The sequence below is a fragment of the Ixodes scapularis genome, unplaced genomic scaffold, assembly GCF_016920785.2.
Source record: "Ixodes scapularis isolate PalLabHiFi unplaced genomic scaffold, ASM1692078v2 PGA_scaffold8__174_contigs__length_109621045, whole genome shotgun sequence".
NCBI classification, from domain to species: Eukaryota; Metazoa; Arthropoda; class Arachnida; order Ixodida; family Ixodidae; genus Ixodes; species Ixodes scapularis.
In genome coordinates, this window is record NW_024609883.1 from 65,249,970 (window position 1) to 65,310,917 (window position 60,948).

Consider the following 60,948-nt stretch of genomic DNA (forward strand, 5'->3'; position numbering starts at 1 on the left):
GTTTTTTTGGCTCGTTTCTTTCACTTCCGTCTGATACCCCCGAGATAACAGGAACTGGCGTAAGGTGCTGTAAAATATTATCCGTAGCATGCGAGCTCAGTCACCCATCACAGTGGCTGAGGCAGACGTGCGGCACGACGGCTGACAAAGCGGCACCTTGTATAGGTCCCGGTTATCTCGTGTGCGTCGGACTGAAGTGAGTCAAAAAGACACGACTGCAAGCACGAAAGGAAGCACATTCTTAAAGCACGAGTCTTAAAAGCGGCCGTCAGAAGGTGCAGCAAGTAATTTCGGCTCGCACTCCTGTGCCCCGCAAACTTTTGCTGCCGACTGCAGATACCCCAAATATCAAGACAAAACAAATTTGCTTCGTGTGTGTGGGAGAAATTATTAAATTCTACTGGCAATAATAAAAAAAAAAGTGATGCCAGCGGCAGACACGGGTTCATTCTTTGGACTGTGGAATTTGTTCCTAACTTATTACAAGCAGTTTCAAAATGTCAAATGAGTGCTCTAGAAGCTCGCTTCAGCACCTGAGCAGCAGCATGAAGCAAATAAATAGCATGCTCGGTTTTTAGACTGCCTGCCCGACCTGCAAGCCTATCCACCAGCGACGTGGCCGCACTGAAAAGCACGGGTATATTTCAATCTTGGTTTTGGCCTTGTTTTCATTTGCCAATTCTACAAGAACTATTCGGATTTCTTCAATATTAAATTGCATACCAGAAGAGGTAAAGACTGGGGATTAAGAAAATGTAGTTAGTTGGGGTAGTTCCATAAATCGCCGGAGGACCCCTTTAACTCTTCAACCGTCGTCGCCAAATATGTACGGTGCTGATCACACATTCGAAAGTGCCCACCTAAACATAAAACTCAGCACGCCGTGGGAGTGCTGCTTCTTACCCCCTGTCCTTGGTGAACTATAAACATTATTTTTACACAATGTTTCACTTTACTGGGCTATTTATAGCGTTCAAATTAAAGGCTCCACGCACGCGACGCTCGCTTCACATACCGGACGCTCTGGCGGTAGTGCCGATGGGAGCACTGGTTCTTAAGACTTCCAACGGTTTTAGGAATTAAATTCGGAGGGCAAGAGCTCGTCGTCTAACAGAAAAGCTCTGCAAACTACTTGCGGTTAAAAACCTCAAGCTACAGCCATGTCGCAGAAGCGGACGTGCCAAAGTAAAGCCGAATGGAAGAAAGGTGACAACTTTTTGCTTTCAATATTTTAATTTGATGATTCTGAACCTAAACAATGCGTAAGCACTGCCCGTGCTCCCGCTAAATACTTAAGAAAATACTATTTCTTTGGAAAACAAAACCCGACCACTGGGAAACCTCTTTTGGGGAAAAAAACTCAACCGTCAAGGGGTTAAGTTGGCAGGCAGAGGAGGCCACGAGCAAGAAACCAACGAGCACTGCGTCGGCGTAGGCTTGGATTCAATCACACATTTCTTGGCCGTGGCGACTGCCAACTTTGCTCCACAGACCTTTGAAAGAGTCCATCGGCGATCGTTATGATCAGAAAATCAGACGTTCCGAACTTTAGGCACGGTGCTGCAAAGCTCAAGAGACATTGTTCATCTCCATCTCGGACTGTTTTAATATTTCCGGAGAACTTCGGATAACTGGGCAACCATGGTTTAAAGCACTGAAATGGCCGAACGGTCGTTTCTCTTACGTGTAGCTTATCTAGTACCTATAGCATGAACAAACGCAATGCTACTGTAAAAGTATAATTTCTCCAGCAGCCAGAGGGTTTCATCAACGCGTTCTCAAAAAGATTTTCCCCGAGACACTTACCGATGTGTATGCCGCCTCCTGGTACAGTCTGGACTTTCGCCTCTCTAGACCAGGGTTTCAGTGCCACTTGCAGGTACTTGGATGCCGTGCTTGGCGGCCTTTGATCCGTCTGTAAACAGGAGCGGAGTTTGGGATGAGCCTCGTCTAAAGACGAAGTATCCGTGCCAACCACCAAACCAGTGTTCTCTGTTGGTGAGGCGTTGGTACGCGTAGCTAAGAGCTCGTTAGCAATCTAAAAACCGAGTGAACAACGGGCAACGAAATTTCTCTACTACCGACACGGAGCACACGCCTAATTTGCACACTGGGCAACAGCCACTGTCTCGTAGATGAGTTAGAGCAGTAGATGTCTTCAGTATAGAGGTGTGAAACAATCGGCCGCAGAACCCAAATGTAGCAGTCGATAGAAAATGAACACTATAGTCATTGACGGAATGAAAACAGGAGGAAGAAGCTTCAGACACTCTGCATCCAGTGCGAGCTTCCTAGCTTTGATGGCGCTTCGGCGTGTCACGAGCCTCGAGCATGCACGCACTGCCAAAGTGCGGCGGAGGGCATTGAGTGCATGCCAGAGGCCAAGTGTTCAAACGAGACACGCTGCTCTTCTCAATTTTTAGTGCAGCTTTTCGTGGGCCTCTGTTAATTTATCTGTCGCATTTTATGGACTCTAGCAGGTTTTGTGAAAGGTGCTGAGGAATCGTCATCGTCGGATAGCTTATCTAGGTTGCCACCCGATAACTTGGGGTCGACTGCCGACTTTCGGGTCGCTATACTTCCTCGGCAGCTGCTTTATGGATAATGTTGCAACACTAATTCAGTCTGGTCGTCTCGACATCCGTTTGTGTGCCATGGAACAAAACAACTTGGGTGGAATTTAAAAAAAAAAAAAAAATATTTCTCAAAGGCAGGACAGCTTAGATGGCATTAAGGAGGTGCTTTTCCTATGCAGTACTGCCTTTGTGCCGCTGTAAGCAGAGAGGGACGCCCTTCCGTTCAGCTTGACATCAAACATTGCACCCTGTACGTCGTTTGTGCAAGCGGGGTCGTGTACCAAATCCCCCTGTCCTGCAGCCGGGTGTATATTGGTTAGACGGGGCGGTGTGTAAACATAAGGACAAGGGAGCATTCACTTTCTTTGCATTCCTTGCCCTCAGGGAACTTAGCGGTCCATTGCGATAGGTGTGGCTGCTCACCGTCATTTCATGATATAAAGATTTTGTCTGGTCACAGAAACAAGACTGCGAGGGAAATAGACGAAGCATATTTTATGGTGTCTATCGGGGCTGACACATGTGAGCACTTCTTCTGTTGCCCTTGCAGATGATGAGGTAGATTTCGTAAAAAAGTGAGGCAGGTTCGTGTGACAGCGTGTGGGCGTGGCTGATGTCGAATGTTATAGGGTTGCTTTGTCTGTTCTCTCCCCTTCCTCCTTTGTGTTTATTTCTCTTTTTGCAGGGCAATAAACTTTCAGTCTGTGTTTCTTCGTCCTGATCCTGTTTTTTTTTTCCAGTTATTACCAAACAGCATTAAAACGTTGACTTTATGAACATGAATTTTGCTTATTATTTTAGTTTCGCAATCTATCGATAGAGCAATGAGTTGCCGATTCGTCGTAGTATTGAGCGCCTCTCCCACCACGGAAGCGCTGTTGCGCGCCCAGTATTAGAGTCGGCGAGTATGTGGGCTCCCTACCCAGTTTGCCCAGAATCACCGGGACTTGCTTTTGCTGCGGTGATCAAGCGGTAAAGATGTCGCTGGTCTGCCGCTGGCGTGGCCTAAGAAGAGGGGAGGAGCCTGGGAGAGGGGAGGGGGAGGGGCTATTGCGGAGCGCCAATGGCGAGGTGCGCGGAGGGGCGCGCGCCGGGAAGCAGGCACGGGCGCTGCGGGCTTCTATTTCAGTTGCTTTGTTGGAGTACAGATGGCGCTAGGAGCGCGCTGTCGCGTGGAGTGGGGAAGACAGGGCAGACGGTCGCACCAAGGACGCGGACACCTCTTTGAGTTGCTTTGTCAGAGTACAGATGGCGCTACGAGCGGCGCAGTGCGCTCGTGACGGTTGTGCGCCTTTGCGCTACGCGGTGAAACGGGCGCACGGGCGCACGGTCGCACTAGCGACGCCGGCGTGCTGTCGTGACGGCTTTTGCGGCGCGCCGCCGTGTTTCGCTTGCTTTTGACGGCTCTGCGCTCGGTCGCGCGTCGTCGCTCTCTCTGCGCGCTTTTAAACATGGCGCTATAATAGTCACGCGATGAACTTGGGGTCCCTTTCGTGCGCGCTTTTAAACTGCAGATGACGGGGCTCTGTTGCGCTTTTGAGTTTATACATTTGAACAGTGATTGCAGTGATGTCTTGTAAGATTTAATCGGAATATATAAAACCATCCCTGATTGATAGACAGTTTGACGTCTATTTTTAGGTTATTAATTGTCGTATCAATACCGCTTTTCTTCTAGCAGTCTTCTAGCTGAAAGGCTCAATATTAAAAAAAAGAAAACGCATTACGTATAGTGCTGGTACCTGATCCCCCCCCTCACTAACGGAGATGAAAGTGAAAACAGAAATAACTCTCGTATAGTAATAAAGTTATCATTTTTGCATGAAAAAGCAACGGTAGAAAATTGCGAAGGGAAACAAATTTTCTTATAACATATTTATGTTTCCTTTTCACATTTTTTTCGTTAGTTTCAGTACGGATATTGTGATCCGAAATTGGAGCAAGCAAGCCCAAAGACACAACTACTCAAAGCAGCAGAGACTGGGTTAAAGAATTATACATATATCATTTTGGGACTCCACAATTAGCTCACATTTCTCACCTACCTTCAAAACAACTTCTCACAAAATGTATCAAGTGATGAAAAAAAAAAAAAATACAGTAGAGATATTTCGACTTGTGCACGTGATCAACCTATCGCGCGAGCACGGACATAGCAACCGGAGCAGCTATCATCCAAGCATTTCAGACTGCTGCCGGGCGAAAACAATAAAATTAAGGAACAGCTGCACTGCGCGATAAACTGGCCCTCACGTTAGAGTGCCCGTTTGGAATTTTGCTTTTTGTGGTGGTGCTCAGATACGGGTTCCCCACCAATGCAAGCCTCGTCATCGTCCGTTCATTAGAGCTCAGTTATAAAATTTATTGAGGTTTTTCGTGTTTTGTCTTTTGCTTCCAAAGCACTTGTCAACGTGCTCCTGGCACTACTTGACCGCGCGCAGAGCAGAAGACGTCGCGGTGTTACAGAGTCCCTACATAAGAGCAATTCTTACAAGCTGCGACATTCTTTGAAGCGCCGACTGCTTGACGGTGCAGTTTTAAGGAAGCGAATGGCGGCGCACAGCAGAAGACTGAACGGAACGGCGCCATTTTGTTTCAGCGGAATGGGCCCCGTCATTTCGATTGGTTCTCGTTACTTGTAAAATTAATAATGAAGGGACTTAACAGTGTTAAGAAGCGGGGCGTCCCCTACATCGTGATGTCACCGTCCTCCAAGCGCCGGCCGCTCCCAATGCACGGCGGAGGCTACGCGGTCACTGTCGTGCTGTCGTGTGACCGCCAGTGACCGCCTGTGGCCGTGTGGACGTACACTTTCGTTCGCGGCTCCCGGAAGGCTCCCACTTGCTTTGCAGTCTCTTGCTTTCTCTTTCTTTATGACAGCATTTCGGAAATTTCATAACATAAGTATCGTGACAGTTTAATACCAAAATTTATTTGTCTTAAAAAAAATTAAAAAAAAAACAAATAAGACATTCTCGTTGCCCTTTTTAGTGCGACACCTTTAAGCTCAATTATCATACTCAATCTCGAGCCCTTGTTTGTTTCATTCTCCCAAGCTTGCCGATCGATACCAGGGGGTCCGGAGACTGTGCCAGTCTGACAAAGGCACGAAAGAAGCCAAGCGAATTCGATCAATCTTAATGTACGAGAGTTTCCCATCAACTCATAAACCGTCATACATACGCAGAATGAGAGTCGTGGAAAAATGGACAGCCATCTAACGACACTTTTTTGGGAGCGCCAGATAATGTGTGTGTGTGTGTGGGGGGGGGGGGGGGGGGGGGGGATCATAACGCGTTGACACGTGCTGAAACGCGCAGTTGTTCGGCGGTGCAAGTGCACATGCTTCGGACGGTGGCGAATTCTGAGTTTGGTTCCGTTAGAATGGAATTCTACATTGATATTGGGAACTTCTAGCAATCCGTTACCGTGTTCCGCGTACTGCGCTACCGTCCGCTCAAGGTATCATCGGGGCGCGCCCTTAAAAGCATGCTTCAGAGGCTTCGGTAGTGCGGTACGCGAAACACGGTAGCGGATTGCTAAAAGTCCCTATTACTACTATCTATGACTACAAACTGTTCAGAACGCTATTGAGCCAAAATATTGCGCTACTTTTACTCTGAAATTGTTTCTCCCCACGTATCGTCACCTCTAGTTGACCTCTTCAGACATGGCTCGCATACGTGAATCGTACAAACCCACCATAGGGACGTACCGTTCAGAAGTCTGGCACTCTGGGACTATTATGTTTTCTTGTTTTTTAGACTACCCAGCTATGCGGAGAGTCAAATAAAAACGCAAAAAGCTGTATGAAAGTAAGACAAAGCATAGAAGAGTAAAATAAGGAATAAGGAGAAATATATATAGTAGATTTTTTATTCTGCGATGAACATGAACAGAGTTTTAAGTCGCACTGAATAAACTGATGCACTTTACACACAGAAGTCGGATCTATTTCAAGATACGCGTATTCATTTCAAATACAATTCATAATGCGACCGTCGGATATAAAGAGAAAAACAATTATATGTTGCTCTTTCAAGACGAAATCAAAACTAGCCCATAAAAGGGGCGGTAAAACAAATTCTGTACTTTGCGCGAATACGGCCTATACCCACGTCAGACGGGAAGGTAAATGCCATTTTGATCGAATGTCATTCATCGCTCGGCGAATCAGCTCGTGATGCTATAGTTCTGCATGTGGCGGGTGCACGCGCAGCGTGGCGTATTAAACACGCGGATTGGCCGGGCTGTAATGTCATTTTGCTCAAATGTCATTTAACGTGCCCGTCTGGCAGGGGTATTAGTACAGTGGTCTCAAACTCATTTGAGTGTAGGCTTATAGATTAGACACGACAACTGCGTGGGCACTCGACTTCGGCTCGTAACAGTCAATGCCTCGGCGGACACTCGGGTCGTGGCTCGTATCCACCCACTGCGGTGATGAGAATAGCCGTAACAACTCCTGGATTCCTGGAGCCGTTTAACGGCATAGGATTGGCACGAGGCCACGTGGCCGCTTGTTCTGGCTTAGATTTCAGGGGATAGACGATGCATATAGATATTTCTCGAATTTTTTTAGCGACTGCTCATTGCCTAGAAAGAAAAACTAAGTCAAGTTTATTCAGTTACTAACGTTAGTGAGTGATTTTAAGTAGTAATTGGCGAAGGTACAAAAATCGTTTCGTGGCTCCTTTGATGGTGATATTTATTTTATATTTTTTTGAAGTCGAGAATCCCGAGCTTTTAGCTTTATTTTTGGCAGTTGCTCCTGTTGATCGAGAGATCGCGCAACCGAGATGCATCCCTCAACGAATAGCTCGCTCTTGCATTACAAAAAGCTGGAAAGCAAAAAAATAAAACAATACAAAGGGCAAATGAACACGGATAAGTTTAAACTATGTGAATACGTTAAAAGAGCAGAGGTACTTTTCGAGCAAAAATGAATCGACGACACGAGATCACTACGGCGCATGCCATGTCTAGTGGTCGAGACATTGGAACCGCGGGACTTGAAGCTGATAGCCTGCGGGCCGCGTGTTTGAAACCCCTGGCTTAGAACGAATCCCTGCACGTTTATGACAAATGAAACACGCGTTCGTTTTTCTCCGCACGAAATGAACGTCGCAAAAGAATAAAAAAAAAAACAAAAAAAAAAAAAACAGCGTTCATTCTTTCAATTCGCAGTCAGAACAAGCGGCCGAGTGATCTGGAGCCGATGATATGCCGCCAGTGTGGATCATAGCCACACGCTGAGGTTGGCAAAGCACAGGACACGCGCTGAGTTTCAGACATTATTTGGGTTCGGCGTCGTGATTGCCGCGATCGGACACACGAGCCACTATACCCGAATGCTTGTCGAGCTATCGATTATCACGAGTCCAAATCGAGTGCTCACGCGGTGCTCGGGTTCAATCTATGAGCCGCATTTAAATATTATCACTAGGGGACTATACCAACACTGCGACCCCCACGCTACGTCATCAAGTTTTGCGAAGGATAGACTGAAAGAACACGCTCGCTTTTATCCTTGAAATTACACTGCAACAAAGAGGTTTCTCGGTCAGTGGTGTTGCGTGCGAGTATACCTGGGAGGCTGGGTCCCACGAGCGCCAGTAAACTCGTGTAAAGTGAAACACATTCCAACTGAATATCCTTGCACCGCCCATTTGTAGGGGCAGTGCAACAATTTTAGTGTTAAAAAAATTGTCAGTTTTTTTTTTCTTTTTCATTTTTTTTTTCGCCTCCAATCACTACGAATGACATGTAACAAAACGACGAATAACTGAGGAAAGTGAGACGTTTAACAAAATGAATTTGTACAAATCCACGATCCCGGCACGTCGCAGAACAAAGTTGTTTTTCTTGTCTTAAAAAAAAAAAAAGAAAAAAAAAAGATGCTTTTGATGGCATTGCGGCCATCTTAGTGGCATTTACAGTCAGTGCCTCCATCACACGCTCTTTGTCTTTCGCAGCGCTTTGGCTAGAGTGTACTTTGGCTGCGTATTCACTGTCGGCCATAGCTGTGTGCGCGAATGCTGAGCGCGTGCTGATGGCGAGCTTCCACAGTTCTTCTGCAACGTGCATTCCGCACCATCAAGAGTGCCGGTCTTAGCAGCCTATTGATGTGAGCTCGCTCTGAGCATGCGCTCTAAACAGCACCCACAAATATGGCGTCCAGTGAATACTCGCTACAGCTGCGTGAGCACTCTTCCGCTTTCAAGACGAGAAAGCTCGCGCTGGAGGCGGAGCTTCGACTGCGCTCTTCGCCTGTCAACACGACTATTCGCCCCGAGATTCGATCGACGCGGCTCATACGGTGAAAATCAGAACTACGCTTTGTTTTACACTTACTTGGAGCAAAAGGAATGCTACGCACGTGAGGCCGAAGCCATGGGAGACGCCAATGCAGCGCTCGCGCACTGGGATCAAGAGCTCGTGCTCTGTACCCTTGCCCGTGCTCTGTGCCGCTGGTGTGGATGCTTTGTCTCCACCCGCATTGTGGACAGATGGAATGCCTCATAGAGAACCATAGATAAACAAAAGCACGCTTCCATACAATCCAATCTGGGTCTCGAGGCCAATAGTGTTTGTTTTGTGCGCCATAAAGAGAGCAAGACGCGTTATCGGAACTGTTTTCTAACGCCTATAAACGAGACAAAATGCCTTTATATAAAATCGGCTTCGATACTTGATGACATAACGAGGAAAGGATCATGCCGGCGGCATCGCTTCTTTCGCCTATTGTTCGTGATAGCCTAGATCAGGGGTCTCAAACACGCGGACCGCATGCGGCCCGCGACTCGCCGAGACGCAGCCCGCAGGCAACCGGCTACGAGTCCCGGTTCCCATGTCTCGAGTACTAGAAATGGCATGCGCCATCGTGATCTCATCTCGCCGATTCATTTTCGCTCGGAAATTGGCCCTCTTTGTTCAACTTTTTCACATCGTTTCTACATACCGTATCTGTGTTCATTTGCCCTTTGTTTCGCTTTATGTTTTGCTTCCCAGTTTTTTGTGATGTACAACAATTCCGCGACTGGGCTGCCAGCGTGAACTCTTCGTTGAAAAATGCATCTCGGAGAACTCTCGATCAGCAGGAGCAACTGCCTACGAGCTCAAAATTCTCGCCTAAAAAAAAAAAAAAAAAAAAAAATCATCATGAAAAGACACGTATATGGGTGTTGTAATGAAAATCTTCGGGAAAGCAAGAACTGCCAAATTAACTGATTCTTTCATAGAGACATATCGAGCTTGGTTAATTCCCGAGTGAATTGAACAACGGGAACGACAATGTACTTGCTCTCCTATTTTAAAAATGCGAGCACGTTGTCAAGGCGGTGTCATTTTAATTATCGTTATCACATCAAGTCAGGGCCCAGAGTAGTCATATAAACAAATGAAATCTAAAAACGTCCCTCGGAAAACTGAGTTTACCTAGATTGTAGCCTAGATTGTAGAGAGGGTCCAACTCAAACTATGGGGAGCGTTTGCCGTTTGAAAGCGGACGCCTCTATCGGAGATTGGTCGCAAGTGTATCTTGTTAGCTCCATAACCTAAAGGTTTACCTTCTGTTTGCAAGTAGAAAAATGCTCATGCACTCTTTGGTGTGGTGTCCTTAAGTATGGTGTCACTCTATTTTTTAACTGCTTTCGACAATGGCACGCCAGAATTGATAGCATTCTGAGGGGGATGTTGAAAAGTGTTACTTCAACACCTCAGGTGATAACTTATTTAGTTTACTCAAATTGCCTTGTTTCTATTCGTTATTTATTCAGGCGGTTGTTTTTTGTCACGTTTGATGCAGTGATTTTAAAACTGAGAGTTTGGCCCCACGTATATTTAGAACACTACTCGGCTTTGAAATTCCTCGTATCTATACTCATTATGGGGAAAGCATTAGGTAATTTTACGTGCCGAAGATTTTTAATGAGCTATTAGATAACTTATTCTAACCATGGGTTCAAAAAGAGTCTGAAAAAATTTATTACATGATATCACCAAGTGATAAATCTACAGTTGATATTTAGTGAGTTATGTTGCTACCTGCTATTTCTGCAAGGAATGGGCTGTACCGCAAGGTCATGCAACATAAGCCTCCCTTGGCTCACGCAGACCTGTATTTGTATTTGTTTATTGCTATGAATAAAAATGTAAAATTATTATATTATTAATAGTATTATTACTAGTATTATTAAGTGCGCATGCACTGCGTTATCGCGTGACTATACCCTGTCTCACTAAAACTGTGCAGTACAGCCAAAGCTACAGGAGAGATGTACCCCTGACCTGTTCAAGAGGAGGGAAAGGGGGAAGGAGGGAATCCCGTTCCCCCGTTCCCTCCTCGTGAACAGGTTAGCACATGCTCTCTCCCCTGTAACTTTGGCTCTACTGCACTGTTTTAGTGAAATGGAGTATAGACACTTTTCACAAGGGCGCCCCAGTATCGGCGAAAACGTTGTTTTGCCGTCGCCACGCCAATATATTTAGGATATAAGTGGTAGCCGTCACACATTCTCGTTTTGCCGCCTCTCTACTTTTTTTTTTTTTTTTTTTACTATTTACAGGTTGAAGCGTTTTATTATTTTTTCGTCGCCCATACCAGATAGGTTTATTAAGTGGCCGGGGACAAGAGTACACAAATAAGCGGATGGCTCCGGTCAGCTGTGCCCGGAAGCAAAGCGAGAGGCGCCTTGGGGTCGACAACGTGGCCTCCAACGAAGGATTATTGAGTTGACTGACGAAGTTCGTCCCGACAGCCTTGGAGAGATTCCGCCTTCTCCTAGCTTCTGGCGCGTTTGTGGGATTATCCCTTACCGCATGGATTATCCTCTTCCTCCGTCCGGACTTCGATGGCGACACAGCGACGAAGGACGTCTGGCCCCTCGGCGCGGGTGTGGGTAATGGCGGTGTTTGAGGGAGAAGGAAAGGCATAGCTGTACGTTGAGACAATGGCCCTAGTGCTTTGGTCGGGGCATTGTCCATCGGGATTCCCTGCTAGCGATATGGAGAAATGTGACGTTATAAAAGGAGCGGCAGGCGGCTGCTAGCGTGGGTGCGATTGCGCTATGAGCAAAAAGTTTCCATATGCCGCCAACGAAGTTTTGACGCAAAAAAACCATCCTGTCGGCGCCGCTTGTAGTAAAACATTTACGATCTTGCGAAGTACTGGTAAGCAAAGTAAGGTTACCGTCATAATCTAAACCCTGAAAAAAGGAGAAAAAAAAATACTGAACAAGACGACTCTCCTTGTATCAAGGTTTAAATTATATTTCCTAAGCAGCTCACGTGCACACTTTCGCTCCTTGCAAAGGTACGCGCTTCGCAGACGGCACAAGCCGATGCCCCGGCGGCGGCGTCTCTGTGAGCGTGCACACGGCGGCGCCGCTGACCGATCGCCGTCTGGCCGGGCAAACAGCCCAAATGTGCGCTTGAGGCGTGGAAACGGCGTGATGAAATGAAAGGCCAAGGGTATCTACAGGACGAACGGAGAAAGCAGATGCAAAGGTGTGCACCAACGTAAACAACGGTAGAAAAGTGCGGTCGCTCGCCGCTATGAAACCCGTCCGCAAACTCAGTAATGCGCGCCCGCATTCCTTTCCTGCTGCTCGTACTTTTTCTAACTTGATGATTACTCTGTCGCGGGGCATGCCGACGAAACGCTGGGCGGGGCACTTAGCAATTGCTACAACCGAGCGCGGCGCAGTTTACCAAGGCTCTTGCCGCGAATCACCATCGACTCAACCACCACCATGGGTGTTACCGGTGTTCAACGTCGTCATGTGACGTAGGTTCAAGGCATGTATACAAATGACGAAGCAGATTCCACTGGAACAAAATGGCGCCATTCCGTTCAGTCTTCTGCTGTGCGCCGCCATTCGCTTCCTTAAAACTGCACCGCCACGCAGTCGGCGCCTCAAGAAATGTCGCAACTAGTAGGAAGCTCTTATCTGGGGACCTTGTAACACCGCGACGTCCCCTGCCCAGCGCGCAGTCAAGTAATGCCAGGAGCACGTTGACAGGTATTTCGGGAACAAAAACAAGACACAAAAAACCTCAATAAATTCTATAACTTAGGTCTAATGAACGGACGATGACGAGGCTTGTATTGGTGGGGAACACGTATCTAAGCACCACCGCGAAAAAAAAAAAAAAAAATCCAATCGGGCATTGTGGCGTGGGAGCCAGTTTTTCGCGCAGTGCAGCTGTTCCTTTATTTTCATTGTTTTCGCCTGGCAGCAGTTGCTACACTGCGAAGTTTGAAATGCTTGGATGATAGCTGCTCCGGTTTCTATTTCCGTGCTCGCTCGATTGGTTGATCCAGAGCCTTTTATACTGGGTTGATCACCTACAGAAGTGGAAATATTTCTACTGTATTTTTTTTTTTCATCTTATTGATACACTGAGTGAGAAGTTTGATGGTGGGCGAAAGATGTGAACTAATTGTGCAGTCCAAAAAATTGGATATATGTAAAATTCTTTAACCCAGTCCCTGCTGCTTTGCGCCGTAGTGCCTTTTGGGTCACAATACCGGTGCACAAACTAACAAACGTACGAAAAGAAAAAGAAATTTGTGAAAAGAAAGCAGGAATATCTGATCAGGAAATTCATTTCCCTTCGCAATTTACAAGCATTGCTTTTTCATGCAAAAATAACAGTTTTATTACCGTTCGAGAGTCATTTCTGTTCCTCGCTTTCATCTCCTTTAGTGAGAGGCCAAGTACCCAGTGCGTTGTCTTTGTTTGTCTTGAGCCTTTCAGCTAGCAGACTGCTAGAAGAAAAGCAGTATTGATACGACAACCAATAACCTAAAAATAGACGTCAAACTGTCTATCAATCAGGGATTGTTTTACGTATTCCGAATTACTTTCACAAGACCTCACTGCCATCACTACGGCGGCGCGCCGCAAGAGCCGTCACGACAGGGCTGCGACAACATGCCGGCGTCGCTAGTGCGACCGTGCGTCCGTTTCACCGCGTAGCGCAAAGGCGCACAACCGTCACGAGCGCGGGTGGATGGATGGATGAATACGGCTGAGCCCTTTGGATCGGGCGGTAGCTTACGCCACCTAGCCATTTTGCTTTACCATTTAAGCTTAGAATATTTAAATGTGAAATCTATATTCACTCCGCAGTGCAAAGAAAGTGAGGCTATGAAACCCCCTTGCCATCAGTGGATAAAAAAATACCTAGTTTTCTCGCGCTGCGCCGCTCGTAGCGCCATCTGTACTCTGACAAAGCAACTCAAAGAGGTGTCCGCGTCGTTGCTGCGCCCGTCTGCCCAGTCTTCCCCACTCCACGCGACAGCGCGCTCCTAGCGCCATCTGTACTCCGACAAAGCAACTGAAATAGGAGCCCGCAGCCTCCGTGCCTGCTTACCGGCGCGCGCCCCTCCGCGCACCTCGCCATTGGCGCTCCGCATTAGCCCCTCCCCCTCCCCTCTCCCAGGCTCCTCCCCTCTTCTTAGGCCACGCCAGCGGCAGACCAGCGACATCTTTACCGATCAAGCGGCCGTGCCCGTACCCACCTCTCTCCGCTCTTCGTCGCGCAGTATCGTTGACGGAGCTTGACAAATGCCGAACAGCGTTGGCACCGCATCTGGCTTGAGTCTCGGCATCATCGCTGGCATCCCGAACGCAGAACGGAACTTTTGACAGTCAACAGAGTCGGCCGTGAAGTGGTCAGAGCACAAAACCGACCCATCCGACGGTGTCCATCCGGCACGCCCCACGCTGCGCTTCCATGCCTCCCGTCTCGCAGGATCCTTCGGAAACCGAAAAAAAGATACAGGCGCCTGCTTCGTCTGTTTGTTCCGACATCCTACCGCACAACAGCCTTTAGACGACCCTTTAGATACCTTCGGTTCTCTTTTCGCCATTTTCGCGCGCCAGACGCCCGCGACCAACGTTGCCCACGATCAGACCCAACTTGTGGATGGATAGATGTTAATAACACGTGTACCCTTTGTAATGGGCGGTAGCTTGCGCCACCTAGCTTACGTTTAAAAGCCAAATAAATTTTTCCCGTCCCACTTCGCGCTCCCGCGAGCGAAGCAGGGATCACAAGACGAGCGAGATGAAAATGGGCGCCGCGCGGCAGTATCATAGCAACCGCTACTGGCGTCCCTACACCACTTCCGCGGGGCGCGGCGATGACAAAATGCTGTATGAGGGGGAGGGGGGAGAGGAGGCCCGAGCAAAATGGAAGATTTCGGGGGGGGGGGGGGGGTCTGGGTCTGGTTGAGGTAACTGCTCAGAGCGCATGCTCGGGGTGAGTTTCCGGTCAGCTCTTGGGCATTCACATGAGAAGGGAAGGAGACACTCTCTTCTCATTGGGCGCGTTCAGTAGCGCCTCCCTTGCCTCCGAGCGGAGTGCCTCGAGTTGGAGTCATCGGAGCGCCTACTGAACGGCAAAAAAACCCGCGGCTCCAAACCTGCTTCTACGCAACTTCCGCTTCCTCCCCTGTGCCAGACAGTCTCCGAATAAACTGGAAGCAGACGATGGCGAGCACGATCGCTTTTATTTGACGCCGGTATTGAAGAAGTCTTTACAAGGTCGTTGAAGAAGAAGCGGGTGATTGTACACATCAGCGCTGCTGTTCGAAGCGATGCAACGCGATCGAGTCATTCGCTTGGCGGTGCAAAGGCAGCTGCTGTTATAAAAGCCGATAAAAAAACGTCGTCAGCACACGCAAAATACAGAGCTCAGCGAATCTACCCCACCGGTTGCGATACTTTCATACGGCCATATGTTTGTCCTGCCCTTCGTAACGAACTTCCTATAAAATGTATTCGTATACACACGGGAAGTTCGGCCGCGCTCGGCGATCAAGGTTTTGTCGGCCGAAGCGAGCCTCAGCCAACGTGCACCCCGATTTAGCTACGCAAACAAAACATTAGTCGGTATCATGCTCTGCGTGACTGTCCAACCGGCTTCCAAAGTCGCGTTCATACCCTGCCTTGCTCTGTTCAGCGCGGACAGGACTATCGTCGATATTCACCGAGTTCCCGTGCAACGGTGATCAAGACACGGCGCCAAATGAACGTTTGCGTTGTTTATTAGCATATTCAAACCAAACAAAATACGGTCCAGTGCATTTTCCAAAAGAGCCTTACCTAAAAAAGATATTCGAACGCGTTATTCGTCTTACCTTGAGCACTTTTCATTAACAAAAGCGAGCAAACCGCGCACCCGCGATTGAACCAAAGCAGCTTATCCGGCCATATTGTTTGTTTTTTCCTCTTTTAGCACTGGAAATCGTCACCAGTCAGGAAATTACGTCATTTTAGCTCCTTTGACTCTACGTGCACCGTCTCCGGACTCGGTGCTTCGGAGCTTGACTCCGATGCCCCGGAGTTACGTGCACCGGAAGTGACTTTTGGCCGTCCAGTGGAAGGAGTCAGTGACTCCTTGACTCCGGGGCCGCTACTGAACGCGCCCATTGGGACTTTCCTTTCTATGTCCCAGGCTTCCACAGATGTCGCTATTCTCCCTCTAGAAGATTAACTTTTACTTAAAATTCGTACAAAAGCAGCGTTTCCCTCTCTCTCTCTCTCTTCCCCGGTGGTTCAAAAGCAGCACCGAGCACAGATGACAGCCAGTGAATATAACCTATATATAGGCAGCTGGCAACGGCCAGGCGGCACCAGCAGGGTGAGAGCGCACGGTCTCGTTGTAACTTAACAAACGGCGAACGATAAGCCCCACATTGCGTGCCGAATGCTTCGAAATGCGCAACGTATATGAGCGCAACGCACACATATTGGAGCATGACGCAGCGAAAAGCCCGATACTGCTTCGGAGTTGAGGCGCGCTCCAGTGATGCGCAGTCACGTTCCGATTGGCCCGCCAGGGCCGTAGCTTTCGCTCTACTGGCACGTTACGCGATCACGGCTTCCTAGCATACCCAGTATTTCTTGCTTCGGACACTAGGCTCAGCGGCGCCACCAGAGTAATAGCTCACGCTTGAACAATGCAGCTGCCACTCCCAGGGGTACCCAATATTTCTTGCTTCAGTCGCTAGATGGTGCCAAACCAAACAGCATTGCAGGTTGCCTATAGGCTCGTTCAATTTACCTGCACCTCCTACACAGTGCAGAAAAGTGTAGGGCAGTGTACTTCTGGTCGTATCTCAATACACATACCAGGAAGTACACTGCCCTACACTTTTCTGCACCGGTGCAGGTAAATTGAGTGAGCCTCGTGTACGTATCTGGTCGGTACCACTGATCTCTATGAGAATTGCTGAATCGCGCTCTCATTATTGGGGTTGTGTGGATATTTAGACAGCATGCAGAAGGGAAGTTAATGCAGCATTAAAATAGCTGAAAATTTACTTTACAACGTTAAATTGTTGGTTTATTTTACCGAGTTTTCAGTCTTTGCAATTACCACTGCGACTCTCATCCTTCAGCTGGCAACATTGGTTTCTCTCGTGTTCTGTCGCGCTCTTTTGCGATCTTGCACTCAAGACTCCAGATGTCGGCGCACAGAATTTGCCGCTCCTCTGTGCCAAGGAATATAGCTTTGATCATGCCGACGAAACTTAGTTCCAACGATTTGTGCCTTTACATAAGTCTTCACGCACATTGCACTCACAAAACACATCCACACGGTGTCGAATCTTGATCGGTATCAAATTGTGAAGGCACAGAAACACAGCACTTTGGCATGCCAAGGAAGCTTTGATGGCATCGAGAGACTGGTGAAAATTGCTTTTGACGAGTTGTGCCTTTTTTCCGCAGCACTCACTTCTGTAAAATTTTCCACGTGTACTCAACAGCAAGTTTCAACGCTTACACAGGGTCTTAAAAAACTTCATCGGTGAATGACAATGAATGAACAAAACGCGTCTTCAGCACACTGTCGCCAGCTTCTGCAACGCCAGCAAAATCGCGATTTCGCCACATACAAGATGACCGTCCGATGACTTCACTTGCGCTGCAGCGACCAAGCAGGGAAGCACGATCCAGCAATTGTCATAGAGATCAGTGTCCCGTCTTAAGCCCATTTTCTCCCCCTATCACCAGGAGGTAGTGTGGGATATCACCAGGAGGTAGTGTGGGATATCACCAGGCAGAGCCGTACAAGGCAAAAATAAGAGCACGTCATTGGCCGAAATTGTTTCAACGACCTTGGGTGCAATGATTGACAGCTCTTGTGACGAACTAAAAGCCTCAAATATTCCCCTAGCAGAGGCAATGAGCTTAACAAATGCCTTCCCATGACCTCAGATTTTTCGCAGGCTGGCTGCGCTCCTCGGGCCATTGCATTCGCGCAGTAGACTGATTGCGGGACGCTTGGTGGCACTCGCAACGAAACGAAAAAAAATAAAGAAATAGCCGTGAATTATCATCGGTCTACAGAACTTAGGAGCAGCTCGAAATACGCTCCCCGTCTCTCGCTGCAACAAACATACCTTTGGCAAGGAAGAAGTTGATCGAAATTTGAAGGTTCATCTTTTCAAAGCGCAACGGGTGCAGAAGAAATGCCCACGATTTTGTTTCCAAACAAAATGTGTGTCTGATCATTTCAGTAAAAAACAGAAAGTTGAGCCAATCAAAATCAGGAAGGCGAGCCAAAATATAGGTTCACACTAAAGAGTGATATTGATTTATTTCAGGCTCAGGAGAGCCCCGGTGCCGCAGGAATGCAGGTTGCTCATACCGTAAGGGTCCACGGTGCCATGTCCACTGATGATGAGATGGTATTGGACAAATGAATTCTTAAAAGAAATGGTGATTATGGTTTAAATGGAGCTTGTGGACGAGGGTGAGGGGTTGGTATTGTGGTTGAAGAGGGTAAAGAGGTAGCATTAGGCTTGCAGCAATCTTCATGAAGGTTGTCTTCATGGGGCCGCCACGGGCTGCCGACTCCTAGCAGGCTGGTTTCGAGCACTTGACGAGGCCTCCCTGCGTCCACGGCTTGCAGACGAGCCGCTCGAATTTCCGGCAACGCAGGGAGTCCAGCACACCGGTGGTGGGCTCCATATGTTGGCACCGGTGTTGGCCGGGTAGCGGTTTTCGCAAAAGCGGGCTCTGAAGTCTCCCAGCTTGCGGTCGAGCTTGTAACCAAGTGGTGCAACCACCATGTGAATCTAAGACACGGTGTGCCACTGGTCCGGCTGGCTCTCTGATGATGGGAAAAACGCATCTTACGCCCAGAGGGCTTCCTCTTCTTTCGATTTTCTGAGGTATCATCCAGCAAAAGAGCGTAAAGACTGGAGCAGCAAATAAAACTTCAGAATCAACAGAGATCGACTTACCTTTCTCTATTCTGATGATGAGAACAATGAAGATGCAAACTTCATGCCACGGGCTCAAACTGGACAGCGTGATTCGAGGCGATTGTTTCCTTTTCTGGTTTGGTTCTAAGCGCCGCATGCGGAGATCTAGAGAACCGACTCGGCTCGCTTTTTCTGTTGGGCAGTCGAGCGTTCGGAAACGCCGGAGCAGAGCGCAAGAAAAACCTTGGAGGCCCTGACCATCCAATCACAATCTCTAGGTAAAGATGTATTCAACTATTTAATTTCAGCACGGTAGCCACAACACGTACAGTGGGCGGTAAAACCCTCGGATTCAGCTCCGTTGGAGATTCGACCCAAACCCCGAACGCGCACCCCAGGTTCGCAGTGTCGCCTCACGTTTCAGAAAATCTTTCTCGTCAATGTCACCTTTCCTGGCTCCGTGAACGTACTCAGCACCTTGAAACTCCCCTTTTCCACCAATCTCTTACAATTCTACATTCAGGAGCCTCATCCAGAAACAAAAAAATACCTGCACTGCGCTACATGAATCCTTTAAGGTCATCCCAGTGCATTCTTACTTCGCAAGTTAATCATGGGAGAAATATGCGGCACTGGCGTTGCCGCCGCTTTCGCCGTTCCACTCCAGCTTCTGCCGGATCCTTCCAATGGCCAGACTCTCTATGCACGGCTCAGTCACCAAGATGACCTTCGGGGGATCAGGCAAAAAAAACTAAAAACATCACCCCTGCCTCTTCCCCCCCGGCGAGCGAGTCACCAATTTTCCTCTGGGCAAATCTTGTCGGTGTTACCCCAGCACTGGGTCGACTGGGAGACAAGGTTGAGACTTTGGGATGGAGTCACGTGGGAGGGAGTCCTAATGTGCTAGTTAGTTTCGCATCATTCAATTTTCCCTAGATAATTTCCACTAATCTTCTAATTGTCATTTTGTGACTATTCTTTTCCTTCTGTCCTTCCATCATCGCCAGCAAACCCAGGGCCCCGGCCAAATCCGTTACCCCTTCAGGGAGAGCAGGGCGAAGCCCCGTGCACATCAAAACCAAGTGCTCCAGTGTCTCGCTATCATTATGGCAGGCGGCACATAATTTGCCTGTCTCCTGAAATTTAGCCCTATATGTCTTTGTCCAAAAAAACTCCTGTTCTTGCCCCAAACAGTAAAGAACTTCCCAGTGAATTTTTAAAAATTATATTTTCTTATGTACTGTTTTTGTGACTTGTACATTGTTAGAGCCAATGTTTCCTGCATTCTTCCCTCACACATTTTTCTTTCTGCCTCTTTCACTCCCTCTTCCACTGAAGTAGCCTGTGGAAGGAAAAGTGAGCAATTTGCAAAAGAAACAAATGAAAATTAAGTTGGATGGCAGTGCCTTGCGCTACCTAGCTTAAAGACATTTACACCTTTTCTTTTTTTCTGAACTAAACAATTAACCTTATCTTGAAAAAAAAAAAAAAAAAATGACAGTCAGGTGTTGTATAAAAGAAAAGTTGACAAGCCTTTGCACAACTTTAGGGCATCGTCGCAATACCTCAATAACCTCAATACTAGCTACCTCAAGGTAGCTAGTATTGAGGTCTATATACCCACTGTCCCTTCATCAGAACCAATCAGAGCTCGGTGTTCTTATGTCAGTGCAACCTCTGCGCAAGAAGCAGACAAAATTGCACCCTGCATAGCCAAAACTGCAGAATGATAAAACACCACAGGAATGTAGTATCAAATACAGCAAGCATGCACGAGGGCAATAAAATGCATTTGCATCTTGTTGCCCTGGTGCATGCAGCCGTCTTTCATTTGGACGGCCGTGGTTTGGTTTGGACTGGACTGGTTTCGTGATGACGCGGCGCGGTTCCTGCTGTGCTTCCACTCTGTTCGTTCGCTCGTTACGTCCACTTTCCCTCTTACAAGAGGGGAAGTCTTCTGGTCCACTTTGCACTGCAGGAATGGAGAGAGGCTGTGGTGGCTGCATCCAAAACTAGAGACGCCCAAGAGACAGACTGGCTCTTCAAACACAATCCGGAGAGTTACGAGGTCGGAATTTCCATTCCCTGCGTTAAATGTTGAAGCATTTCATCGAGAATCAACATAGTGACCGCAGCAATTTCAACATTATTTTCGTTTTGCAAAAAAAAATATATATACATACGTCACGTCACCTTTCGAGGGTTTTACAAACAGTGCACAGCAAATGCCATGCACGTAGGGTGACCAGACGTTGTTCTGGCCGGGACAGCCCCCGTTTTAGGGGATCATTCCTGCCGTCCCGTAATGCGCATCAAACGACAAAATAGCATAGGTGATGTTCTCCAGAATTTACATATTGTTCCTGTTGATGCACATACCGTTTAGTTTTCAATGCTCTTTCAGCATTGCCCACGCATATGCGAGATAAAAAGGATAACAACTACTACTTAATCAATTTGACTTGGAACTAAAAACTGCTCCTAACCTCGACTGTTGTGGTAATGTTCAATAAGCAAGACGCTGTGACCAAATTTAATTTACCCTAAAAATACGCACAAAGAAACACGCAAAAGGGTTGTCGACCTAGGCTCGCAAGAAAACTGGGGCTTTCGAGGAGCCTGGAAGTTGTTTCTGAAATTGGGCCACATGTAAAAGTAGTACAGATCTGCTGTCACGCAAGGTGCAAGCGATGATCAAATCAAAAGTGAAAAACAGGATGAGTGGATCGAGCCCACGGCCTCCGAGTGTTCCACTCCGAACTACTGCTGCACTTGCTCCGAGCTGCAGTGCACTAACACACTCAGAAACTGATGACCATAAGGACTCTTATGGCTTCAAGATGCACAGTTTTCAAGTGGCCGCGTATACTCTGCACATATTCCCTTTTTTTTATCTCTTCAATCGGCTGTATAAAATTGGCACTGCTCCACGATTCTCAAGCGTTATGCAGCAGCCACGGAAGCGCTGAACTAGACTGTTGATCCGACAGCAAAAACAACCGTAACATTGCTAGTCGGACTTTGCTCCGACGGGCAAACAACCAACTGGTTCGAGGACCCCTTATTTGTATCGAGCACATTTATTTCATGCAGTAATCAAGTTTGCCCATGCTAACAACCTTTGGCAAAGCGGGAAACATAAAGGAGAGTGTAATAAGACAGCGCGTCCACTACTACTTTTTAGTTGACTCGACCTTGTGTACGTGCCTCTTCATGTGGCCACTGAAACCCCTCCTGCTATACATGACGAGCTCGCACACGGCACACTTGTACTCGCGCGTCCGCTCGTGCGTCTGCACGTGATCCTGAAGCGTCGAGTTGGTGGCAAACGCTGCGGGGCACAACCAGCACTCGAAGGGCCGCTCGCCGGTGTGCGTTGCGACGTGGCGCTCCAGGTTCACCCTGGTTGCAAACCTCTTTTTGCAGGTGGTGCACGCGTGGGGCCGCTCGCCGCTGTGAGTTCGCTCGTGGATCGAGAGTGCCGCCTTCTGCGCAAACCGCATGGGGCAGTGCTCGCACGCATACTTCCGTTCTCCGGTGTGCACCGCCATGTGGCGCTCGAGGACCTGCTTCCGCAGGAACCTCATGTCGCAGACCTCGCACTTGTACTTCCTGTCATTGGTGTGAGAGCGGAGGTGGACAGTTAGGGCCACCTTCTGTGTGAACCTCTTGGGGCAGATGTTGCAACTGTGCGGCCTCTCGCCCGTGTGAGTCACCATGTGGATCGCGAGCAGTCCCTTTCGATCGAACGACTTCCCACACTCCGTGCAGCGATACTCCGGAGCATGAATCCGCGCATGCACCTTCAGCTCCGCCGCACTCGCAAACGTTTCGGGGCAGCAGTTGCACGGAAAGCGCTTCGGGGGGGCGTGCATGCGTTTGTGCTTATTCAGCGAGATCTCGAGGTGGAAGCTCTCCGGGCAGAGGTCGCACTTGTACTTATCCTCGACATGCACTTTACTGTGCAATATCAATGACGCTTTCCGAATGAATCCTTTCGGACAGAGCCGACACTTGAAGGGTTTCTCGCCGGAGTGAGTCAACATGTGGGTTTGTAGCTGAAACCTGCGGGCATACGTCTTGGCGCAATCTTTGCACCGGTAACGGTCGCTGCTGGCATGTCCACGCATATGGGTGGCGAGCTCCGTCTCCTCGGAGTATGCCTCGGTGCACCTGTCGCAAGCGTACCGCCGTTCTTTGGTGTCGACGCCGGGACGCTTTTCGATGATGACATCCTGGCTAGCGAGAGTGACACTTTCACTAGCGCAGACGATGTCCTGGCCAGAAGGTGCAACATCTTGGCAAGCGGGCTCAACACCTTGGCTGGCGGGGACGATGTCCCGCTTCTTGCGCCGCACGTGAGAAGTGTCTTTATGAATGCAGGAGTGACGTTTCAGCCAGCTCTTGGTTCCAAAGGACTTCGAGCATCGGCGACACTTGTGAAGACGCTGGTCGGGGTCTTTGATCGTTTTCGACACCAATCTCTTCTTGTGGACTGAAAAGGCAAGAAAAGACATGTTTGGTCGCTCTTCCATTACTTCTAACTGTCCGTTTCCTCTATGGCAATAAAAAACAACCTAAAAAATTACGGCTTTGGCATATTACCTTTAGAGGATCGCTCTGCTATTTCATATCATATCATGGTCGTTGACTTGTCGCTAAATTGTCTTGACATACTAAGAAATGCCGCTGAACTAGTAACCTAAATGCTATGCCAAAATAATTTTTTTTTTTTTTTGCGAAGGTCTTAAATTTTTTATTTTGACTCAGTTTTTAACAGATGGTCTCTAATGGCAACACTGAAAATGTGGCACCATCGACATGCACAGGTTCACGATTTGGGCAGTAGAATTCGCTCTCAAATGATTTCAAGTATAGCTAGGCGACAAATAAATGCAGTGGAAGTCCAATTCAGCACTCGCTTAGTAGCACGAAAACAATACGCGAGGTACTCCATTTTCAGGAATGTGTGCTCGTGCCTGCCAGTGACGTCGCGCCACTGGAAAACGGTGGAAAATTTTACTCTTGGTTCTGGCACCGCCTTTGTTCGCGGTCCTTTGAGTAGCTATTACGAGTTCAGAGATATATGCTGGGAAGTTCAAGAATTTGGCAAAGTATACCTTAAGAAGACACCAACACCCCCAAAACATTTTTTTTTGTATCTTGCCAGGTGACTTATTATGGTGTAATTTTTGCTACAGGATCACATATATTTTTAATAAAGTAAAAAACGCCACTGCTCGAAACCGAAGTCGAAACTGGACTGGGGAGGAAGAAGAAATATCCGCTCCTCCAGCTTGTTGCTCGCCCTCTCACGGCGGAAACAGGAAGCGCTTCACTAAAGGGTCCCCCGGTTCTCTTGCTTAGCAGACACAGCAGGACCGGTCGCGATCGTGGCTTGCGAAAAGTCATTTCTGATTGCAAACAACACTTTTCACTGTATCAATGTAGTGCTGCAGCTGGTATGGGATTGTACCTTACTAGAGAGCTTTAGTATTGCATACAATACCAAACTCAAGCGCCGTGCGTTTATATGAGTTGCGCGCTCCACGCGGCGCTTGCACGCCGTCGCCATGCGCCAATCCGAGACCTCAATTTTGGGCAGTGTGGAACATGCAACGTTAATGCAAACACTCTGTACTTGCATACACTCAGATACGCAATACTAAAACTCATTACTGTTTCACCAGTTTTTCAACGCCAACAAAACATGCTGCAAGTGAGCAGGTGTGTAAGCGGGTAAGCGCTCCTTGGAATTGGAAAAGTTTAAAGTAGCAAAACAAAGGTGCGTAAAAATAAAAATAATAAATGTCCTTAAAAATTTTTAAAAAAGGCTCTCACCAAAGCGTCAAATTCGATAAAAAATCAAGAAAAACTGTGCAAGTTTATAATTTTTTTTTTGTTTTTTTATTTTTAGGCAGTTGGTTTGGAAGGATTGGCGGTGAATCTGGTATTTTTGCGATTGTCATAAGTCGTGACTTTAATAGCACCATATGCTTTACTCACAATTATTGTCATATTACATGAATTTTTCAGACTAGCTAGGATGTTTTCATTTATTTTAGACTTTTTATTTTGCAACTTGTTAATTGAAAAATGCTGCAAGGGACCTTTCTGGAAATGCCGGCACCTCCAGTGAGCATTCTGAGGCATTATGAAAACTGTGAGGGTGTCGTGCCCTTTAGACAAGCCAAGCCTAGCCTAGTCGAGCTTCTGAATGCTAGGTGGCAGACGTTGCCGCTCGAACTGCAGCACCATTCTTAATCCATTCATGCATCCAAGTGGGCTAAAGGTCTTCAAACGTTGTTAGGACAAGCTGCAATTTTTTTTTTTTTTATGAAAAAAAATGTATCAATTATTTTAATTAATTTTTGTAGAAAAAGATAACATGCTGGATGTGTGTTATCTTCAATTTACAAGATGCTTTGCGCATGCGCACGACTGTAACAAGGTTCAATGCACACAGAAATATACAGATTTATGCAAAATAAACTTGGTGAAAGCCTACCTGCGATACTAGAGGAATAAAAGTCCCGAATAAAAAAAGTATGACATTTTAGGACACTTTAAAGGGTAACTGCAAAGAAAAAAAAGTTTTTTTTTTAAATAGCCTAATTGGGACAAGCATGTCAAAAAACAATTTTTCCGCGAGAAAAAACATTTTTTACAGCAATATTTATTGCGTGAGACTCATTTTAGTTTGCGGCTATTTCGTCCGTTTTAAATCGCGCGCCACGAAGTTGTGATTATGTGACGTCAATCCCAAAAGGTCAACGAGGTAGAGGGGCTTAGAGTGATAAACCGGAAGTTCTGAAGTGGCACCCCCCCGGTTGCCGCCATGTTTTACGCAAATGTGACCACTCGTCACGTGACCTAACAAGAGCCGCGACGTCACAGGTAAGATGGCAGTGCCCAGAGCTGGCGGATGCGAGTTTGTTCGGTGCGGCGGCAGCCGTGATGTGCAGCGGCTTTCCGACGATTTCGGGCTTTTTCGTGCTCGCTGACGCAGGTATGATGTGAAAATATGAAGGAATGAGACTTTATACCTTTTCTGCGCAAGATCGCTCTGGATCATCTGGATATTAACACCTGTGAGACAGCATCAGCCGTATCGCCGTACCGGTGCTCGGATTCGGGATCTGTTCGAGGATCGATAGAACTTTGAGTGGTTTTAGCATAAAATTTTCGCATTCTCTTAGCTTTGTTTGAACGTTGGAATGTCTGAGAATCGACGCGAAGGGTATACGTCGCGTTAGGGCCTAGGAGAAGTTTTTTCAGGCCTGCGTCACCGAATAACCATAGCAACTTTTAGCGAGGAAGCTCCTGCGATCTTTAACCCTTTGTGCTAATCGACGATTCTACATTCGATCGCTTTTCTTCCTTTTTTGGTGAGTGCGAAGTGCACACTTATTTTCAGCTACGAGAATGACGTTTTATTGAGTGTGGGGATGAATAAGTCGTTGCAGGCACCTGCTTCAAAGCTATTTGACTTGCAATAAGAACAACTTTTTTGGTGTATGCATAGATTAACTGCACCTTTTTTCTCTTTCGTAGGATTTATTGCAGCAATACTTTTTTTCATCAAGATTGCATTGTATTAGTCGGTAAATTATTTACTTGTTCTAATTACCTGGATAAAATTATTCATATTTGTGTTCATCCCTTGCCTGAAGAGCAGTCTTGTTGAAAAATGTTGACCATTCATTTCGGTCTCTTCAATAGCCTTTTTTGAAAAGTGTGGGTTGCCTATAGACGCTTTACACACGCGCCAGATTACAGACGCCATTGCCGACCTTCTACTGTCTTACCGAGATATCCAACCACTGAAGCGGGCTTTGGCAAGCCTCCACAAAGGCAAATGCTGGGGAAAGACACCGTCATATCTAAAATGCCAGTAACCTGTCCTCCTGTGGTAATGATGGAGCAGAGTGAAAAATATAAGCGAAAATAAAAACTGAAGGGCGGTTATGGCGGCGCCCATGCACAGCTGCTGTAAAGCGTCTATACTTCGTATCATTGTAACCTGGAAAAGGGCAACCGCCACAGCCCCCTCGAGCCAATCAGAGAGACAGAGCGAAGGTGTGTGACAAATCTGTGCAGACGAGCACTCTGAATGGCATGTTGTCATGTGCCTCTCTCCAACGTGCATATTGGCTCACCGAGACTGTAGCCTTTGCTGTTTGCCAAATTGTAATGAAACGAATTACAGTAGCTACTACTCTAATTACCCCAGGCTTTCATACTTTGGTCATTTGTTCGACAAGAATGTTACGCCCGCCATCACTGTGAACTCGGCTCAGCGCCTATATTGGACTCGAATGCTGCATTAGCATTCGACGTGAACTGGGGCCCATTTGTGTGCTTTACGCCAAAAAAAAATGGTAACAGTTCTGTTGCTTGATGGGGTTCCGCAAAGGGTCTATTGTGTCATATGTATAGGAAGTGTCCTGCTATATAACAATGCATCAACACATATGATTAAAGTATATGCTCAGAGGTGTGTTGAGGAGAAGTGGAATGAGTGCAGCCCAATGCAACAAGTCTGCCAGTCTGGTATGTCCCATTAATTAATATTGAAGAGTCAGAGATGCGAGTGTCCTCAAAAGGACCTGCGCGTGTGGTGAACACAATTTTTGGTGTATAAACTCTCAAGGCAAGTGGAAATAGGTTGATCTGGTTAGTGTATCAAATATGTTTATTTCCACAGGATTACATAATTATTGATTCTTAGTTAATGGTTCCAGAACGAGTTCTTTCTCCGACAGTCTCCTGTCAGGCGTTCAGTCGTAATACCTGTGGACCTTGTTGTGGGATGACGCTCCTGGCACGTCGGTGTTCAGTTTGGTCGAGTAGCAACTTTGACCGACTGATGCCGTCTTGTAATCATACGTCGTGTGCGCCCACTGACATTTGGCGCACTGAAGCTGCAGGGCTGGCTTCTAATCCGCAAAATTTTCCTGGTAGTTTTCTGCACCAATGCAGCAAGCTCGGGCATGTATTGGTTATGTGGCTGTGCCTTTTGCTGTACCGTTGACTTGATAGCTGGCAACAATGTTTGTTTGCTATCCAAGCCATTTCACTTCCATTTCGTAATGGAGACTTATTCTGCATCCCACAACCACTACAACTTGTGCAAGTCTTGTGGGGCAAAGTGAAGTCTCGTGATGCTTGCAGTCCACTTTTGAGAGCAACCAACCATTTTATTTCTTAAGGTCACTGAGCGGTATTCTCCCTCAAAGTTGGAAATTGTGTGCTTCGTGGCATGGACACAGATAATTAGTGTCAGCAAATTATTAGGTATTGTCCTTGGACGACAACCGACACCAGATCAACTTTCCTTGCATTGCCGCTCACCTGCTTTGTCGTGCTTACCTCCCGTCCAGATGAAGTAGATCACAAGCTTCGGGGTCATGTCGGCACCAGGGACAAAGACCGCCGAAGATAATCCCCGATCTTCCCCGGACGCTCGTCGAGACGTGGTCGAGGGTCGTTCGGCACGAACCCTTGCAGGCCAATTCATTGGTACGGGCACCTCCAGTAGACATGGTCGGCCTCATGCAGTGGTAGCAGAGTGGTTTTCGGTCGGCCATTCGCAGTACCTCCGTTTTCGTCGGTGTACTCTGTTCAGCGCGGACCTACACTGGTTCTTCCCGATGTTGGGAATGCTTCGGCGATGGGGTGTCTTGTTGAATCGGCATTGAATAGTAACAGGTCGCCGGTGATGGTCGTTGTGACTTTGTTGCATAAGTCACCCTCGTTTCGTCAGATGCCGCTTCGCTCGAAGAAGTCTCCAGTTGAAATGCCTGTCGAACTTCTGAAACAATCTCGGCGATCAAAATAAAAGCCGGGCAACTGATGGCAGGAACTAGCTTCCTTATCTCCTCCCGGACACCGTTGTGAATGATGTCACGGATGCCTGGACGACTCGAGTGTCGCGACGCTGGGGAGTTGTTGATAGTGACATGCTCGGACCTGCAGTGTACATTCAATGCTGGAAGCTTCATTGATATGAACCCTTCGACTGTTGTATGGGGTTGGAGACAAGGCTGCTGAAGGTGTTGTCCCTCACATGAGGAACATGGGATTCTTAGCTTCTTGTCTTCTGTAGCATCAGGGTTGGCGTGGGTGCTCGATCAGAAGCAAAACATCCTCCACGAAGGTGGTGACGCTCTCGTTGGGGCCGTGCCCTGGACAGAATCAGGAATTCGGCTCTCTCTCGTCAATGTTGGCTGATGAACATGCACTTCAGCTCGATCTTGCAAACTTCCCACGACGTTAAGGAGGATTCGTGGTTCTCAAACCAGTGCCTCGCAGTTTCTTCCACGAGAAGTATAGGTTCTGCAGGAGCTGGTTGTCCATCCACCCACTGTGGCGGGCGACACGGTCATATTATTCAATCCAGCCCTCGACGTCTTATGCACCTTGCGTGAAAGGGCATCAGAGTGCGAGGTGCGACGGGCATGCAAACGATGGTGGGAGCGGACGTAGTTTGCTGCTACAGGTTTGTCATTGTTGGCTTAGTCAGCTTCGGTTTTTGCTGGCAAAAGACCTAATTCCGGCGGTTCTTGCTGGTAGCAGCGACCGGCTTGGATTTCAAGTTCTTCGTGGTGTATTTCCGAGTCACGTCCTTGTGGTACCCGCTCGTCTTGCGGTATTTCTGCCAGGCTCAAGATAGGACTTGGTTCACGGCTCGCCAGGGGTTTAAGACTCGGGATAATGTGCCACCTGTGTCTTGTTATCGGGCAACTCGGCTGAGGAGCCGCCAGGGTACACACAGTGAAGGGCTATGGGTAAAGTGCGCAGCACCTCCACCAGAACATACAATGACAGCTGAGCATGGCCTGGAACTTTCCAGAATAGTAAATATTGATAGAAAATAGGACTGGAGCAAGCATCTGCGGCAATATAACAAAACAGACAGAAAAGAGTCTATCCTGACCACTAAAGAAGCTGCACTGCTTTAGTGGCATTCTGTTCGAACAAATCCTCTCCTTCGGGGTCTGGCGACTGCCGTGGACGAGCTGAACTGAAATAGATGTGAGACAACTTTTCTGGTAACGAGCCGCTGCAGACCGCCGTCGCAAAGCGGCGTGAATGGGTGGACTGGGTAGGTAACACGCGCAATGAAATGTCCATACAGCTTGCAATTCGCGTAACGAGTGTTGATGAAACTTTGGTGTCGACGAAACGTGCGACAGACCAGCGGAATCAATACCAACTGCAACACCTATGCTCCGTGAAGGTGCAAGTCTATGCCAGAACAATTTAGTAGGCAGCACAGCATCACCTAAAGCATGGCACAGGAACTACCAGTTTGAGGGCAGCTCTTCGGCGCGCCGCACACCTGTCCTCCGTGAAAGTGCACGTCTACGCCGGAACAATTTGGGAAGCAGCACAGTATCATTTAGCACAGCACGGGAACTACAAGCGGCAAGGCATCTCTCCGGTGCACCGCACAACCAAAGTGAGCCTTCAGGCATTTAAACAAAGCGACATCACGATTGCACACTGCCAAGCACGACTCATGCAATCTCCGTCGCTAAACTGTGTATCCAAATGTATTGCACACGCTTTACTGCAGATCTCGAAGGTTCCGATGGTCAACGAGAGCACAGAAACGTCGCCTTAAATTTTATTCTAGCGGTATCCGAATCAATCCGAGGTGCGAGCAACGTAGGGCAGATTGTCTCTTCCGTGGCAATATTGCGCTCGGTCACCAGCAAAATGCACACCGTTCCTCCGTATTTTCACCTTGTACCTACGTCAGACATCACGCTGAACTCTGAAGTCGCTGTTGACCGGCCTCATATGACGGCTTCTGCGTCTGAAATCGACTCGCCGAGACGAACGAGAACCAACAAAGCACCCGACAAGCTCCGGCCCAGCTGGGGCCAGCCGCTGCATGGGCGCTGCCATCTTTCCTGTGACGTCACGCATTTGGTTCGGTCATGTGACGAGTGGTCAACTTTGCGTACAATGGCAGCCGCCTTATGGGGGTCACTTTCGAGTGCAGACCGGAACCCTGGTTTATCGCTCTAAGCCCTCTACCTCGTTGCAAAAGGTACTCATTGGCTAAGAGTTTGATTGACAGCTTAGAGCTTGGTTGTTAAACCTTTGTTATATGTTGCAATTTCGTTTTGAGCGGCATATTTTTACGTTTAAAGAACAACCCATGTGATGAGAGTTATTATTCTTTACAAAAGGTTTACAAGACGGGCACTTCCGTTTGGATTCATACAAACAAAAGCTTCGCGATTCTTTCATGGCCGCCGAAGTCTCTGCTCCCGCCTGTCTCGCCTACCTCGACTAATCGTTTCGCCGAAGTGATCAGTGTTTCGTCGTTTCGTGCTGACCCAGGTGCTTGAGTGAGACTTCTTGAAGTGAAGTAGTGTGTGTTTAGCAGCTGTCGCAGGTGTTAGTGATAGGAAGCGACGCGGCGTTTTGGCTTTCATAGCGCGGCTCTTTCGTTTTCCTCTTTGCTTGCTTAGCGTGCTTTTTTTTCTTTTTTGCTTGTTTGCGCGTGCAAATGCTGACTTTTCGGAGATGTCAGATGCGTGATCCCGACAGTGAGCCTTCCAGCAGCCATGTCGCCCCGAAAGGAATGCTATTTGGCTGGAGGCAATCGGGCGTTCGCGTAGCGACCAACGTGTCTAGTTACGTTCTCGTCATATCGCTCTGGAGGCCGTCGAGATTCGCCCCGTGTGCACCTAACGTCCGCGACTAAACAGAAAATGAAAAAGCACTACGTCCACTACGTAAAAATGGTCTCAGTTCATGCATCTGTAGGCAGGTACGAAATCGTGCACAAATTTATTCACACCTCACGATGCAACACGTCGCTGAGCAAACGCAGTCCAACACGAAGCATAAAAACGGCAGATTTAGGACAACAATTCGGAGTCCGTTGTTCAATTAAAACGACGTAATTTTGTTGAAAACGACCACAGCTTTTTACTCACGGTATGCGTCGGGAAACTTCCACATTTTGAAACAGAACGAGGCAGATTTACTTCTAAAAACGCTCCCAGCGTCCTTCCGGGCCAGTTTGACTGGATCAGCTGACGACGACGGGACTTAACTGGTTGAACGTCAACCCCACAACAACCAATTTGCGCTCCGTGTTAGCACCGCATTACACACACCACGAACGTTTCAGCTCTGTCGCATCGCCGTGTTGCACCAAACAGAACGAGATCGCCGAAACCAACGGAGCGCTGTCGTGAACCTTGGCTTGTGGTTGCGCACTCGTGGATTCTGTGACTTCCTTCGCTTTCAAAGCGCGCACGACGATTACGAACGATACTTTCCGTCTTCCGGGAACATCACAGGGGCACTTCTCCGGTCACGTCTTCGCTACATGTGCTCGCAAACCGCGTCCAACCAAAACAATACCGCGGCCTGGCTGGCCTGGCGTAGTTGCCAGATCTTGCCGGAAGTCGAGACGCTGCGCCGGAGAGTGAGGGGCGGGGCGTACTCCCCTTCCGCGGGGGTCGAAAGAGCGGGAGTTTCAAATGTGGAGAGGTTCTGACTCTACTAAATTACGTCCTGTGGCGTAAATATTGATAAAAAAAATAATTTTTTTCGCGGAACATTTGTTTTGTGACATGCTTGTCCCAATTAGACTGTTTAAAAAAAACTTTTTTTTCTTTGCAGTTACCCTTTAAGAAAAACTGGCACTTAAAGAGATGCTGAACCGAAATCTGGATTTTGCAAAGTAAGGCCGCAGAAGCGTTATATGGGACGCTACGAACTCCAAAACATCACTCGTACATCAATATCTCAAACGGACGGCCGTATTTTTGGAAAAGAAGGGAGCGATCGCGTGACGAATATGACGTCACGATTCTCCTAAAACAGTTCAGAATAAGGGGAAGCGGCCTCGCTTCTCTCCTCCTCGCTTCAATTTACCTGCTTGAGGGGACGAAGCAAAGAGGAGAGGGAACAAGAATCGCGACGTTAAGTCTCGTCGGCCATGTTCAATCGTGCACCTCTTTTCCAAAAATATGGCATCTGTTAGAGATATTGCTATATGAGCAATGTTTTGGGGTTTTCGCAGCGTCCCGCCCACCGCTCCAGCCTTGTTTTGTGAGCTCCAAATTTTGGTTCAGCATCACTTTAAGGGGTTAAAGCTTGGCAGTTTTCCAAGACCTCCTACTAAACTCAACAGAATCCAATCGACGTTGATCACGTGACCCTTCCACCACCCAATCGGCGTTGAGTTTCGCGGTTGATTTTTGGGCTTCACTAAATCTAGCGAGGCCCATGGCCTCGCCTTGCCATGGCGAGGCCCATGGCAAGCCAAAGAAGGCTTCACGTTAAAATATCGATTTGGGGGTGTCAGTGGCCCTATAAGCATACCACATTTAGTGACTCAACCGTAACCAACAAAATGAGGATGGCAGAGCATCCCTTTCGAATACCTAGCCTCCAGCACGTGCTTGTTACCCTTCACCCTGCATTGATTCTGTGCGCACGCTCAAGGTTCTCAAGGCACGTCGAAGACGTGCCGAGATGCATTGAGACATCATTGAAGGCCAGAGCTTGAGCTGGAGGAGGGACAAATGAAGGACTCCCTGGTCCCTGAATGTTAGCACTGTCAGCATTTGGAGTCAGGCAATTTCAATATTGTTCGCTTACGGAGGAGCTTCAACACTCAACCACGGTGCTCTCTACCTGTGCGACTGCAGGAGTGCCCGATGTAGGTGGCCTCGCTTGCAAAGGACGTCCCGCATGACTCGCAGCGAAATCGGAAGAGGTCCCTGAGGACGCAGCCGTGTCGACGGAGGGCCCCCTTGGTCGCAAACGCCGTCAGACAGTGCGGGCACTTGTGGCGAAGGTTGCCAGACTCCAGACGTTTTGCAGGCTCCGGACTCCTGGGTTTCTGGGCGTCGTCGCTGCACTCTGAACGTAAATGAGAGCATGTTGGTCCATGAGTCGGTGCAGTCTTAAACGCTCCTCGTACCTAGGTACCTAGAAAGTTGGGAAGTAGAATATTATGTGTTAAGACTGAACCTTGGGCCATACTCGGTGTTAACTAATTTGTACTAGATTCTCGAGGCAATCTCCGCACTGCTGCGAGAGTGTGTGGCTTCGTCTTATGCCTTATTCGCATGAGTTCACGCAACTAGCTTTAACGGAGTTGGAGGACTGAGGAAGCTAGTCTAGCATCGACAATGTGACAGAAAATGGTTGATGCCGTGTATAGTTAGTGAAGCACGCTTTCAAATCACGAGAATAGCTGGGGCACGCAAGAGACAACAAAAGAAAGGAGTGCACCAACAGTGCTGTGCGTGTCTGTGCACTCTCCATCGAGGTTGTCTTTTGTGTGTGGTGTTCCCAATGCTTCAAAGCATTGGGAACCACCATGCCACTGAAATCTGACAAATTTGGCAGCTGACAGGCAGCACTATCTCAGATTGTGCATTTTTTTGTTGCTCTTTTTACTTTTCTGGAACAAGCCCAGAAATGGCACCGGCAACACAATCTGCGGTATTTTGCAGGACGGGCGTCCACCCCTGCACTGGGCACAGTGTTGCCAACACACCACAAACCTGCCATCCGCTGTATGTTAATAAATTAATCCCCACGTTCTGCTTATAAACTCGGGCTACATTTCTGAGTGACGTGCATGCAGGTCGCAGACACCTTTGAATGAGAGTCCTACTAAGATGCAGACGACGCTTGTACTGAGTCCGTTGCAAAACATTGGGATTGGTATTAACATACAGTGGATGGCACCCAACTATTTGTACTTCGCAAGTGCACCACGCCTTTGGGAATGCTTAACCAAGGTTGTCCGCTGTGGCAGAGATGTTTGTGACCATGTCTGAACTAAGATTGAATGCGAAAGTTAAACTATAATGTTTTAAATTACATTTTGCCTCTTTCCTGACCAAACACATAGAGCAGGGGGTGTACAGCATGCGGCCCGCGGACATGACGCTGCGAGATGTGCTCAAGAAGGCAACCAGTGCAATGATGCCAGATATTGAAAATCTGTCTGCCAGATATCGAAAACCTGTCTGCCAGCTAGATATTGAAAACCCGCTCAGTTCCCAATAAACATTCTTTTGGCCCGCGTCATTTTTCAGTTGTGCACCCCAGATATAGAGTGTCGATCACCTGTGACCAACCGGCATGAAAGCCCATCTCAGAAATCCTGCGGAGCTCTCGGAGATCCGAGTGCATGCAGCCACTTGTGGAGTGCCGGCCGAAATGAAGCCACTCCTCTCTGCCAGAGGGCACGCATCGGTATGAGTGCAGTGAAACAAGCTCGCTATTAGAAAGTACTTTGAAAGCACATTGTATTTATAGCACTTTACTTCAAGTACATTGCACCCGGTGTACTTACTGCTACTTCACTTGAAGTATGTAACCTCTCATTAACTTTGTACTTTACTTCAAGTACTTTTAAAATGTACTTTACCCAACACTGCCTTACTCACCCCGTGGCACCAGCTACGAATTTTTACGGCAATTGCTGTTATGCACTTTTCCCCCCACTCGAACTGATGCAGCTGTTGTAAAGCATCCGTGGTCGTGCCTAATGCTTGAAAAAGATCCCCAAAACACACCGCGATTTTGTCGGGTGTCGATCTCAAGTCCTCCGACTGTGAAACGAGCACACTACACACTACGGGATTTTGCCAACTGCTTCCCAGTGCCACCTAATAAACTGCACATGTTAAGGACAGCTGAGCATACGAGTCGCCTGCGGCACCCACTAGATGGCCGCAGTTGCGGCAACGTTGCATCAGGCCTCATCTGTTAGAGGGCTTCCGAGGGTATAAAATAAATGAGGTGTCCCTCTCCAAGCACGCATTGGCAATAGTCTCTCCACGTAAGGTGTAAGATACATAAGGGTGCATTAGGGTCTGAAAAAATGTCCAGTGGATTCACACAGGTCAGGACTGCTCAATTTTTAAGTCAATGTTTTAAAGCACGATTACGACATACTGAGGACAAGCAAAAATTATATGAATGCACTATGCCACCCAAAAGGAAAATAGAAAGTAAATTATAACTTTTTGGCCAATTAACAAACTAATGCACCCATTTTACCTCCTTTCTAGTGCCCCCCCCAATGCCACTAAATAGGTCCCAGGGCTAAAAAAAGCTCCTAATGCAAGCTTCTCCATTTTTTTAAATTCTGGACTAACTAAGAAAAAAAGATCATAAAAAGCATATTAGCCAGGTTCGGAGTACTGAATTTATATGTATTGACGTTACAAAATAAGCGGCTACATCTATTCAGTTGGCCGCATGTGCTTGCCACTGAATAATGGCAAATTTGTCTTCTGCACACTTGCCTGGTTTTTGGTGTATTTCCTTGTGCGTATGAGCTCCTGAAGTGTCCAAAAAAAAAAATGTTGAGACGCTGCAGAAAAAGGGAAGGTACAAAAGGAGCCGGAGTCACTCGCGGGGCCCGCAAAGAATCGCTTAACGACGACTTCACTGTTACCCACCACCATTTTTAATTCCTCTTTCTTTTATCTTCAAACTATAAGCTATGCTTCTGCAGCCACTTTAGCACCCTTCATTTGTCTGCCATGTTTGTTTGCATCCTCTTAATGCCGCACCATTAATGTGAACATGCAGAACTCCCGCTCTGCAATATGTGAATACAATGTATGAATGCAATTCAGGAGTAACAAATAACTCGTGCGCAGCTTTTGCTGGTCATGCAGATGTGAGCTGGGTGGTGCAATTGAAGGTTAAGAATGTGGTGCGGAATCAAATATCCGTCTTTATTGTTACCCAAGCTCAACTGCGTGGAAGTTTCAAGCTTCCATTTGAAGGTAGGTGACAAGCCCTTTATGTGCAATTTTTGCAAGTGCATTCTGACCCTAATCACTTCATTTAATACAATTAGAGCTATGAGACACAAAGACTGTCAGTGATTCTTTCCAAGGGCATGATTGCCTAACTTCCTCGCGCTTTTATTTTTTTAATTAACTATTGTTATATATTTTAAATATTTTTATGCTAAAGATTAAGATGTACTTTCCAAGTTTCTCTAAAAGACAATAAAATAAAAAAAAAAAAAATGTTGGTTCTGTATGCATTACATTTTTTTAATAGGAACGAGCTTAGAAGATTGCAAACGACCACGCAAAGTGTGCTGCGACTGACAGCGGCAGCTGCTGAGTCGTGGAAAAGCATGTTGAAGGAGTTTTGCCTTCAGCCAGTGTGCTGCAATGTTGGCGATGGGTTCTTCGTTTTCAAAGAAATGTGAAAGATGTATGCTTTGGTGGAACGATTGTGCGAAATGTTGGATGTGTTGAAGGACACAGAGAAAGCATCTTTTTGGGGCTGAAACACTCTTTCAGAAAGGGCGTGCCCGTACAATGCCCGTGGTAGAAGCAAAAGTATGTACGTAAACTGTTCTGTTGAAGCGCGGAGAGACACGAGAACGGATCATGGGTGGCAGCAGTGGGGAGGCGAGGGAGCGTGTCCACACAGCGTGGCCACATAGGTATTTCACAACTGTGGCTGTTGGAGGAGGAGGGGGGGGAAGGAGGATGGGAGAGCGTTGTGGGAGGGTATGTGAATACAGCAGGAACAATGAGGAGGCTGCGAGCGCTCTTTCCCCATGATCACACGGGTTTTCTTAGGAACAGCGGCGGCCTACGGGGAGGAAGGGGGAGCGAGGGAGAGCCTTGCCGTGTGAGAAATGACGGGGAGAGGGAGAGCAGTGCCTCTGCTGTAGAATGGGGTTTTTCATTTGTACAAGAGCATTTTTTGTCCGGAAGGGGTGCTAACAGCTACCGCTGTAAAAGCCACTGACAAACCAAGCATCTATATAATTTTTTTTTTTTTTTTTCCTGTAAATGGCTATGATACCAAAGGACAGCCCGAAACATTTTAAGCTTGTGAGCTGCTATTTGGAAAAAAAATATATTCTCAGAAAGCCCGATTTCAGATTTGTGGCCGAATCTATGACACAGATGGCAAAATGATGCACTCTTTGCCTTTTTGTGACAACTTCATACAAGAAGTGTCATTTAACTTTCTCTCTTCCCTTCTCGTCGATCACGGCAATCACGAGCACTCGCGTCAGCCAACCGGCCAACCACGCACCTATTTTGGTGTGCACTCGCCACAGGACCTTCTACCACATGCAGATGACACATCACCTTTACGTTTGATTTTTTTATCAGTGTTTTATTTAGTGGGGTTTAAAGACCAAGTTTGGGAGGGGGGACAAACTTTTAATCTACTGTTTCGCAAAATAAATTTTTTTTCTCACAATTAATAATTTTTTAGCTATATCAAATGCCCCCGAAGCATTCGAGACTGTAAAAAAAAAGTGACAGGTTAACAGTTCAGGGGAAACTTTTCCGATCTATTTCTACTTTAGCAGAGCAAATGCTGGAGAGGAGGTCGCCTCATCTCCAGCATTCGCTTTGCTAACGTGGAAAGAGGTGGGAGGAGTTTTCCCTGAACTCTTGACCTGTAACTGAGTATAGGTGCTATTTCTAAATAATTGTCTCTTAGTAGCTTTCTGTAAGAATTCATTGAACCGATAAGTTAATTATACCTATGCGACTCTTACTGATTCGTTTTGTTGTGTCCCCTCTCTGAATATTGTCATTTCATGGGAATTATTTTTTTCTTGAAAACATCTATCTCTTGCAGTGATAACCACACCACTGAAAGTTTGTGGCTTAAACTAAAGCACATATTTATTGCATGTTCGATAATCTTTCTAATATAAAATCAGTTTTCTAGCCACATTCTTGTTCACAACTTTAATTCTAGATTAAAACCACGTGCATGTCAACAACAACAACAAATTGCGTTTTTACACCGCAATATTTTTCCCATAGTTATTATAATGTACGCTAGAGGTTCAACTGGTGCTAGTGTCTGTGCGACTTCCGGGACGCAAATTGAAGCAGACAGTCTACATTTGCAGTGCTCCTGTGCATTCCTATGGGAAAACGTGCGGGAATTTTGTTTCTTCGCTGGAAAATAACATGAATAACTTGGGTTATTTCGGTTGTACCGGATAGTATGTGCCTTTATTAATATTGTGAATGCGTGATTGCTTTAGTTACACTATTTTTCTTTACCACTGAACTACGTTAGACTTCCCTATATTTCAGGCTCAAATCTCTGTTCCATGGCAGGTATGTAAAAACGAGCGACAATTCTAAGCAAAATAATGATCGAAAGGAATGTAGTGTGTGTTCAAGGTTCGCTGGCATTCTGGTGGTGCTTATATATTGCTAATATGCCCGTTCTCTCACTATATGAAAATGACTCCGTCGTGCATGTTTACTATCAATTCAGAAAATGTAAAAAAATAAAGTATGTGGCCTACGATAGGTGTGTCTTTTTATTACTTCCTATGTCAGGCAGTTTTTTATTGGGCACTTGCTCTCTGGCTTCTCCCCATTTGCAAAGATTTGAAGCCTGCGGGTGGTGATTTGAACCCAGAACGAGCATCTTCACATATATTCGTGAGCAGAAAGAATAAAGCAGTACTTATTTACTGCAAATCGGACTATATTATGTGGCTTTCAATTAAATTTGATCGTCTGCATGCACAAGGAGTTGCTTATCCAGTTTTACTGCATAGTTCTTGCTGTCTGTCTTGGTTCTCCACATGTCCTTTATTCGTTTGGCACGTGTATCCCCCATACTGGAAAGCGCTGACGCCGTGTTCACACTAACAGTGTCTGATACTGCACATAAATACATGTACAAAGCGGTTTTAGCACCGTTTTTCATGACACAAATTTTAAATAAAAATGCCGTAACTGATTTATTATATTGTCTGCGTGATTGAGAAATGTTCCAATGTGCCTAGTAGGTACAAATTATTCGTGATATTTGCTCTTATAATCGAGCGCGGAGAGAAAATGGACTCGCTTTTTCTCCTAGAAATGCATTACCCGAAGTCAATTTCCCACTGGTTGCTGTCTGCTTCAATTTGCAGCAGCACACTAGCGCCAGTTGAACCTCTAGCGTAAATTATGATAACTCTGGCCGTGTTCCAAAATTTGCTCGATCTTAATCCAGGGCAGCGCATTTTAATCTGTGTTGTCACGAAACATGACCCGCCGCAGTAACTCGGATTTATTTAGTACACAGCCTTTGTGATTTTTCCTTCACCGGTACGCCGATGGCAACACGACCGCAGCCGATGGCGTCACGGGAGTAGCGCGGCAGCTTTAGATGTCGGGCGGTGTCAAGTGGCAAAAGGAACACGCTCAGGCTTGTGCGGCAAACTCAAATCGGGAAGAACACGTGTTTGAAGACTTCAAACGCCACTTCGACGTTGGATTCGGCGACAACTAAACTTTCTTGCACGCAGGTTTTACCGGTTATTAACTGCCCGATCTTTCTGTGTGTGTGTGTGTGTGTGATAACACACACCACAGCGCACTATAGCAAATAACACTCACACCTTACACACGAAAAATAAAGCAAAATTCAAACAAACCGCGCTGAGTGTTATCATGTGCAACCGACTCGCCCAAGCTGCTACGTTAATGTGTGTGTGTTTTTTTTTTCAGCTTTGACGGTTCGGCAGAACGGAGTTTTTGCATCGTTAGAACGTCGTTTGCGATAAAACACTGCCAAAGTTGTTGGCGCGGGCCCAATTAATAGAGCGTTTGATGCGCACGCGCTGTCGTGCAAATGAAAGATGAAGTCGCACGTTCGGCCGACAGCACTGCTTGCCATTAACAATGCGTTTTCAATAAGACAAACGCGCCCTACCTTCACTACCTTGTTGAGACAAAGTAGCGCAGTCCGCACTTTCTGCGTTGTCCTCTTCAGGCGCTTTCAAGAACAGAAGGGGGTCCCATTGAATTACGGGGTACGAGGAAGACTCTTGCATGCGGATTGCTGAATGCATTCTGAACCCACCCGCCTGCGACTTCCAAAATAACTCGATTTAGTTACGGGACACCGACGCACTCGGCCATCCGACGTCGAAGGGCTGACAAGGCAACGCACAGAAAACGTAAACCCACTCGCCCAGTGACGGAAACGGCGAAACCAAACGCGAAACTGGCGAAACGTCGAACGTACAAAAACAAAAAAATAACTTGGCATATTCCGAATCGGGCGGTTACTTGCGCCATCTACGCTGCTATTTTACACCACCCAGCACAAACCATGGCCTCCGAGATCCCGAAGCGCGTGAACGCTTCTCCGGCCGTCCCATTCGTGCGGAGAGGGCGTAATTGAAAAAAGAGAAGGAGGCGGCGTGTCTCCGCGGGGAGGCGCTCCCAACCCAGTCATCGACAGCATGGCGCGAGGCTGAAGAGTTCAAGAAAAAGTCTTGTTACGTCGAGTTACTGCAACTTATAATTAAAAATGTTTGTGTATTGTGGTAGAACGATGAATAGCTGCTCCGGGGACGTAGATAGAAAATTTGTGATGCTTATTTAATTATTTAATTTCAGATATTCATCTGGACATGTTGCGGCTAGCGCTACAAGCGCGCCTTTTGATATATTTGATTGCAATCTGTAGCACGTATAAAACTAAAAAAAGAAAAGCTCCGTATATAAAAAAATTAGTACTTCCCTAAATAAAAATATTCATGCTGCAATATATATATTTTTTTACCTTCGCACGTTGTTTGGCATAGCTTTATGAGCCTCACGAGGTTTTATACGATATATGAGCTCCGTGTTGTCCTTGTTTTAATATTTTTAATATTACGCAATTTTTGCGGGTCGTATTGCGGTGTTTGCTTCTACTAGAAGTACCTTTAAGCCGAGGTCACACTGCTTATACATTATACAAAAGAGAGTCTGCAGATATCAGTCACCACGATATCCGTGGTTCAAACGCTGCGTGCCAACTCTCTAATTGAACTGCCTTGCGGCATTCGAAGCTCAGATCTCGTGGTGACTCGACCGTGAATCTGTTCGCAGACTGTCTTTTGTATCATGTACAAGCAGCGTGACCCCGGGTTTGGGGAAAAACCTCTGGCGGTGAGGTACAACGTTCACCTCGCAATGATTTCGCCATTTTTTTTTATAAACCTCGTGATAATTGTAGGTACTCATTGAAAAGGTGGGGCGTGATCTTGTAAACATCTAGTTTTTGGCATATGTAGCGCAGACCACCGTATACCGTAATGCACTTTGTGATATAACTTAATTGATACGCAAACAAACAATGGGATCTCAGGACAAAGAACTCTGGTTTATCCGCTATCCATTTCCGACAGCCGTCGCAGCCCAACCCGAAGCTAACTTTCACGGGCACGCTGCGCTTTATTTTAGCCCAGTATGAATAGCTCACAAATTGCGCGGCATGGCAGCTCGCTTGCAACTGCTACATGTATATACGTTGATTACGATGCTTACAGTAAATACTGTAAGCATTTTATTTTTGCTGATATTATTATTCGACTAATCTGCAGGCGTAGGCAGCTTGTTAAGAAAAATCACCCGATCTTCCTGTTCTGCGACCAAACACGCGCGGAAAGAACGGAAAAAAACAAAAATGACAAGTAGAAGTAAACAAAACCACGTGTCACAGTTGGAAAGGAAGGGACACATCGCGACGGGTTTGGACAAAAGACGGGCAAAGTTCTAAATTAGCCACTTTCGCTGCGCACAACCGTAAAAAAAAAAAAAATAAAAAAAAAATAAGAATTGCAATGTCGTCGTCGCTTGCGGTGGTCTGCGAGAAATTGTTCAGGAAAAGTACCCCTCCGGGAAACCTCTTCACCCCTATTGGGGATGCAAGCACTCGTGCGTACAGATGGTTTACGCCGGCGAGGGTGCACACGTTGTTTAGGCGCGTGTATGTGCGTGTTTGCGGTGAGAAGCGCTTGTATGATGGCGGCGCCGCCGGGGACAAAAAGAAACGCCGTGCCGCTAGTCCTCTGGAAGAGCATTCGCTGCACACACCGAACCATACAAAAACATATACCCACACACACATTCTTCAGCGTCTGTTTAACCTCACTGTGGTTCCTCTCCCAACCTCCGAAGATAATTCCAAAGAACAAGCCGTTAAAAAAAAAAAAAAAAAAGAAGAAAGTAATGGTCGGTTTGGCTTGCTTTGGCCCCCCTTGTAGATGTGAATACAAGGCCCGTACCCGGCCCGGTCCCTACAGATTGCAATCAAATATACCAAAAGGCGAGCTTCTAGCGCTAGCCGCACATGTCCAGATGAATATCTCAAATTAAATACAGTAATTAAATAAGCACAACAAATTTTCTATCTGCGTCCCCAGAGCAGCTGTTCACCGTTCTACCACAATACACAAAAATTTGTAAGTATAAGTTGCAGTAACTCGACGTAAGAAGACTTTTTCTTGAACTCTTCAGCCTCGCGCCATGCTGTTCATGACTGGGTTGGGAGCGCCGCCTCGCGGCGAGCGACGGAGTTAGCGCAATTACACTCTTCTGCTGGGGAGCGAGACGAATGGGACGGCCGGAGAAGCCTTCGCGCGCGCGCTTCGGGATCTCGGAGGCCATGCACAAACTTATGTAATTATAATTTTTTTAATTTCAAGATATGTGTGACAGGAAGTTTATCACAAGCTCTAGAAAATTGTTTTGGGGATTTTGCTTACAGGTAACTTACGCCACCTTGGCGCGGTCCGTTTTGTGAATTTTGCGAACTTGCTCCGGGAAAAACATAAAAAAACGCCAATGCACCCGTTAGGAGGCGAAAGACACCGTCCAAACCTCGTGCCTTTTTTTATGTCTCTCCTCTAGGGTCGCGAGCAGTATTGCCAGGTCTACTGATTTACTGATTTATCAGTAGATCTACTGATTTCGTTCCGGGTCTACTGATTCACTGAAAAACAAGAAAATGTACTGACTTTTTTTTTAGTAAACATATTAAAAATTTATTATATGGCCCCTTCAGTTCCCAGTGCAGCCCATCAAAGGAAACTCATAATGTCCCAGAATTAAGAACGAAGCACTGGCAAGATGGCCCAGAAGCCCGTCCTATTCGAGTGACGTAGTCGTATATTCATCTATCTATTCACCCAGAGCAGGTTCGGCAGGTTCGATGGTGACATCCGGGCCAGAGCCATATAGACCGTTTTATCGTGGGTAGCGCCATTTTGAGAGCGAGAGAGAAAAGGGGAAAGGGCTACCGGAGCTTTCCCCCTTTCTGATTGTGTAGAAAGTGTGAAAGTCCCGGATGAGAGGCTTGGCCGGTGCTGGGCGTCTGCAGTGCCCCAACTTCGTTCGCGCTTTCTTCTACGTTTTAAACGCCCAAACTTAATTAGAGCCATGGTCTTCGATGGCGACAGTCCCCCGGTCATCGGGACACCATTGCTGGGTGATAGGGTGCACGAATAACGACAGAAAGCGTCGAATCCTGTCCGAGGACCTATGTAGCTTGCATGGAATCCGGCAAGGCAAGTACGGCTGAAATATTTTTAAGCTCCATTGCTTTCCGCATGACTGGAAATGATGAACCATTTATACATTTTTGCTTGCAATGGGCCTATTTCAACGTAGCCGCTTTTAGTTGTAATCAACAAGCGATACACGAAAAGGAAACCTCAATTAACTTTGTAAACGCCCGGAGCTGCTACATCTCGTCTTGCTGTGCTGTTTTTATCTTCGTGTCTCTGTTCTTATATCTCCTTGTGAATGAACGACGAAGACGCTCTAGGTGTACTTTTATCGAACCGCAGAAAGCCTAGAAGCAGCCACGAATTATTTTACTATTTGATGCATTATTTTGAGTACTCACCTCCAATTTCAATCGCTGGCACGTTCGCTGCCGCTGTTCCCCCCGTGGCCACACTGGCGGATGCCATGACTCAAACAAAGAAACGTGCACACTGGGCTCGAAGACGCAGATCGCAACACACGAGACGTTACTGCAGCGACTATCAAGCGCCTCAAAGCGCCTTAGTCAACGGAAACAACCCACCAGCGGCACTTCAAGGAGCGCTTTTGCCGGCTCTCTGGTATCGCACAGGAGATCGCGATTAAAAAACAAATAATAGAACTACGTTTTCAACAATTTCCAGCCTCACCCGGCGACGGAAATGAGCCTTCAACTAAGTGTTGTAGATGATAAAATCGAGTCAGTCAGCACTGCAAATTATCACTATTAAGATAAATTCAGTTACGAAATTTTACAAACTGAAACAGCAGTTATTATGAGAAAACTCGCACGCACATTGCGAGCGTACCCCATGTTCATCGGCGGTACAGCGTTCGGTGCGCGCTCCATTCACGAAATGTTCCGAGTGAAGTCGAGAGGATGGCGTTGAGGAAACGCCTTTTCGATTTACGGACGCAATCCACTGCCGCCGGAGACAGGGGTCAAGTGGAAAGCGATGGAGCTCAAAGACATTGCAGCCGCTCTCGCCTTGCCGGGTTCCTTGCAAGCTACATATGTCCTCGGACAGTATTCTATGCTTTCTGTTTTTATTCCTGCACCCTATGACCCAGCAATGGTGTCCCGATGACCGGGGGACTGTTGCCATCAAAGCCCGTGGCTCCAATTAAGTTTGCGAGTTCAAAACAGGAAAGAAAGCGCGAACGAAGTTGAAGCACAGCAGACACCCAACACCGGCGAAGCCTCTCATCCGGGAATTTCACTCTTTCTACACAATCAGAAAGGAGGAAAGCGGCGGTAGCCCTTTCCCCTTTTCTCTCTCGCCCTCTTTCAGTAAAACGGTCTATATGGAGAGAGTTTGGCTAGTCTATGATCTCGCCGTAACGTCCCTCTCCCGAGTGAGCCGATCAGCCCGCGGCGCAGAGCGAGAGGTGTTTGCGCATGCGCCTGAACTCTCGGATAGTTTCAAGTTGAGCGAAGAGAGCCGCAATTTTAATTCATTCGTTCGGCGGAATGCATGGGATCGACATCCAAATTTCAGTTATTTTTTTTTATTTGGCAGGCTGTGGCAAGAAAATGATATAATCCTATTCCTCGGTGGCTTAAAAAGCTAACGAATGAAGTTTCGCCACGTTTGAACGCAAACTTTGGGTCAGGCGAAAAAGAAATAAGCCCGTAGCAGACAACGCGTAGCCTCAACAGTGCTCCGGACCAACAGCGTTGCTTCAAAAACCTTCCACAGCCCAGTGAGGAAAGATGGCAGCATGCAGAGGACTTCCATTGGACGTGTTCGCGCGCACTTGCCGGAGCGTCTTGTTTCGGTTTTGTTTCAATAATAGCGACAGGTGAACGTCGCACTGTCGCCTTCATCTGTGATCCCAAAAGTGCCTCAGTCTCGATTCTAAAGAATAATCCTCGAAACAGTCAACAATGACTAAAACAAAAACATTTATGGTGTCATTTTAATTTGTCCTTCATATAAAGTTACTTGAGAACTGGTCTTGTTTTTTCTTTCATTTTTATTTGTGTTTATTACCATGTTATTTGTTACTCTATACTATTTCTTTGAAGTGTGTATTAATGGAGATAGCAAAACATGGCAAAACACATATTTCGTGGAATCTACTGATTTTTGTGCAAATCTACTGACTTTTTGGGGATCAATCTGCTGACTTTTTTTTTCTCCATCTGGCAACACTGGTCGCGGGGAAGATATGCCTAGAGCACTCCTTCGGAGCAGAGTAGCGCAATCTAGAACGCCGTCTCTCGGCGACAAGCGGCGAACGCCCGGAGGTTCCAACTGCGGTCAGAAATGCATGGAGAACGTAAGAAAATCGTTGTTTCTTCAGTTTTGTGGGGATGTGCGGAATGGAAATCATTTTTGACATAATAATGAAACGTTTTAGAATAATATGCGATAAGTTTTGTGCCATACAAGGACGTAACTTTTTTTTAAAAATTGCCTGAGCGGCATCATGCAGCAGACGACACGGCGACGTCACACCATTCACGTGACCCGCTCCGGCCAACCCGAAAAGCCCATCTCCGCTGCGAGCAAAAATCGTCTGCTTCAAACGCCATTGCCTTGGAAATTGCCTTCTCAAAATTTACACACGCATCCGATATTATTAAAACTTTGATAAAGTGTTTAGCGCTTTACTAACTTCACGACAGGCTAGTTTTGAAAAATGTGAACTCGCCGTTAGTTTTTTAATCAGCCGTGTTATGTCGATCTCCATGTATTCTCCCATAGGGCGGGCCGCCTTCTGGAACCCTGAGTACCACGTGACTCGCGCCGAGCCACTCTGTCGGCCATGTTGTCGGCAAAACACGGGGTTCAAAGGATTGCGCTACTCTGCCAACTCTGCTCCGTAGGAGCTATATAGTGCTCTAGATATGCCCAGGGAAACATCGCAAACATAAACAACAATCCTCGGGCTAAAAATGGCAGCCGCGGTCCGCGGATTCATTTGGTGGGAGCAGTCAAATGTTGGGAGTACGTCCGAATGGGAACGCTCCAACGGCCTTATTAATATAATCTCGGTCGAAGGTATTCCCCTGCGAGAGCCACTTGCCGAACCCTCTCTCGGTAGGTATTTCAACACCTTTGTTTGATTCAATGAACTTTTGAAGTTGTCTGTGCTCTAAAGCTAATGCCGCGAACTCGTTTCAGATTAAGTGGCCGCTAGCTTACGCCCCAGGGACCGAGGTTCTGTGTGGAGTAATAATAAATGTAAATGTTCCGGGTGAAGAAAAATAAATCAACTTAGGGGCATTTTGCACTTACCTCATGCTCACTGCTTCGTTGACACTCGCTGTTTTGCCGGTGGAATCTCCATATTTGATGAGACGCCTCGTAGCACGACCTGCGGGCAGCGTGTTTACAAACCCCTGTCAATTTTTGAAGACCGAGGAACGAATATCTGCGCGGCAGAAGACCTTCCTGGTGGCTTCCTCCCTCCCCGAACTGAGACGGGGGGGGGGGGGGGGGGGGGGGGGGGGGGGAGAGGGAGGGGGGGAGGGAGGAGGAGGAGGAGGAGGAGGAGGAGGAGGAGGAGGAGGGGAGGGGAGTGAACGAAGGATAGAGAAGAAGGTGGGGCTTCGAACAATCTCCACCTAAAGTCGCTGGATCCTGGGAAAGTAGTGCCATTGCCTTTCTTGCCTGCTAGACGAATCCAGAAACATACAGAGTATCAAACCTCGTAAAGTGATTTAAAGTGATTGGATAGTCGGTCTCAATTGCCATAGCAATCGCCATTTTTGTCCATTCAAAGCTTCGAAAGGGTCGTTCTCAACCAGTCATACCAAGATTGCTACGGAGCAACATCCTACTGAGAGCGTTCCTCGCCAGGGTACAAGCGTCTTTGGTACTGTGCATGCAATCAACTTATCAATCATGCTTATTCCCACACATCTGTTACAATCGTGTTGTTCTTGCATATTTCAAGACAGGAAAATTATTTTCGAGTGCCACCAAGCACCAACGCCGCCTGTGGTTGCGGTGCGAAGATGTGTGCCCATGCAGGCGTGTGGATAACAAAAGCTCGCTATTCAAAACATGTTGTTATAAATCAACCTACCACAAGGAAATTGGATCGGCTCACCAAGAATGTAGAGGTCGAGGAGAAACTGCTCATTCCATTAACCAAAATGGCGACCACATAGGAAGCTTTGCGCTGCTTTCCCAGGATCTAGTGACTTTATTTGCACATGGTAGACCAAACTCTGGGAGGAGGTGAGGGGAAAGAAAAAGCATGGGGCAAGTGATCAAAACTGAAAGCTTTGGCACCGGATGCACTCGTACTCGCTCGTCCCTGTTCATTAGGCTGATATCGCGTGCCGAATAGCAGTTCAGGAAGGGGACTAAAATGTTGGGAGGAATGAGAAACCGTATCGCGTTTTGCCAAGGAAAGGCCGTGGGAGTTGTCTTCAAAAACGGCGTTTAGGGTTGACACGTACAGCGAGGCACAGAGCACAAACAAAACGTCTCTTGCCCAAGAAATTCATTGCACGGCGAGTAAACACGGAAGCACCCACTATCAGCGGTTCGCCGTGCAACAGTAAGGGTGAAGGATGTGTGTCAACACCAACTAGAATAATCGAGGCCTGCGAACCTCCTCCTCTCCCTCCATGGAACGTCATCGCAGTCGGATGGCACCAACTCTGCAATTGGACCCGAATCCGACGAGTTGATTGGACACGAAGTTCAGCCATATGTCGACGCAGCAGAGATGCCAAATCTGTGTCTGCACTCGATCTCGTCGTGATGACGTCAAAATTCGGCTGCACGGGCTTTGATGATTCAAGGTGGTGTTGAGTGTGCGTGCGGTGCTTTGGAGGGCGCCTGTCCTGCGAAGTATCGCGGATTTAGGGTGACTAAAAGCTGGATGGATGGTTAGATGCTAACGGCTGAACTTTATAATGGGCAGTAGCTTGCACCACCTAGCCTTCCTTTTCCCTTCGCCAGCATCTCCTTGTTGGCGGACTTTAAAGGGACTTGGAAGACGCACAGCGGTGCAAGCGCGATGAATCGCCGCCCCAAGTCGTCGCACCTGTTGCGTTTTCTGCTGTACTTAGGGGCCCAATTTGAGTTTGTTGGACAATTTTATTGCATCATGAAACACAAATTTGCGGTGTCCACGGTCTGTGGTATCAGTTCCCGCGTCACGTGGTTTGTAGCCAGCGCCAGGATGTTTATCATTCATTTTTTAAAAAGTTTTTCTGTGGCACCCTCAAAGATAGCCCACCCCATGTTTTTGAAGCAAAGCGAACCATATTCTTTTCTCAACGACAGAAATCGAGCCAGGTTATTTATTAAGACTACACTGACTCATGGACTGAAATTGGCCTCGTTTGTGTTCAGAGTCCAACGATGACCTCCGGAAGACCAGGAGCCCGAAGCCCCCGGAAATCCAGGAGTCGTGCGAGCCTCGCCAAGCGTGCCCGCACTGTTTTGCGGCGTTTGCAACAAAGGGCAACCCCTTTCGACACAACTGCATCCCGAGGGACTTCTTCCGATTCCGCTGCAACAGGTGTGGCACATTGACTGCGAGCCAGTCCTCCTTCAGCAAGCACTCCTGCATCTGTGGAGGTAGGGAGCACTGCAATGGATGCAGAATGTTGACAATTCGTGCCTCCCCCTCGCTGACAGCATGTAGTCGGCGACAGGGCAAGAGTTCGGGGAAAATTCCGCCCACCTTTTACTTTTTTTGGATGAGTGAGCGCTGGAACAAAGGGCTTTCTTTGATTTCTTAACCTGTCACGGACTACAGTTATAGCTGCTACATACCCCATGCCTAAAGGGGCACTAAGGTGAACTCTGAGATTGTCTATTTATGGTCGTATCTCAGTCTATGTGTCCTGTGAGGAATAGCGCGGCACCAAACGGGCCCGTCCCGCGGATGCGCGGGGGAACGAGAGTGAAGAGGAAGAAGCGGCAGTGAAGAGCGAGCATACGCGGGACTGGCCGCAGGTGACGAGAACGGTTTCGGAAGTGGCATAGTGTGGATTGATACTTTTTTTTTTTTCGTTATTCTGCATTTATTGCACGGTAGCTTTATTTTCTCTGATAATACTTTTTATATTATCGACATGCTTTTATTGAATTGAACATAACAAGTGGGGGCTCGTCCGTTGCTTAAAATGAACCAACCGTCAGTGTTCGTGCCACCGGAGCTTCTTCAGACACTGCTGCAACAAACAGACAGGACACCGCTACAGCGGGAGAAGATCGCGGCCCACGTTCGTGAGCTTTTGTTTGCTACTCTGATACGAGCCACGGAAGAGGGAGCAACGCCCTTCGTCGCAGCGGCTGTCACTGAGTCCAGCACGACGGATGACCAAGACTCGATGCGCCCACGACTGGTCCCCGTTCAGCCACCGAAATTCATAGGTTTCGGAGATTTGCAGTCGCCAGATAAGTTCCTGGACCACCTGGAGAACTTTTGCGTCGTTCACGGCGTGAAACTCGAGGACCGGCTCAGCCGGGTCGTACCTGCAGCCCTCCAGGGAAGCGCGAAACTGTGGTTTCGGTTCTCAGAGGACTTCGCCGACTGGTCAACGTTTGCTACCGCTTTCCGAGAGGACTTCGCACCCGTCGACGAAAAGAAACGCCTAAAACAAGAACTGAGGCTCCGAACTCAACACCCGGAGAAGAACCTAAACAGTTCATTTATGTTATAGCCTCGTACTATGACAGGATCGGCGACGATGTGACAGGCCGAAAAAGTTGAGCGGGTGTTGGAGCAAATACACTCTCAGTTCCAAGACTTCTGTGCAGGTAAGACCTTTGCGATCCTGAAAGAGCTTGCGCAGGCAGCGGATGGGTTAATGGAAAGACTATGGCGGCGGGTGCAGTATGTTCCCCCGCCACAGCCCACCAACCAAGTTGCGCGGGACCTGGCCTTCTACAGCAAGAGTGCAATGACTCATGCACCAGCTCAAAGTGCTGCAGTGGCAGCAGCACCAGTGCCACCACCAGTTGCTAGCCAGGCCTGGCCCCTGCATCCAGCATCCCCCCTGCCATCATACTATCGAGACCAATTGAGTGCAGTTGGAGCAGTGAGAATGATCCGGTACCCAGCAACCAACCAGCCTCCACAGATCCAGTGTCATCGTTATGGTGGCATCGGACATATGCAACGACAATGTCCCACAGCTAGATGCCAGGGTTCACCACACTGTTTCAAGTGTGGCCAGCTTGGCCACATGCAAGCGAGGTGCCAGGGAAACTCTTGGCAGTAGAGGCCACTCCGGCGGGCCCCTACGACACCACAGTGCAGGTAGCTGCAACAGCCGGCGGCAAGGAGCCATTGTCAGAGCTTCGTATTGGGAAGTTCACATTCAAGGCGCTTTTGGACACGGGGTCGAGCGTTAACTTAATGGGAGATGAAGCAATGGAAGCAGCCCACAGCCACTGGTGTGGGCATCAAGGAGGAACGACAAGGCCTACGTCTTGCAGCGGGCTGGTCCCAGATTACGCATTCAACTAGGTGCAGAATACGCTGACCTGGAGGATCCAGGAAGCAGCAATTCCTGGATATGCCAGGCCTCTGTCGAGACATTGTACTTGGTAGGGATTTTCTGAATGCCACTAACATCTCGGTTCATGTGTCTTTGAACTCTTGGACTCTGGGCAGTGAACCACAGGCCCTAATCCCCTTTGTCCGGGACGTTGGCTCGCGGGCGCCAGTTCATCCCCGGCTGGGAGAGGAGGTGCACAGTCTGCAGGAGTTGTTTGCAGAGCCTCATCAAGTCGCACACCAGGAACCCAACCAGAATCAAGACGCCCAGAAGCCCTCGGAGGAGGACGTGGTTTAGCAACATGGCACTGAACATCTGGAAGTTTCGGCCCTACTACGAAGATTTTATAAGATTTTTGATGCTCGCCCTGGTTGTACCGGACTGATGGAGCACAGTATCAACACGGAGAGTTCCCTGCCAATGCGCTGTAGGCTTCGTCCAGTCAACTCCCACAAAAGGCAGATTATGGATGCCTGCCTGGAAGATTTGCTGCACCAGGACTTGATCCAACCATGCTCCAGTCAGTGGTCCTGTGCCCCAGTCCTGGTCGCAAAGAAGTCTGGAGGGTACCGGCTGGCAGTGGACTACCGTCCACTGAATGCCGAAACCAAGGTTCCGGTGTACCCGGTACCCAGGACAGACTGGGTACTTGCACAGCTGGGCGGAGCCCAATGGTTCACGAGCTTTGATTTGTCGCAGGGCTTCCTCCCGATCCCTGTTCGCCCCGAGGATGTCCCCAAGACTGTTTTTATATGCCACCAAGGTACGTTTGAGTTAAAGGGGATGCCCTTTGGTGTGGCTGGTGGACCAGCTACATTCCAAAACCTCATGGACAAAGTACTGGCGTGAATAAAGCACAAGTTTTGTATGGCCTTTTTGGACGATGTGCTAGTATACTCAAGTTCGTTCGAAGAGCATCTGAGGCGTATTGAAGAGGTCTTCGGCAGGATCGCTTATGCTGGATTGACCGTCAACCCTAAGAAGACACAAACTTGCAGGCGATCACTAAAGTTCCTGGGGCACATCATCCCGCCTGGAGAGTGCCGACCTGATCCTGATAACGTTGCGGCCGTCAGGCACTTTCCAACCCCACAAACAGTCAAGGATCTTCAGGCCTTCCTAGGATTGGCGGGGTACTACCGCACCTCCCTGCCAAAGTTCTCTGAGGGGGCTCGGCCACTGTCATTCCTCCTGCAGAAGAAGGTCTCGTGGTGTTGGAGGAACCCTCAAGAGGAGGCATTTCGTCAGCTCAAGTCTATGCTGGCTGATGACGTGGTGGTTGCACTCCCAGATCTCAGCCAGCCATTCGTGGTGGAAATGGGTGCCAGTGGGAGGGGAATTGCGGCAGTTCTCTTACAGGAGGCTGGAGGGAGGCTGAGGCCAGTGTCGTTCATCAGCAGGGCCCTGAAGGAAGCGGAGAGGCACTACACGGTGCAGGAGTGGGACTGTTTGGCGGTAGTGTGGGCCGTTGACAAGTTTTGCCCATATTTGGAGCACACCAAGTTTGAGATCCACAGTGACCACGCCTCTCTTGCGTGGATGTTCACTACGGACCAGACTTTAAGCAGGGTGCATCGATGGGTGCAGCGCCTGCAGGGATTTGATTGCCTCATCAGGCATCGACGGGGAAAAGCCAACATCCCAGCGGACGCGCTGAGCCGTTTCCCCGCCCCAGCTCGATTAGGCTCGGAGACAAGAGAGACTGACGACGAATGGTTCCCCATTGACACCGTGGACACAGAATACCGGGTCCGGTTCGAGGAGAATGCGATGGTCCAGGAGACCGACATCTCAACCCTCCTCAGTGCATCCGAGCTTGCTGACGAACAGCGAAAGGTCCCTGGGATCATCAAGTTGATTAGCTATCTCAAGGACAGCACCCTACCGACTGACTCTGCAGAAGCATGCCAGATTCGGAACGTGGCTGAGGACAGCGAACTGGACCATGATGGGATGCTGCTGAAGATTGCAGGCGAAAGAAGACTCCTTTGGATGCCCAAACAACTATGCCAAACAGTGCTCCAATTGTCCCATGATCACCCTCTAAGCGGGCACCTAGGTTATTTCAAGACACTGAGACATGTGTCCGAAAGGTATTTTTGGCTAGGCATGGAGATCCAATGTGTCTCGGTATGTAAGGTCTTGCCATTCATGCCAGACACTGAAGCCTCGCCACCAGAAGCCAGGCGGACTGATGGACTGCACTTGGGCAGAGGAACCCATGGCAGAGTTGAGTGTGGACCTCATCGGACCATTGCCCACCTCAAAGCGCCAACACAAACACCTGCTGGTGATCATCAACAAATTTACCAAGTTTGTGGAGCTATTCCCACTTCGAGCTCCGACCAGCAAGGCCATATTAGAAAGAATGCTGGAAGTGTTTTGTCGACATGGCTTTCCCAAGAGTATCTCTACGACAATGGGCGTGTCTTTGTGTCAAACCCGTGGAAAGCGGTAATGAAACACTTTGGCATCAGAAACCGCCACACGGTGCCATACCGCCCAGCAGGACAGCTGGTGGAGCGGCATAATGCGACAGTAAAGCAGTGTCTGATGGCATATTGCAGTGCCCACCGTGACTGGGATCAACATCTCCCAGAGGTTGCCTTTGCAATGCGAACCTGTGAGAGCGTCACCACAGGGTACTCTCCTGCCCTTTTGTGTTATGGGCACCAGCTCCGCTGCCCTTGGGAACAAAACCCCGGCCAACTCCCTTTACCAATCAGTGGCACGCCGGGCTTCGTGGCAAATTTGACGTCTAGACTGCAGGTCGCGTATGAGTTTGCTCTGGAAAACCAAAGAAAAGCGCAAGAGCAATAGCAGCGTTACTACAATCGAACCCGACAGCAGTCAGAGTCCAAATAGGTGACACAGTACTACGCGACCTGCACACCCTCAGCGATGCCAGCAAAGGAGTGGCAGCAAAACTGGCTCCAAGACGCTCGGGACCTTTCGTGGTGGTAAGGAAAGTGAGGGCCAATGACTATCGTCTGAGGGACCAAAGAACTGGAACACTGGCGGGATTTGCACATGTAAACCAGCTGTTGAAGTTCTGCAAAGACCGACCGGACTTCGCTTTCTAAGGGAAGAGGATTGTGAGGTATAGCGCAGCACCAAACGGGCCCGTCTTGCGGATGCACGGGGGAACGAGAGTGAAGAGGAAGAAGCGGCAGTGAAGAGCAAGTACGCGGGACTGGCCGCAGGTGACGAGAACGGTTTCGGAAGTGGCATAGTGTGGATTGATACATAACAGTCTTAAGAATTCTAAGAAAACCAAGATCCCCTTGATATACGGTTGATTTCCCTATTAAAAGCGGGATCTAAGATTACTACACGCCTTAGTTTCTGCAGTCCGGCGCAGAAACCAGAAAGCGCTGTTGGACGTGTGACATCTAATCGCGAGCCATCGCTCCTCACGTGGCAAGGGGCCGACCGTTGGTGGATTAACTTTCGTAAATCTGCAGAAAGCGATCGCTCTCTATTATTTTTCGCACGTCCAACGGCGCTCTCCGGTTCCAGCGCCGAAAAAAGAGGGGCTTGTGACAATCTCTGATCCTGTTTCTAATAGAGATCCTGTTTTATTTAGGGAATGTAATTTTGGCTTTTTCACAGTGCTTAGAGCTCTGGGGTGAACTATGGCCATAAATACACAGTCTCGGAAACCACTTTAGTGCCCCTTTAAAGGGATGGTGAACTGAAATTTGGATTTGAAGAAAAAAAATGCAGGGGATGCAAGCAAGACGCTATAATCCCTACAACACTGCTCGTAACGCGACACCTCGAATAAACGGCCGTATTTTTGGAAAAAGAGGTCGAGATTGAACCAGGCCGACAGGGCGCGTGATGTAGATATATCTCGTTTCCTCTTCTCTTTGCTTCGCTCCCTCAAGGCGGCGAGGCGGACAAGACGCGAGGCCGTTCCCTCTCCTTGTCGGAGTAACATGACGTAAACATATCTGTCAAATGCGCCTCCTTTTTTTGAAAAATACGGTCATCCGTTTGAGATATCGCTGTATGAGTTATGTTTTGGTGTTTGTAGCATCCCGTTGCACGCTTTTGCCGCATGTTTTGTGAAATCCAGATTTCGGTTCAGCATCCCTTTAAAGGGGCACTGACACCCCAAAGCTTGTATTTTTTTTTTATTGTCTCTCCCGCTCTTCACTTCCTGGCTACTTTTGATTTGTGACGTCAAATATCATGAATTTTAGAAGCTTTGAAGGCAACATTTCTATAACATTTAATAATGGCAATTGTAAAGCATGTTTTTTAATGCGATTGTGAGTGCACTATGGCCCTTCTTTTTGAAATACCAAAAATCTAACTCCGGTGCGATGTCGCCTCCTGGCATTTTATCCTCCCTCGGAAAACATGGCGACGCTCAATGCATGTAGCACTGAGGATGATCGGTGAGTCGGGGAATCGGACAAAGTGGTCTTTCTTAGGTGCCCGACGACCTCTCAGACTTCGAAAAGGAAATCGTCAAACATTCAAAACAACCGGGTTTGGGGTCTGTACCATAGTTTCGATTGTGACTCCGCCGGGGCAGCCTTTCACGCAGAACTGGCAAGACGTGGCCTCTCACGTCACTCACAAAAGTCCACTGCGCATTCTCTTCGACCTCACACCAACCGTTTCAAAGAATTTGAGATCACTGAAAGGGCCCTAAAAGAGCTTCAAACAAGCGTCTTCTGCTCGCAGCGATAGGCGGCACGGCACGCACGGAGGAAACCAGTTGTTTCCGGCACGCCGGCGCAATGACGGTTCAAAGAGGAGGCGTGAAATAAACTTGACTCGCAGGACGGTTCACTATTTGACGTCACCGCACCGGTGCAAATAGCGCAGAAACTTCAAATAGACGATTTGCAATTTTCCCAAGCACCCCGGCCCGCGCGCGAGGAATTGTTGGAGAAACTGTCCCTCGCCTGGTCGCTCTGCCTTGAGATCTCATTGCCTTGTCGCTTGTCTCCTCATAATCCTCTGTTTTTGATTTTATTACCTATTTTTATCTATTCTAGTGTATTTTTATTGCTTCTAAGTGTTTCTCCTCTCTTCTGCATGCAATATTTATTGTATATATATAGTATTTGTGTCTTTATTTTGCCTTTTTCGACGAGAGTGCCGACGGACAACACGCTGCTTCACGCGTCGTTCCCCAGGTGTACTACCGTTGCTACCGATTCCTATCGCGCTGTTATCTGTTCATTTTGGTTCATTTGACCCGCGTGCAGTCGAGAGGAGCCGTTTATGAACATCCGCGCATATGTCATAGGGGTCAGCGGAGTTCTAAATCAATAATCGCGATGCGACAGCCAAGTGCACTGTGATTTGGCCGCGCGCGCTCGCTCCGTCTTGCATGTAAACATTTCGGCGGAACTCCGTCTTGCACTTGCTCCGTCTTGCACTGCAACGTATGCCTTCGAATTCCGCTTACTTGACCAAGATACAGCACGCCGTTTTGTCGCCGGGAACCATTTGTGCGAATGTTTGCGAAGCTAAACCATATGCAACGCTGCGGCGCCTGACAACTGTGCGCTGCTACGTGATCTCTTCGCAAACGTCGACGGCTCAACATCGCGGCTTGAATGCGCCTATAGCATGCTTTTGTAATCTATCTGCTAAGCTGTTGTGAGTTGCCAACGCCCTTTTTCAAATGCAGAGATGTGTTGCCGCGAATAATTTTTCCGAATGCTTGCGAAGCCGTAACACCGTTCGGCATATTCAACGTTGCGGCGCCTGAGAACAGCACGCAGTTGTCTTCAGCCAAACACTTTGCAGGACCCCGACTTTTGGAAAGCGGTGCCAGGAAACATGCTGTGCACTGGCAGTATTGTTTGCACAGCCTGGTACACAGCAAACTGTACCACCGGGCATGTTACTGCTGAAGGTGACCTAACGAAATAAAATACCTTGAGCTGACATCTTGACTAGAGAAATAAAGTTATCGAAGGAACTATGATTTTCAAGATAACTGCCTGGATTACAGCACAACTTGCACTTTAAAAAAGGTGTTTGCAACTGACAGCTGCTTAGCAGATAAATTAAGAAGGCATATATACCATAAGCACATACAAGCCGCGACGTTGGGCCACCGGCGCATAAGAAGGGCTCGCGCCGCTGCGCGCAGTTTGTCAGGCACCGCAGCGTTGGATATCACGAACGGTGTTACGGCTTCGCAAGCATCCGAAAAAATTATTCGCAGCAACATATCTCTGCACTTGAAAAAGGGCGTTGGCAACTGACAATAGCTTAGCAGATAGATTACGAAGGCATGCCATAGACGCATTCAAACCGTGACATTGAGCCGTCGGCGTTTGCAAAGGGATCGCACCGCAGCGCACAGTTGTCAGGTGCCGCAGCGTTGCATATGCCTCAGCTTCGCAAACATTCGGACAAATGGTTCGTGGCGACAAAGCGGCGTGCTGTATCTTGGTCAAGTAAGTGGAACTCGAAGGCACACGCTGCAGTGCGAGTCAACGGAGCAAGCGCGGGCGGCCAAATTGCAATGCACTCGGCTCTCGCGCCACGATTGTTGATTCAGAGCTCTGCCTACCCCTATGACATGTGCGGGTGGTTCATAAACTGCATGCGGCTGCATGCGGGTCAAATGAACTAAAAATTAACAGCTAACGGAGCAATAGGAATTGGTAGCAACGGTAGTACTCACCCGGGGAACGATGGGCGAAGCGGCGTGTTGTCCGTTGGCACTCCCGTTGAAAAAGACAAAATAAAGACACAAATACTATATATATATACACAAGAAATATCGCACGCCGAAGAGAATAAAACACTTAGAAGCAATAAAAAACACACTGGAATAAATAAAAATAGGTAATAGAATCGAAAAACAGAGGATTAAGTGGAGACAAGCGACAAGGCAATGCGATCTCAAGGCAGAGCGGCCAGGCATAGGGTGACCACCTTCCTGCCGGTGGAATGCGGGACACCCTGACCGGGGGAGGGGGGGGGGGGGGGGTAGTAGTAGTAGTAGTAAGAAGAGGACGGTATTTTCACGACTCAAGAAGGAAGTATTAAGGGAAATTCACCAACGCGCACTCCCCAAAACCCTGTGCTGTCCGAAAGCGTATTATACACCTGAAAATTGTATGCGGCAATTAAACTAAGATAAGTTTCACTCACAGTGCTATACTTTTGTTTATTTGTAATAGTAAATATTTTATTAAATGTATCTAAGTTGAAAACATAAATATCGACTGCACCAGACCCCAATGCATTTAACGGAAATAAAAAAAAAACAGTAAATATTTTTCGGCTTATTGTTTCCAGTCGATACTTACTCTTATATTAACATGCTCCTACACAAAATTAAAACCTTATTTTATTGTTTTTTTACCGTTGTGAGTTGCAGGTTTTTTGCCCTCTGTGGCCGGTCTTCACTAAAAAAAAAAAAGCTTTTTACAACAACCCTTTTACATGATACAGTATAATTTGCAACTAGTTACAATAGTTTATTTTTCAGCTTTTGGCGAGCAATTTTCGCTCGCAATATTTGGCCATTAAGGGGAGAGGCACAACGGCGCATGTGCGTCAGTCTCGAGCAAGAACGACAGTTGCTTCCCGCAGTGCTTGGCAAGAAAATTGCATACCATTGAGATTCACACATTTATCTGCAACCCCCGCGGTTGCCCGTTGTTCGGAAGCGCCATAATTTGCGCAGTGAATGTTACGACAATGTGAAATGCGGGACATTTTGAAGATTTTGGAATTTCTTGCGGGACGCGGGACACGAGCCCTCAATGCGGGACAGTCCCGCGAGTCGCGGGACAGGTGGTCACCCTAGCCAGGCAAGGGACAATCTCTCCCACAATTCCTCGCGCGCGGGCCGGGGCGCTTGGGGGATTTTGCAAAAGGCATATTCGGCGCTTTGAAGTTTTTTTTTTTTTTTTTTTTTTTACTTCTCAAATACTGAATTCCCAAGTTTCAAATTTTGAGGGTAAGTCCTGGCATCGTTTTCAATTTTTACGGATATTAAAAAAAATATTTTAGCTTGTCAGTGCCCTTTTAAGATGACAGTGCTACGATTTTCTTACTTTGTCCAATTAATAGTGGTAATTAATCTCTGTCACCTACAACAGTTTTTTTATTTGCATTTGCTAATTTTTATTAAAAAATGAAAATGAAACAAAATGAACGACAAAACAATGCCACGGGGACGACGGGGAGGTTAGCAGGAGCAGAGAGGGAAGGGTTTTGTTGACCTTCGTTAGACAGCGCCACGAAAACTTCCGGGTGTTGACGTTGCTGGCCCGTATTAAGGCGAAGCCTCTTCCGCGCGCGGGACTTGGGGAGAGCTTTCTTAATGAAGCAGCAGTTGACACTGAGCAGGAAGCGTTGGAGTTCCAACAAGGCAGGCTCCGAGAGAGAGCTTCCCAAGCCCCGCCTGCAGAGAAAGCTCCGCCTTACTACAGACCAGCGACGTCAACACCAACCTGCTCACCCCTGTGACGTGGCGCTGCGGTTTGCGTGACCACTGCACGCAACTGCAAATTGGAAAATGTTTTTTTTTTCTTTGCAATTCTGCAATGGAACCACAGTATTTCGGGGGAAGGTGGTGCATTTTTCTTACTTGTGCCAGGATGATTAGTACTGATATGCCATAACTGAAATGAGATCGGTTCGAGCTCAAGGTTTGTTTGGATTGCCAGAAGTGCAAACCAAACAATCCTTGGTTAGCTCTGTAAGGGGAGTTTTAACACTGACTTTTTTACTGTGCGTGTGTGATGCACAGATAATGCAGGGTACATTTTTTGTTTTGTGTTATCCGCTCCTGCTTTGGCTCTTAGCAGGGCTGGCAGTATTGTGAAATAAAATAAATAAATAAAGTTGACTCCTAGTCGCTTCGTGTCAAACGAAAAACGAGCCGTGCGCTCAGTGCACTAGCCATGCCCGTCACCGGCACGAGATCAATGAAACATGCAGACAATAAACACTGTTAGTACTACTGCACAGATTACACCGGACAGTCTTCTTTATGTCAATGAGTCTCCCTTCCTCAAAGTTTATAACTATTGGGAACTAAGTTTTCGCAAAAGCCGAGATCAGCTGCAATGGAGCCTGTGCCAGACGGTCAGCGACGGTTCTCTGCTACTCATTAAACATTTTAGTCGAGCTTTTGCCGCCACTGAAGGTCCGTGCCTCAACACCGGCTCGAAAATTTTTGTGGTAAACTAGCATAGTGAGGAAAGTGAAGACAACAATTTGTTTATTTATTAATGCTCGGCAAAAGCATTTTTCTTTGTTTTTTGCTTAGTGTAGAACATGGGGGTCTATACCTGAGCATACCGGCAAATGTTCAGACAGATGCATGAGTGT

General features: G+C 47.7%; 2 protein-coding genes across 3 annotated transcripts in view; both read right to left on the reverse strand.

The window, feature by feature from the left end:
• LOC8042930 (THAP domain-containing protein 5) overlaps positions 1 to 14,469 on the reverse strand; it is a 16,037-nt gene extending 1,568 nt beyond the window's left edge. Inside the window, exons 1-2 of the mRNA XM_040222897.3 lie at positions 14,104 to 14,469; positions 1,807 to 1,915 (exon numbers count right to left, since the gene is read on the reverse strand). Of these exons, the coding sequence (XP_040078831.1) occupies positions 1,807 to 1,915; positions 14,104 to 14,454 (460 nt within the window). The 5' untranslated portion in view covers positions 14,455 to 14,469. The remainder of the gene's footprint in view (positions 1 to 1,806; positions 1,916 to 14,103) is intronic.
• Positions 14,470 to 21,865: 7,396 nt separating this feature from the next.
• LOC8043029 (zinc finger protein 569) lies at positions 21,866 to 49,691 on the reverse strand. 2 transcript variants are annotated; one of them, XM_040222899.3, is made up of 5 exons: positions 49,427 to 49,691; positions 47,384 to 47,462; positions 36,111 to 36,178; positions 33,475 to 33,702; positions 21,866 to 23,296 (listed from the first exon to the last, which is right to left on the reverse strand). In XM_040222899.3, the coding sequence occupies exons 1-5, from the start codon at positions 49,677 to 49,679 to the stop codon at positions 21,975 to 21,977; spliced, it is 1,950 nt and encodes a 649-aa protein (XP_040078833.2). In that variant the 5' UTR covers positions 49,680 to 49,691; the 3' UTR covers positions 21,866 to 21,974. The 2 variants fall into 2 exon arrangements, with proteins under 2 accessions (XP_040078833.2, XP_029835699.2); XM_029979839.3 differs by lacking the exons at positions 36,111 to 36,178; positions 47,384 to 47,462; positions 49,427 to 49,691 and adding an exon at positions 40,531 to 40,970.
• Positions 49,692 to 60,948: the final 11,257 nt, after the last annotated feature.

What these genes read in the sequence shown, in the direction of transcription:
- LOC8043029 (XM_040222899.3), bottom strand. Translation starts at nt 49,679, where the DNA reads ATGCAGGAGTGCTTGCTGAAGGAGGACTGGCTCGCAGTCAATGTGCCA. An exon ending in AGGCCAATTTCAGTCCATGA is followed by an intron (nt 47,463 to 49,426) that starts GTCAGTGTAGTC and finishes CGCTGCCCGCAG; the next exon opens with GTCGTGCTACGAGGCGTCTC. An exon ending in GCACTCCTGCAGTCGCACAG is followed by an intron (nt 23,297 to 33,474) that starts GTAGAGAGCACC and finishes TTGCCTTTTCAG; the next exon opens with TCCACAAGAAGAGATTGGTG.